The sequence below is a fragment of the Sceloporus occidentalis genome, unplaced genomic scaffold (assembly GCF_023333645.1).
Source record: "Sceloporus occidentalis isolate IW3139 unplaced genomic scaffold, rSceOcc1.0.p SCAF_9, whole genome shotgun sequence".
Classification (NCBI taxonomy): Eukaryota; Metazoa; Chordata; class Lepidosauria; order Squamata; family Phrynosomatidae; genus Sceloporus; species Sceloporus occidentalis.
In genome coordinates this window covers 2921598-2993686 of record NW_028316989.1, presented here as the reverse complement: position 1 = coordinate 2993686, position 72089 = coordinate 2921598, and the positions used below count along the sequence as shown (strand labels likewise).

Genomic DNA, 72089 nt, shown 5'->3' with positions numbered 1-72089 from the left:
TATTTATACCCCCTCTTTCCCCTGAAATCAAATCTTATAACATTTTGCAAATTAAAACAAATGCAGTATAACAATTACATTATTTTAAAAAAGCTGAACTATCACTTCCAACAACACTAAAAGCCATTTAAAAATACAGTTTATAGCATAAAAAGCAGTTGAAAAATCATAGTTAAAAATATTACAGCACTTTCTTAAAAGCCCTTCCTTTAAAACCATTCAGTTCTTAAAAACCTGTCAGAAGAATTTTTTTAAAAAACTGGTTTTCTTACAAAATAAATAAAAAATTCTCTGCTAAATGTACTCAAAGCAATAGAAGCAAACAGAAGATAACAAATCAAATGCTTACCTGCTCCTCAAAAGCTCATCCAAGTAAAGGGACATACATCTCCGCTGCCTGTTTTGCTACTTTAGCTCTCCATGCCTGGCCTCAAGCCAGCTTCAAGTTCAGACTGAGAAGCAATGCCAAAGTCAGCAGCTTTATAGGTCCATCTGGAGCCCTATTGGTCCCCTGGGTCACCTGATCCATGCTGAGTTAGTAGTTGCAATATAACCCTATGGCCATCTGCAAAGCTAGTGATGCAGTACGACTGAGAGTATGTACATAAAAATGTGTCCGGCTTCTCACTGGGCTTTCCATCATCCAACCAGCATTCACATCCCATCCAAGTTCTGTGCTGGTTTGGGTACTGAGCTTGGCATCTAACGCAAGGCAGATGGGTGCTGGCGTCCTTGCTAGCATCATAGTTAAATGTAACAGCTACCTAGAAAAGATGGCTTTATAATTCTTTTAATTGATTCATGTATTATTATACAGTGGGCCTTTGGTATCTGCTAGGGTTTGGTACCAGGACTCTCCATGAATACTGGCAACCCAACGGAGGAGGAAGGTAAGTCAATGCAGAATCAGACCCTGGAGAGCAATTCTCAGCAGCTGGAGTAGCCCAAGAAGGACCATTCCATGGTTGGTGGGACCAACATCTTTCCTGACTGGACTGGAGAGTCTTTACAACTGTAGTAAACAAGTCATGGCATGGAGAAGAAGCTCCCCTAACCTTTTATTGCCAGAGAGAGTGGAGACCAAAAGCTAAAGGAGAACATAGTTGAAGACCTCTTCTTCAGCCTCCTTTCTTCTGGGTGGGTTGCTGGCTCTCCCTTATTCCTCTGCCTTTTCCTCTTTTGGGACTAGTCCACCAAGGCTGGAAGAGATCTATCCATTATTTCTTCCTCCTTTGGTCACTACCTTCATTTTTATACCTGAGTTGCCCCACCCTTGTTGCTTGGTCTCCAGGATCTACCTGCAGCCAGGTGACTGATCACCTGCACAACTGCCAGCAATTCTCCTCTCCCAGCGACCAGCAGTTTGGCAGAAGAGCATACTGGTAGGGTAGCAGCCCCTAATATCCTATCACACAGGCCAGGGATAGTCTGGGTAGAATCAGAGGCCTAATGCTACCATGTATGCTCCAAACAGGGACAATAGGTACATATTTGGCACAGACAGTCCTGATTAATCCTTTGCCATACCACTTTTCCAGCTGCTTTTAAAAGGTCCCCGTTTTCCCTCCTCCTTTTAATTTCCCGTTTCCAGCAGGGATGTAGCTAGGATTTTAGGAAGGGGGGGTCCAGACTAAGTGCCACCATTATAATGGGGCTTGGGTGCGGTGGCGCAAAAGCACACACCATTCGTTTTTCTAATGGAAGGGGGAGTCCGGACCCCAAGAACCCCCCCTTGGCTATGTCCCTGTTTCCAGCTACATCCGTTGTCCTCCTGGACACTCAAAGGACCTCTGGGAGATCCAGCAAAATATCTTTTCTTCCACACAAGTATACGAAGGAACAGAGCTGGCTGCTTGGCCAGATGCCCCATATCCTTGCTTAGCCACTGAATGGATATGGGGAGGGACACTAAGTCAGGAAACAGGTAGGAATCTCAGGGAAAGAGTTGTGGCAGATGGAGGTGCTGCATTCCTCCACCTGCTGCAGCCAAAACAGTTACATACGGAGGCGTAACTGAAAAGTATGTCACTCACAGGATGCCAGCCGCACGTTTATTTTCTGAATAATTTATGAGAAAATGTCTCCTTCCCCCCAAAAAAGTTGTATCTTTTAAAAGTGTAGTCCTTTGACTCTATCATCATCCCTTTGCTTTTCTTCTCCTGCACAATTTTTAACATCTTGGCCAGTGACGCTTCGAGAGCTGGCATGACGTACTTTCTGCCTCTTAGTCGGTCCCCTAAAGATAATCACTGTTTTGTGGATTTTGTTATATCTTATTTAAAAAAAACATTTTTCCCTGCTGATTTGATTCCAGATGAATGCAACAAATAAATAAATATATGAAATCAAAGAATAAAGAACCCACCCCCAAGTGAGACCTATGAATGAATACGTGCCATAGCGACTTGGGCTAGAAATAGATGTCATCCCTTTCTCGGTTTTTACGGCGTAAAAGTCAGAGAGGATTCAGGCTGTGCGCATTATGTGGCGTGAGAAGGGGATAATGCTTGTTTTGTACAGAGACATATTTAATAAGTGTGCGAAGAGTCACGCTGGGCTGATGGTAGTCAAGGAGACTCTGAGCTATTGAATCCATTAGGAGCTTCAGGATCCAACATTATAATTAGCAGCACAGTCTAACAGGGACCCATTGGGATAATTTACACCCAGCTTGGTCTCCTTCTGAAGACAGAGAGAAAGGAGGCCTCTCCTGACATCGGCAGCAGCTTCAGCAATGCAAGTCAACCAGTCTTGTTTCTTGCCCCATAATATTTCTCTCTGTGCTTCATGGGAGGGCGATCCCTGCAAGGACAAGGCAAAGAAGCCGCTTTGGGTCACAGCTTGGAAAGGTTACTTTTTTACATGATGATTTTTCAGAATCTCCGAACTATTCTGTTGTAATGCACCAGTGATGGAGTTTCAGGGAGCTCTCATCCAGATAAGTAGCCTTCCCAAGTTGTGATCTCTTCAGAGCAGTGGAGCACAGAGTCTCCGGACTGCTGCAGCTTCTTCTTCCTTGTGCATCTTCCTGACTGATCACTTTTGCCATCTTGACAAACCGCTGTGATGTTGCTTGGCCACACGTGTCCCCGTTTTCCTCTGTGAAATAATGGAGGGTATGCCCTTGTCTTTAGGCCTGATCTGTCAGAGCTGAAATAAAAGGGTGACTCTTGCCCTTCCCTTATGAGTGGCCATAAGGAGCCTTGACACATCTGGGACCAGTAGATGAGGTTTCTGGGTCAGCTGGCTTGACCTCCTGAAGGAGTTTAACTTCTGGGAGCTATTTCTTTGCAGATGAAGTCTTTAACTATAATAAGAACCAAGGGAGCATTGGCTTTGTCCATTATCATTTCACCTCAGGCTGGCCTGTTATGGAAAGGGCATGCAACAGAGGGGACGATACATATGCACACACACTGTACACACACAAACACGCATCACATGGAAAATAGAAAGACCTTTTTTTCTGGTGCACCAGAGGACAGGACCCAAAGCAACTGATGACACGAAAGGTGATTCCTTCTCAGCATTAGGAAGAATTCCCTAAAGGTAAGAGCTGTTGGACAGTGGAATGGACTGCTTTGAAATATGGTAGACTCTCTCCTTCATTGAAGGGTTTTAAACAAAGGTTGGATGCCCAGTTCTCAGAGTACTTCAGTGGTTGAGACACATACTGGTGGAGGTTGCATTAGACTAGATGGTCTTGGGTGTCATTTCCAACTCTGTGATTCTATGATTCCACTTCAGGGGTGGACAAAAGCAGGGGTTCTAGGGACCAATACACACCCCAACACCCCATGAGCCTCACCCAACCTCAGCAATCCCAAATCCCTGTGTTTTCCGCTGCAGTCCCTCTCAAACTGGTGGAATGAAGTGTGGTTGTATCACTCCCTGTTGCCATTTTGAGAGGGAATGAGCAAAGAAAATAGAGCTTTTTGGCACTGGCATTGCCAAATGTATTTATATCCTGCCATTTCCCCAAGACTGGGGGTACTTCTATACTGTACTGTAGAAATAATGCAGCTTGGCACCATTTTAAGTACTGTAGCACCATCCATGGAATCCCAGGCTATGAAGTTTCACACCATCCTTAGCCTTCTCTGCCAAAGGGCACTGGAGCCTCACAAAACTACAAATCCCAGGATCCTGTCGGATGGAACCAAGACCGTGAAAGTGGTGTCAAACTGCATTATTTCTACAGTGTATTATTTCTGCTGGGACCACAAACTGATCTACCACTTGGTTGTTAAATTTCCATACATTATATGTATGAATCCCCTGAGTGGAATGGGGTATTTAGCTGAATCCATAAATGACATTCAGCTCCCTTCGTACCCATGAAAATTTGCATAGGTTTTTCTTTTACATAATTCCCTTTAGATAATATGCTTGTATTAGACATTTCCCCAAATGCATACATTTTTGTGCCCTTCCTCTCCCCTTCTCCCAAATGCACTTTTCAATGCATGTTTGGAGAGAAAATGCATGGCTGGATCGGCTGCACAGCAAAACTGAAACAAGTTGGAAAATCAAAGGATAATTGCATTCCCGTCCACATTTTCATAGTGAGAATTAGGTCAGTTTGTATTAAAATGAGAATCAAGCTAATTTTTCCCTTCCGCCATCCCTTAGAAACAACAGAGTTAAATATAACATGCTAAACCTTACAATGAAGGCAGGGGGGAGGAAAAAAAACGTGATCTCCATACCCTCCAATATTTCACAGTTGAACATTGGGACATGTGTGGACGAGCAACATCTGAATGTGATTAAGATGGTGAAAATTATAAATGAAGAAGGAAAGAAGGATGCATAAACTAGGATAGGCTGCAGTGGTTTGCTTTTGCCTAATCCTCCTTGGAAGGGTGAGATTCCTCCTCCTTTCCTCTCCCGTCTTCTGGGTTATTTCACTGCAAACTACTTTTGCACCTTGAAGTCAGTTTGCAGCAACTGAGATAAGCTGAGGACAAGGGGGAATTGGAAGGACAGAGAGAAACTGAGACATTTTAAGAGCAACTGATGACGGAGGATTAATCTGTCAAATCAGGGTATGTATTTCTGGCAGTAGCTTCGCTCAAGAAAGACATTTTTCAACCATTTATTCAATATCTTTAAATATTCTTTCCACGCCTATTCCTGCAAAGATTTCATTTTGCACAATAGGGACAGAAACACATTGCCTTTCATATATCTAACCAGGCTCCCAGTATGCATACCCCAAAATGTATGCATCTATATGGTCGAAATAATGCAGTTTGACACCACTTTAACTGCCATGACTCCATCCAGCAGAATTTTGGGATTGGTAATTTTGTGTTGCTTTTCAGCCTTTTGGCTAAACTCAAGTGTAGTATCAAGTGTGTAGTTTTGCGGGGCAGGGTTTTGGTGTTGGGGTTTTTTGGCAGTGAAGGCTCAAGACCTTGCAAAACTACAAGTTCCAGGATTCCATAGGATGGAGCTACAGCGCTTAAAGTGATGTCAAACTACATTACTTCTACAGTGTAGATGCACCCTTAGAAAGTGAGAAAGGGCTTAGAAATCTCGGGGACCGTCTTGCATGGAAGCCCAGTGTAACCAAGAGACCGAATGTAGTATAAGAACAAGCTTTTTGCATAGATATTGGGAAGGTTGGCAGCAGCCTCTGAAAGATGGATGCTGGAAGAGCCTTCCTGTTCTGTGCAAATATCATCTGTGCTCTGCATTTGCTTAGGCTAAATTTATTTCCCTCCGTAAAAGCAGTAAAGGTCCCGTTACCTATCAACTGTCAATGGTTGTTCTCTGCTGAACAGTTCGGACTACTTTATTGGGTCTTTATTCCTCGTGACCTACAAGCCGTTCATTTCAATTTGCCGGCATGATAAAAGGAAGAGATCTATGCAACTTGCTCCATCTGCTCATGCATTATTGCCCAGGTCTTGCCTTTCACCGGCACTTTGGCACAGATCTCTCTTATACATCTGAAGAACCATGCGGCAGAATTGCTCTTCATTGCACACCTGTCCTTGTTTCCCTTGCTCATAGCTTAAAAGCACCAGATCCCATTTGATCTTGGGAGCTAAGCAGAATCACCATGGTTGGTATTTGGATGGGAGAGTCAGTGCCTCATTCATTGCCAATTCAAACCCAAGGCAAGTGACTAAAGTGGCTTGAGTCTAACTTGGGTCTGAGTCAATTGACTCAAGTCTACATCACTGCAAACTGCATTATTTCTACACTGTAGAGAGCCAGTGTTGTGTCCAGTGCTCAAACCATTGGACTATGACTGGAGACCAGGGGTCAAATCCCAGCCTTGGGCAAGTCATACTCTCTCAGCCTCAGAGGATGGCAATGGCAAACCCACTTTGAAGAAACTTGCCAAGAAAACCCCATGATAGGGTCACCATAAGTTGGAAACTGCTTGAAGGCACACAACAGCAACAAGATGCACCCTCAAAGGTACACAACACAACAGCAGCAACAACCAGTGCCCTTGTAACCAAAAGAGAGAGGAGAAAAAGAGAGAACAATCCATTGCAGGGAACTGTGCTACTTTAGTTCATTAATTTCACACTCTGAGAAGTTAACTTTATGCCCAACCTGGCAAAAATTAGAATTATGCCCTTCAATGAAATTTCTCTCCAGTCTGCAAATTTCTCTCATCGTGAAGAGTAAGAGACGGAAAATTGTTCATCGCTCAAATATATTAGCTGTGTTCACATTTCCCTGACACTGTCGCCTGCTTCTTGTTCTTCTTTTGGATGCCTAAACTTTGTTTCTAAATGTTCAAGCAATGCTTTAAATTATTGCAATGCTAGAAATTTGGGAACCGGAGGGAAATGTTATGGCAGGGGAAGAATCCTTATTTCAGAGGGGTGCAATGCCCTAATTTTGGCTCCCTTTTAGCTACATCCTTTTTCCTATCTGCTCTGAAATGATAATCCTCACCCAGAAAATAAGGTGTCACAAAAATCAAGCCCATTTCTGCTTCACTATTAACCGTCACATCAAGGATTGCTGCTTGAGCTTCCCACCCTCCTGGTTATGAATTGTCAACAGTATTCTCCTATGTGCTTTGCTCATTTAATCTTCCATCGTTGTTTTGTTGAGTGTCTGTTCTTCGTCGGATGTCTCTCTTTTAATGTTCTTTGGATGAAAGATATCCGAGAAAACTATCTTTGTCCCTCCAGTGTGTTACCCATCATGATGAACGGATCAAACATAATGCATCTTCATTGTTTGCGGAACGCTCTTTCTGGAATTCTTTTTCCTGGCATATTTGGGGTACAAAATAATATGCCATTTTTTGACAAAGAAGGCTAATACAAACCCACTTAATAGGCATTCATGTCAGCAAAAATATGGTGTTTTCTCTCCCTTCTTTTCCTGTCCAGCATTGTGCTTCTCTGTGAGAAATGGGAACATTTGGTGCCAGTGGATTTTGTGCGGGGTTTTGCAGGGAAAGCTGTGGGAAAGGTTTCTCTTTTGCAGGATCTGTTCTGGACTCCCCTACATAAGGGAAATACCGCATATGGTGGAACCCCAATGAAAACAATGGAGCTTGTGCCTGTGGTGCGGTGCACATGCCACAGCTGTGTGCGCCATTGCTTCCTCCAGTGCACGGCTTTCAGCGTATGTTGAAAGCTGTGTATGGCGTGCGCATGCATGGCACGGGCGCAATGTACCATTATATACACTTCACAAAACAGCAAAGGAAAACACATGAAGACAGTCCCCTATCCCTCCAAATTACAGTTGGCCCTCATTATCCACAGATCTTTATCCATGGATTCAACCATCCATGGTGTGTGTGTGTGTGTGTGTGTGTATTCCAAAAGCCAACCTTGCTTTTGCCATTTTATATTAAAAACTCCATTTTGCTGCACTGTTGTATTTAATAGGACTAGAGCATCCACAGATTTTGGTATCCACGGCCGGTCCTTGAACCAAATCCTCCCAATACCAAGGGCCCACTGTATTTCCCAATGCAAAGGCTTCTTCCTCTTTACAAGAAATGAATCTTTTCTGAATCTTTTTGCCTGGGCCCCAGTGCTCGGCTTTGAATCCGCATTTCAACGCTGCTCCTTCCTGCTGTGAAAAGCCAAACTCAGGTGCTGCCAGTTGTCGCCTGTGTGCTACAGTGATGTGACCCCTATTAGAAAGAGGGGATTTGGAAAGGATTATATTTGGGAACCAGGTTCCCCCCTGTGTTGAGAATGCCATTAGCTTGTAGGACTTCAGGTGTCAAGGAGAATTTACTACCTGCCTAATTACCATCTTGACGTTGGCCCCAAAGAAGCTTGCTAATTTGCCATTGTCATTAGAAGATGTTGCTGGAGGCCCCAAATCGCAATGAAGAGGCTGCGTGAGAGCTGGCACTTCAGAAGAGACAAAATGAAGGATTAGTTTCCTGGGGAGAAGTAGCAAAGAGGGGGAGTTGGTTGTTATTTGTCTTAAAACACACTTGGCATCCCTAGCACTTTTACGAACGCGCATCAGTTGTGCTATGCACACAGGGCATATTATTCACCACAGGACATGGGACTTACACCACTGTAGTACAGTGCGCCCTTGCCTTATGTTGGGATCCATTCTGGATCCCCCCTCTGCTTAAGGCAAATAGCACATATGCTCGAGCCCCATTGGCTAGAATGGGGCTCATGCATGATATGCAGTGTAGTGCATGCACCATGGGTGTGTGGTCCATTCATTCTCTCGTCGCGCAACTTTCAGCATATATTTATTTATGCTCACAGACCCATAAAAAAAATGAAGAGGCACATTGAACAGATCTTCCCAAGAAAACCTTCTGAAAGGGTCAGCAGAAGTTGGAGTCAACTCAAAGGCACAAAACGACAACGGCAAGAGCAACATTTGGTAGAAAGGTGAGAGCGGGAGAATTAATGATGCATCATGCCCCGGGCACAGTGCCAGATGCGAACAGTTCTGTTTCTAACAGAGACAACTCCGACGGCAGAAGTATTGATTCTAGATGGTAGATAATAGATGATAGATACCGAAGCAATCAGGGCTTCTAGGTTTTCCAAAGACCGAGCGTGATGATGAGAAATATTTGTCTGGTATTTGTCTAGAAAATAAAAATATGAGAGAAGATGTGTCCAAGGGAGGATGAGTGTTTCAATATTCTGCTTGCTTCTGAAAGATCTCCCTGGTCTCCAGGAAGAAATTGGGCTGCATCTGCATTGCAGAAATAATGCAGTTTGACACCACTTTAACTGCCATGGCTCAAAAATATGGAATTACAAGATTTGCAATTTGGTGGGGCACCGGAGCTCTCTGACAGAGAAGGCGAAATATCTCACAAAACTATAAATCCCAGAATTTCATACCATTGAGCCATAGAAGTTAAAGCAGTGTTAAACTGCTCTATTTCTGCAGTGCGGATGCAGCCAAGTCTTCAAAAACAATGCAGTTTTCAAAGGCTCTTTGTACAGTAATCTGAGATTTCTTCTGCAGAAATTTTGCAAGTATTATGTGCAGGAGACAGCATTTTCTTTGTGGAAAATACTATTTCAATGCAGAAATATTGATTATGCTGTGCAGAAAATGCTGTTTTTTGCATATGCAGATCCTCTACTTAAAATCCCCCCATATTTTTATCTGGAGAAAAATAGAAGAACAGTCGTGGAAAATGGTAGGGAAAAATGCTCACTGTTCCTAAGAAATCAGAAATTAGACCAAAAGGATGAAATAGAGTCAAGAAAAGGGAAATATACAATGGTTCTCAGAATGATGGATTCCAGTATTAGGAAACATATGATGGATTTAGTGTTGTTGTTGCTGCTGCTGCTGTTGCATTCAAGTCATTTCCATCTTATGGCGACCCTAAGGCCATATTGCTTTCCTGGCAAGATTTGTAGGGTTACAGTTTAGGATTTACTGATTTAGGCTTATTAACTGAGAGATGACTTGAGGTGCGCTGTTTTTTGTGCATAGTGTGATGCACTGAGGATAAAACTGGATTTTCCCATTGCTGGGGAATAATGGAAATAACCAAGTTTCATTTTAGCAGTCCACAAGAATCGGTGGACGGAGGATTCAGAGAGATGGCGGTGCTCATAGAAAGTATGTGTGCGGATCTGGCTTGAATCCAAAGCAAACACATAGGAAATGCACACAGGGCTTAAAATGAATTTTTAAAATGGTACCAAGAACAGAGCTACTCAAGGACAACTGCCGCTGTTTTGGTGGAGAAGCCATCCATCATTTTGAGAATCACTGACTACTTTCTTTTCCCTGATTGCATTTTGCTTTGTAGTTGGAAATCCATTGATGTCTTAAGCATGTGCACTGCACACACTCTTCTATGGAAGCAGAGGGACATTTTTGTCCATTGCAGGGTACCTGCGTTCCATTCAAAGTTGCAGAGGTGAAGTTGCACATGCAGTGCCATTGAGAATGGATTTACATTGAACATGGCTATGCGTTACACATTTGTTTGTGCATTTACTCTTGCACTTTAGGTGTCCTGATCCAGTTGTGGATCAATGTGGGAAGACAGAGAATTAATCTGGACTGTCCCTGCCAAATTGGTACAGCTGAAACCTATGCAGCAGCCATCACCCTCCAAAAGTACCAGTTTAGTACATTGGCAGAGATGTACGCTCCATCAACAGCGCTAGCAGATCTGCACCAAAATCCATTATCCACTATCCTGATCTTCATCAACATCCACTATCCAAAGTCCATTTAATATTTAATGTGCATTTAATATTCTTCTTAAGATAGCATGTTGATGTGTGCCTTCAAGTCATTTCTGACTTATGGCATCCCTAAGGCAGTTCCATCATGGGGTTTTCTTGGCAAGGTTTGTTCAGAGGAGGTTTGCCCTTGCCTTCCCCTGAGGCTGAGAGAGTGTGACTTGCCCAAAATCACCCAGTGAATTTCGTGGAGGAGAGGCGAATCGAACCCTGGTCTCCAACACTCAAACCACTATATTAAACATGCAGCAAACCTAAGCAATTCCACCCATCAAAACGGAGGCGAAATACTTTCTCAGGTGTGTCTCTGTGTGGAGAGCGGTGATACTGGAGGCTGTGTGAAATGGAGAGCCTTCTTTCTCTGTGATGACTCCATGCTGCGCTAAGTGTTCTCCACAGTCGAAGAAGCTCTCCCTTTTATTCTTGGTGTTTCTTCCTAATGAGGTGATTAATTGGCAAATTATGAATCAGAGAAAGGGGGAGAGACTTTCTCGTCGCAGTTTCCTTGCAGCGCTGCGGAGTCTCGGTTTCGGAAAGTTCTGGGGACTGGGTTTTTTTTAAAAAAGGTTAGGATTTTTTTTCTTTAACATTTTCATCTTGAAAAAGAAACCAGAAGATGCTCCAAAAAAAAAGAGCAGAGAGCAATTAGTGGAACAAATGCAGAGGCCTCCGTTCTCAGGGAAGAGAAAGAGGCCGGCTGCTAATTGCATCAAAACGGTGTCTGAACAAAGCAAATCCACAAAAGAGGCTTTTGGCACTTTGGAAGACTAACAGCGTACAATTTATCGTAGCATGCATTTCCCCCATTTTGGGGGGCTCAGGATCCACTTCTTCCAACGTCCATCAAAAGAGGTGCAAAAAGAAATCTGAGGACAAACAAAGGATGCAAGGTTCTTTGTTAGGATGGTAGGAGAGGCTAAAATGGCTACATCTTCCAAAAGAGAAAATCAAGGAGGTGTATGAAAGAATGTCCCACATACATTTCAAGGCACTTTGAGACTTTGCAGGTGGAGCTCAGTGACAGCAAGGATCAAGTACATTTCATAAGAGCATCATTTACACCATGGTTACACCAGAAAAATTCCATTTGTGCAACCACTTGTGGAGGGAATCCTTGAACCGACTCTTACAAGTTTTCCCCTCCAAATGCCACTTAGGGATTTTTCAAACTCTTCCTCCTCTTCCTCCTACTTCTTCTCCTATGAAACCAACATGGTTTAGTGGTTTGAGCATCATGGGCAAGTCACACTCTCTCAGCCTCAGAGAATGGCAATGGCAACCCCCCTCTGTTGAAACCTGCCAAGAAAGTCCCATGATAGCCTTAGGGTCACCATAAGTTGGAAACAACTTGAAGGCACACAGCAGCAGCAAACCTCTACTACTACTACTACTACTACTACTACTTTCTCCTCCTTGTTCTGAGTCCCCCTCTAGACGCAACATTGCGAGTTGAGTTCAGAAGGAGAACTGTGCCCTTGAGGCTCAAGGATTTCCAACTTTGGCTCAACATAACATCTGTGCATTTATTCTAGGCAGAAAAGGCTCTCCTTTGCACTTTATTACCTTGGCACATTGAAATACAAAAGCCACTTCAAGCCTTCTGATTTATTTAAAACAATGCAATATTTAAAGCCATCCGTTCAGACAAATACAGTCTAGAGGAATTTTATTTTTTTGCAGCGATGGGGGAAAATAAATAAACCCACGGTCATTTCAGAGGTATGTCGGTCCCAGGGACCTCTCTTAAGTTCTGACATGCAGAAACCAAGGCACTTTCTGATACTCGGAGAGTAAAACCTCTCACCACTGTCATCATGGCCATTCTGGTGGCCCTGAGTTCTACTTTAGAGAGCACAGGACATTGTAGCTCTCTAGATATAGTAGAACTGCAGCTTCTAACATCCTCATTTCCTATGCTGGCTTGGCCTGATGGGACTTGTAGTCCAACAGCAACACCTGAATGGGCTTCTGCTGACAAAATGGGCAGGAAAACGTATTTACACAAAGATCTGTGCAAAGTAGTTTTCTTTACAAGTGTCCTCTCCCCTCAAAGAAAGTTAACAAAAGTGATTAATACAAATAACAGTACATTCGTTGTCAAGGAACGTTATTACACACCTTTCTTATATGTGACCTTCATACCCTGTCTCTGTTGCAAACCTGGTTTTTGAGGAAAGCATGCCACCCAGTGGATGCTGTTGTGCTAAATGGGAACATGTTGGACTTTGGTGCAGACATGAGCTGCTAGATGCAAAGAAATCTATCCATTCTGCTTTCTCCTGCATTTAGATGTTTTTAAATACAAAGAAACCTAGAGTTCTTTCCAACCCCAAAATATGAAAAGCGTGACTTCTTATCAAAATCAAACTTCTCAACTAGCTGTACTAGTCGAATTCCAAAGCTATTCCCATAATAGAGAACGGACCATATTGTACCTGTCTGTTGTACAGATATCCCTCAGTTAATGAAGTTGATGTGTTTCTGGGCTTTACTTCTTTAACAGAAAATTTGGTGCAGAGGAAGAAATAACATGGCAAAGATAGGGATCGGCTCCTACAGGACAAAAGAGAATTGCAATTCAACAGGCTTCACCAAACTTTTTATGCACAACTAACAACATGTGCATGTTACATAGAACAACTAGATCAGGTAAGCCTTGCATAAGTAAAACAAAATATCTTTACCCTTCCATAGGGCACTTGAATTTGTTGTTGTTGTGTACCTTCAAGTCATTTCCAACTTATGGAGATCCTATCATGGAATTTTCTTGGCAATTATCCCATTGCCAATGTTGCTATTTAAAAAGAAACTCATCCAAGTAAGCAGACTCAGGCATAGTGTAGTGGTTTGAGTGTTGGACTACAACTGGACACCAGAGTCCGATTCCCCATTTGGCCATGAAACCTATTGGGTGACCTTAGGCAAGTCACACACTCTCAGCCTCAGGGAAGGCAATGGCAAGCCACCTCTGAACAAATCTTGCCAAGATAACCCCATGAAAGCTTTGGGGTCGCCATAAGTTGGAAATGACTTGAAGGCACACAACAGCAAGAAAAGCGGAGAATGAGGATCTAAGGAGGGACTGGGCGATGTGTCCTGAGTTTCATCTGTGAGATGTTGGAGGGTTATGTGTGCCACAGTGGTAATGTTTTGACAGAGCATCCCATTTTTATTTACTCTGATCGGCTGGGGTGCTTGTTGGTTTTTAAAACTTGTCGTGTATTGTTTTGCGGTTTACTTTTGTTTTGTTATTTTAAGAGCACAGAAGCGCTCATCGCTCCTGGCAAATTCGTAAGGATTTTATCCCGCCACCGACTGTGTAGGACGGGCTGCCGCTGTTTGGCATTCTCTGCAACGCTTCATGCCTACGAAAATTTCAGGCTGCCTCCACAGATAGAGACAAAAACAACACTGGAGATTACACTGGGAGAAAATTCTGCAAAGAGGCCTTTTTTTTTCCTTAGAGGAGTGAGAAGCCAAAAGATAAATCTTCCTGAGAGAGGAGGAAGAAAAAGTATTCTACAAGATTTCACCTTCTCTCTATTCATTACGGAGCCAGGTTGGGCTCCTGCCATCTCATTTTGTGAGTCAGCATCTTGAGACCGAGCTCTCGCCACACAATGGAGCGAAGGGCAGGTGTGTCCTGGCTCTTGGCTGACTGAAGCAAATGAACTTTGGGAGGCCTCTGTTTCAGGAAAGGAGATAAAGAAGAAATCAGGGTTGTTTTTCCCCCAAAGAAAAGTGATTATTCTGTTCCAGCGATGGAGGCGGGGTGACATGACACCTTCCAGCCCAGGTTCCTTTGGGGACCATGCTCCAAGGACAAATGTCACTCCTGAAATCGCTAACACTATGCATGAGGGAAGTGATATGGAGAAAAAAAGCACCTTGGACCTCATCCCAAAGAGAGAACAAGGACGGGATTAAATTCCCCTACAGCTTTGGAAGACTTATCAGTGCTCTTCCTCTCCATGCATACCTGGAAGAAGGTTTCAGCATCTTTAATATCATGCGATCAGACAATGGTTCTTCTTCAGACGTTCCCAGCCTTTGGCTGCCACCCACGCCACACGCCAACCATTCGCCATCCCATACCACTGCCCTCTTTCTTTGCTCCAGTTTGTAACAGCAGAGGAGCTGGCTCTTGCCTTGCAACTCAAAAGAAGCTTACAGTGAGGGAAAGAAAGAAAGAAAGAAAGAAAGAAAGAAAGAAAGAAAGAAAGAAATTGATATTTATTTATTAAAGAAATCAATTCAAGGATAGGAACAAGGTATAATGAAGTTAGTTACTGAAGCTCTGGAATCTAGATTCTGTGCTTGTCGCTATGTGCAACTGTTCCTCTCTAACAAAAGGAGAGCAGAGACTCAGGACTTATCTCACCAGGTTTGAAACGTAGAATTAGAGGAGGGTTGCAGTGTCTGTGGATGTACCTTATCATAGGATGCAGTGTCCATCCAGTAGTTGGTATGTAGTCCATCCACTGCTGGAGAACTCTTGCTTTTCCACTTGGATTCATGTGTGATGAGTTCCTCCTGAAGCAGTTCCAAAATGCAGGCAGCCACATGGTGCAAATGGATGAGAGTCTGCTCCTCTTTACTTTTTTACCTAATGAATGCCAAATAATTGCACTTAACACAAAAATATAGAGCAAAAAGCATGCTGGGAAGGGGCTGGGACAGGGAGGCAAGGATACGGCAGGCAGGAGACAGAGGCTAGGACCAACGCAGCACTATTGTACGTTTGAAGAGCTGTGCAATAATAATTGCAAGCCTTGTGTGATAGTTTCCTGAGTGGCTTCTGAGAAGGAGGAGGACTTCCCATCTCAAATAAGTGATTGCTCAGAAAGGTCAAGAGAGAACTCAAAGCTCAAACCCCTTGTCCATTACTCGTTCCATGCTTTGGAGCTTATTTTGCTTCTAATAAGAAGATCATCAACTACACCAAGTTGAAAATGGCTTCCGACATTGGTAGCAAAGTAGTGTCAGTAGACTTGTAGCCAAATCATGGCCCCCGCAGATAAGAAGGAGGTATACTAGCATGCTAAGGATTGCAAAAGCGGGGGGCAAAAATTGCAGGAGAAATCAAAGGAAAGACAATTAGAGATGGCTGGAATATTTGGCCCAGGATTTTTTGTTCCCCTGGGATTTGGTAGGTCAAAATGGCTGGGAAAATATCCTCCTTAGAAGCATGGTTCAATATTGGTTCGATGACCTTCAAGGAAAGCTTTTTGTATTGCCTGGCCCTTTGCTCCCACTCCCTGCTTCTCAATGCCCCTGGATAGATTTTTAATTAAGGAACATGTCCCTCCCACGGCTTCAGTATCAATCCTTCTTGTTTTTATCTAACGCCCAGAGGAGTTCATTACTGTAATTTATCACTGCAATTATTATTATTATAGAGACTTGCCTTGTAGAATGGGGCTATTTTGCCCCTTCTCTCTCTCTCTGGCTGCTGCTGTTTGCCAAGCGCTGGCTGGATTTCATTAAGATTTAATGTACGCCTTCCAAGTGCATCTGATACCCCAATTTTTAACATCTCCAAACTAAGTGGAACTGTGCCTAGGGAAAGGAATGTGCACCTTTAGACGTCAAGCTTGCTAAGATTCTCGAGTTTCTGCCTTGAAGAATGCCCTGACTAGGTTCTGTACTTGCTTTTTCTTGCTTCACATCCAGGAATGTGTATGTGTTTTTCTGTGCACATTTTTCTGCAGTATATATTTTGGTACACATGCATCCCCATCTGACACATTTTCATATGCATGTTAGAACAGTATGTATTGTTCTTCAGATACAGATTTCAGATATAAACATCTTATTTTGTGCAGCACTTGGGCACTGAGTACCAGGAGAAATTATGCCAAGTTCTTGATGGCCTATACATTTCTTGCCCCAAAATGTGCAGCTCAGTTCATTACCTTGGATCATTTCTTTAAAGTTCAGACTAGGGATATAAATCATTGACTACTTTGTCCCCACATGTGAGGATGAACAGTTAAAGTAGTTTTCTCCTCATTGTAGAAGAAAACATATTCCTCTGTAAGGTTCTCTCCTCATTCAAAGATCCTTCCATCAAGACTGGAAACTCAGGCACAGGCCCTGAAATGTGGCAACCCTACTCCTCGGCTAGCTCAAGTTAAGAGGAAATGGTGTGCAACTGCATCATGATCCTGGTGTTTACAATCCAGGTGTGTACATCCATGTGAGTACTTGTGGGCGCACATGACAGACTGTTGCAAAAGTGCCCTTGGTCTTCAATGTTCTCTCCTCCAAAGATGTTGGGCTTAATAAGCACGAATTCCCTACAGCTCAGGAAAGTGGGGAGAGAAAGATGCAGGAACGTCAATGTGTTATCCTAATTTTGGCCCAGGGTGATCCATTACCCAATGATGCTGCCAAAGCAGCTTGCAGACTTACAGTCCTGCTGTTTTCAGTCTCATCGCATATATCTCTCTCTGTTGCTCCTGGCTCCTCTCCTTCCGAAGCATTGAAGAGGATGTCTTTCTGCCTCCCGTGGGGTGGGCCAGGTTCCCAGATTCTTCCCGGGAGCAGTGAGTGGAGAGGACAGAAGACAGAGGCAAAGCAAGGAGTCTCTTCCAAAACTCACCTTTCCCCGCAGGACAGATGGCTGTTGGTAGCTCCAGCCCAATGGGGAGGCTGTGGCCTGGGGCCAACTCCCCAGTGTGCTTTGGCTGCAAGGAGCTGGTGGGAGCATTGCCCTCCCGCCACCTTCCAAGCCTGCAATTCGATTCCCAGGCTTTGCTGAGAGCTATATTTCAGGAAATGAAAATAAAGCTCGAGTAGATATTCCCTTGGCTTTCGGCTGAAACTCGCCTGCTGACTTTGGCACACACAGAGAGAGAGATGGGCCTGCTCTATACAGAGGTGCTGATGCTTGCTGCCTCTTTGGATGGCAGCTCCACCAAAGGCCATGGTAACCCACCTGCAGATTATGAAGATTATGGTTGCCGGATCTTGGCCTGCACCTGAGTAGACATGCCCACAGTCTAGTTTATCTGTGCATACCTTCCTGGATCCATTTGTGTCTTTATAAGCTGTAGTTTGTGGTAGAGGGATTCTGATAATGAATACCAAGCAGGTAAAGCATGGAGAAATGAAGGAAATGCCACTCAACAGACCATGGTTAAGAAGGAGATGGAGCAAATGGGATTGGAAGATACCTCTTTTGGCACCATCCTCACATCAGATGGAATAAGCCTTTTAACAAATTCATCCTCCTTCCACTCTTCTTACTGCAAACATACTTACACATGGTGCCCATCACATTTGTTGTGCTACAACATCAATAACCCAAGCGCAGCTAGATATGGGTGTTACAGGGGGCATCAAACAGAGGGCAGCTGTAGGAAGAAATTCCATACAAAAGAAAGCAGAGCCGTTCAGAGTAGTTGCGAGAGGAGCTATTAAAAGCCAAGCGCTCCCCAAAAGCCGAATCCCAGCTGTTTTTCCAGACCCACAGAGAGAGGAGAGCAGCTCGTATTCCGGACTGTGGCTGTCGAATTGTAACATAACTATAATCACTAATGATTTATGACTTTGGAGGGCTGGGAGTTCCGAACGATCACGAATTTTGCTTAGGCCAAGCAAATGGATGTTTCCCTTCCCTTATTTATACTTCTTTAAAATTCTCCATCTCGGTTCCCTGTTGGGTAACTAAAGAGCATCAGTATGAAATGCTGATGGAGAATCGATTAAAACTACCTAGCCAGAGGCTTGAGCTTCACATGCCATCAATCACATTAAGTTTTTTTTTTCTAGTGTCCCCCCCCCCCCCTTCTTTTCTTTCTTTCTTTCTTTCTTTTTCTTTCTTCAGCTAAATCTCCAACTGGAGACTGGTTTGTGGACTGTAGTTGGAAAGGACAATGCAACATTTCCACCAGTTTACCACCACCAAATCCTCCATGATCATCACTACGTTCTGGTGGTATTGTGTCTTTTTGCAAATATTTGGTACTAAGTGACTAGGTATTTTGTGTATTTGTGTTGTGAAGGCACACCAGTTAAAGGCTCCAGTTGGCCACTAGAGGCTGCTGTCCCCATGCATCATACATCCAGAAAACAGTACCCCAAAATGTTCCTTGCTTGCAACACCGGAGAACTATCTAGACTTGGGTGCCCTCAGTGTGGCCTCACTGACTTTTGCACCCCAAGATGACATGCTGGGCGAGTATAATTGTGATGGAGAGGATGGTAGGGTCTCTCCCCATACAGTTATCCTGTTATTATACCAAGCCCAGCTTGAAGTCAACTCCAAGAGACTCCTGCTTTCCTTCTCTTTCTCTTCCTCAGCCTCTTCACAACTGTCCTCCCTCCACTATTCCTCCACCATTCCTCCATTGCGCACCACAGATAGTTTTCCTATCCCCTCCTCATCCCCTCTGCCTTTTGTGCTATCTCTTTTTGTATTGCAAGCCTGAGGACTATCCATGCTGAGAGGCTTTCCAGGTGTTGTTGCTGTTGTGTATCTTCAAGTCGTTTCTGACTTACGGTGACCCTTGCAGGGACTGAACAGAACAGTGGAAGACAGAGAGTCCTGGAGATGTCTCATCCACAGGGTCACCATGGGCCGAGATTGACTCGAGGATGGTTAACACCAACAACAACTCATGGGGTTTTCCTGTCATGTTTTTTGAGAGGGGGGGGGGGGTTGCGATTGCCATTCTCAGAGGCTGAGAGGTTGTGACTTGCCCAAGATCACCCAGTGGGTTTCCATGGCTGAAATGGGATTCGAACCAGGGTCTTCAGAGTCCTAGTCCAATGCTCAAACCACTGGTATAAATGTGATTATTACATCAATGCACATGACTACCCAGACTTTTTCTCACACAAGATCATACCTGCAGCCTGGCGAAATTGTGGCAGGTGGGAGGATGTGTCTGCTTTTTCTCTGTTGGAAGGGAAGGAGGAACCTACGCTAGCCTTGGAGCCCACAACCCAGTGCCTTCACACATGCTGGGTGAGGACTCATGAGAGACCCTTCTCCATGGCTGCTCCCAGATTGTGGCACTCCCTTCCATAGGAGGACCAATTGGCCCCCTCCCTGATCTTTTTCCTCCGATAGCTGAAGACGTTTTTATTTATCATATACACTCGACTATGAGTTGACCTTATGTATAAGTCAAGGGCAAGTTTGGGGGCCAAAATTATGAGTTTTGGTATGACCTGTGGATCAGCCAAGAGATAGATTTAGGGGGGCTTAGCAAAGGATCTAACGGATGAAGGAAAGCAAAACGATGTCCAAGAACATACAAAATTCCAGGATACATAACTCTTTGTGCTTACTCTTAAGGCTGGATGGATGAGAGAGTAAAGGGGGCCAGTGCTTCCAAGACAGATTACACTCTTCCTTTTCACCAGGGGATGGTTCCTTCTTTTAAATAAGAGTTAATATAAGTACTTATATTGACGTATAGATAGGTCGACTCAGGTTTTATGGGTCAGTTTTTTTTCAGTGTACACAAACTGTGTTCTATGCACAAAGTTGTTTAAAATATTGTATAAAATTCCCTTCAGGTTATAAGATGTAAATGAAACATAAAATGGATTTTGTGTTTTGACTTGGGTCCCATCTCCAAATATCTCATTATGTACATTTATGGCAATACAGTTCTTCAAACTCCAAAAGAAATCCAAAGCACTCTCATCCCAAGCATTTTGGATAAGGGAGACTCAACCCGTAGTAATATTTAGATCTTTTGAAATTTTGGTACGTTTGTGTTTTAGCTGCATCTTTTTCGAATATTGTAAGCCCCTTTGAATCGCGTTCGGGAGAAAGGCAGGATATAAACTCAATAAATAAATAAATGGATAAAATATTCAAGGCAGCACTCTTGCTCTGAAACCCTGAGATCTGGAAACCTTGTTTCAAGCAGTTTCTCTAGCATAAAGCAAAAACCCTCCAGGACCTTGTTCTGGCTGGAAGATGGAGTTCCCTTCAGCTTGCATTGCCAGAGCCTTTGCAAAGACTGTTCCCTCTTTGTAATATTTGTTTTAACCTGTCAGTGAGAGGGTTCCCCCCACCTCCATCTTCTCTCTTCCCCTTATGAATGGGTCTGGATTTAATCAACACCAGTCCGAGCGTGTTTGGTTTTTGGAGGGTTATTTTGACGGGGACGGGGCCATGGAAAGAGTTGCATCAAATGCATCAGCTGGGGCCTCCATTAACCTCTCACAGATGGTTTTGTTCCATGCCAGGCCTCCTGTTACCCACTGCCTTAGTATAAATATACATGATAAAAAGGGCTCATACAGAGTAGCAGCTCTGGGTTCTCTGAGAAACCCCTCTGCCCGCCAGATCTCAGCAAGGGAGCGATGAATGATGAAGACAGATTGCGAGGGTTTGGATCTCTCCGCCCACAAAAAGAAATACAGTTTCCATACCTGGAAAGGCCCAATTTCCTCTTGGTGTGAACCAAAGTTGCAAACTTTGGCTGAGTCAGACCCATCTGATCCAATGCTCTGGTTTCACAGAGGATGGCTACTATGAATGAATAATTCTGGAATTAGTGGCCCAAAATAGGAACTCTCACCCTCCAACATTTCACAGGTGAAAACCAGGACACATATGGCCAAGCAACAGCAGAGTGCTGTGGAGATGGCATGAGTTACTAAGGAAGGATGCATAGGCTAGGAGTGGCTGCAGCAGTATGCTTTTGCCTGAGCCAACTGGGAAGGGCAAGACTCCACCACTCCTCTATTAGTCTCTTGGTGAAGGTAAATTAGCAAATTCTGTGCTGTCCTCAGAGTATTCTGGCCCCTAAGCTGCCCAGAATTCTCCCCATTACCTATGCATTCCAGAGCAACACCAAGTATCTACACACACATCCCACTGTGCAGCCAGAAGGCACTGCCACTGGTGTGGGTCACTCCTTCTAAGGTCAAAAACACTTTGGTCCTGCATCATCTAGACCCGGCAACATGAAGGTGTGGGGAAACTAGTTTTAATGGCCCATACAGACATGCCTTGAGTGTATTCATTCCCGGAGTACAAATTACTTTTGTACCTATTTGCAGCAATAGAGGTATGCTGAGGACAAAGGGGGAAGGAGGAAAGAATAAGTGTGGGATTTTAAAACCGGCCCAGAAATCGGATGATAGAGGATTAAGTGGGACTTTCCCTGCCACATCGAGACCATTGGAGGGTATGCTGTTGTGTGCACATTTGTGCATGTGTCTGTTGTTGTTGTATGCTCTCAAGTCGTTTCCAGCATATGGCGACTCTAAGGCAATGAACCTATCATGGGGATTTCCTTGGCAAGATTTGTTCAGAGGAGGTTTGCCATTGCCAGTCTCTGAGACTGAGAGAGTGTGACTTGCCCAAGTTCACCCAGTGGGTTTCCATGGTCCACCGGAGGATCAAACCTTGGTCTCCAAAGTCGTTGTCCATCATTCAAACACTATGCCACATTGGCTCATGTGTCTGTACATGTGTGTATTTCTTCATTTGTTAGACTGGGTGGACTTTGTTTATTTATCCTCACCCCTGGCTCCCCAAATTCACATTTTTTCCACCTAAACAAGTGGTCTGGTGGTCACTGTCATTTTTTAAAAGGGCCCCATGAGTGTAAAGCTTGTGGGTTAATATCAGAAATATTTAATGCCCCAAGAGAGTTTAGTGTCAAGATAACGACACCAAGAAAATTATGAACTAGCGCAACGGTCACTCCAAATCCCTGGGATTACGCTAGACTTGGAAAACATCATGTGTGGATTTATGAGTCTATTTTCCCATGTATCACTATGAAAATATTCCGCTTGGAGGCAATCTTTGAGGGTCCTTTCTGTAAACGCTGGGGCTAGGCACCGTCTCCACTCCTTCGACTGTGGTTCGGGTGAAAAGGTTAAGTTAAGAACAAGTTCAAGAATCAGAGCCACGTTACCACAAATCCATTACAATGGCAATATGAAGACAGCACAGATGGCGTTGCGTAAATACCGAGCGGGTTTTTCCAAACATGGAGGGCAATTAATGCAAAACTGGTTTCCATATTCAGTATAAACACTTCCCACATTCACGGAGGCCCTTTGACCCCGCAGAAGCGCCAACATTTTCTTAACAAAACCTTACAGATATACTTCAGCCTCCTGTAGACATATGTCTACTGGTATTTTAATTGCTTAGAAAAACAACTGCGGAGAGACGTTCCATGTGGGAGTTGGGCACCCCGAAGAGGAGGAAAAAACCCATCATCTGCTGGATTCTCATGACTAGGAATAGAAAATATAATAGGGCTTTTTATTTGAAAGGCACACTCTCTATCGCTTCTCGGCCTTTTGGCTAAGATCAAGTGAAAGGCACACTCTCTACAACTGTGGCTTAAAGTACAGTCGTCCCTCCATATTCGTGGATTCTTTATCCATGGATTCAACCGTTGGTTTTTAAAATATATAAGTTCCAAAAGGTAGTGATTTTGCCATTTTATATAAGGGACACCATTTTACGACACCACTGTATTTAATGGGACTTGAGCATCCATGGATTTTGGTATCTAAAGGGGGTCCTGCAACCAAATCCCAGCAAATACCAATATGCTGAAGGATATCACTAGAGGACACCCCATGAAACATTACTCTTGGGATATCACCAAGATATTCTGGAATAGGAGGTATTAATTTCCTGGGTCAGTTGTCTTGGTTCTTCCATGCGCCTCTGGACAGTCCAGTTCATTGAAAGACGTGATGAATGGGGATATGGTCTTTCCCACAAAGAATCTCCTTCCTGCTCACTCCTTTGGTACATGTCCAAGGAAGGGAGGACATGCTAGACCAAAAAATACAGAAGATGAATCCATGGTTTGTTTAGGCCATCTGGATGCAGGAATACCCGTTATGAGGCATGTTACACTGAATATCCCACCAAATCCTAAGACTTTTGGCAAGTCTACATGAGCCCTTAATCTCTTTTTTAGGTTTCTAGTTTAGTCAACATCATCACCACATCACCCAGCAGTGACATCTATCCAGATACCCATCCGTGACATCTGTCACACAAGGGATCATGGGTTGGATGAAGGGATCCACCAAGGCAAGCTCACCCCTCCTCATACAACCATCAACAAAAGTAATGAGATGGAGGAGACCACACATGTTCTGATGATGGTTCCCCTCCTCCGCCTTTCCGTTCCCATGCAGACTTCATCATCCATCTTCCTCTGAAAGACATCCTCATCTTCATAAATAGATAGCACTTATGGGCTGCTGGAGTTTTCCCTTTGTCAGCAGAGTTTACATTTCCTGCTCACTCAGGCTGTAAAAACATTCCAAGAAGGGGGTTAGAGACTTCCTCCATCTGCCGCTGTGAGTGTTTCTCTCCATCTTTCCCTCCCTCTCCATCATTGTTCAAATTATTATTCTCTGACCACATGTCAGGTGTCATTCCAACAGGTTCTGTAAAGTAAACTCCTAAGAAGACCCACTGAATCGATGGGGCTTATCTATGGATCGACTTGCCATTCAGCAATTGATTGACTGGCTCTACTCTGGTTAAAACTAACCAACTTGCCCCAGAAGGACTGAATCCCGGGAGCTATTTCAGGGCTTATCTACACAGCAGAAATAGCACAGTTTGACATCACTTTAAGTGTTGTTGCACCATCCTATGGCATCCTGAGACTTGTAATTTTACAAGGTCTTTAGCCTTCTCTGCCAAAGAGTGCCGATGCCTTGCAAAACGACAAACCCCAGACTTCTGTAGGATGGAGCCGTGGCAGTTAAAGTGCTGGACTGCATTATTTCTACAGTGCAGAAATGATGCTTTCCAACAAATTAGCACAATGCACTTTGCTCAGGAAACATAGTTATGACCATCTTCTGGTGAAAACAATTTAATAATGAATCTATAGGGATTTTTCTTTAAGAGTCTCCAAAGCTTACACCTGGAAACTGATCCTGCTAGTGATGCCTCCTGCCTGGGGGATATTTAAAACATGATCCGCCGCATAAAGTATCAAATACGCCTGCATCTTCCCCGGTGCTGATGGTGGCACTTCTTGCTACAAAAAATAAGACATCTGTATGCCTATTCCTGGGATTTCTATGTACAGTTGTGAAAGCTGGACAGTGAAGAAAGCTGATAGGAAAAGAATGAACCCATCTGAAATGTGGGGCTGGAGGAGAGTTCTGCGGACAGCTACAAAGGCAAATGAATGGGTCTAAGAACAATCCGAGCCTGAACTCTCTCTAGTAATCTAGTAAATTAATAAATAAATAAATATTTATTATTATTTTAATAGTAAGCAAGATAATAATATTAATAATGATGATGATTAATTTATTTATACCCCGCCTCTCTATCAAACATAATGGATGAGTAAGATGAGACTGTCGTATTTTGGGCATATCATGAGAAGACATTGCTCCCTAGAAAACACAGTAATGCTTGGGAAGGGAGAAGGCAATAGGAAAAGAGGAAGCACATTGTAGATAGATGGGCTCAACGCATGACTCTGAGCATGCAAGGAATTACTTGCAGGATGACTTGGTGGTCTCTTGTTCATAGGGTCACCATAAGTCAAAGTCAATTTGACATCCATCAACAACAGCAACAAGTATGCACAGAAATTTGGGGGATATTCTTCATATCCCTACAAGGCTGAGTGTGGTGAGCTTAATTTAGAAAAGCCTCGATGCACCCACTGAGAATACCTTTTGCAATGTCTCTGGTTTTCTGGGATTGTCCAGTGTGTAAAGAGAGGATGGCGATGCTCTCGGGACAAGAGCCTGGAGGCTTCCGAAACCCACCGCCAGACCTTGCCGCCCCTCCAGACCTGGCCCTGGCTTTCAGGCTGCTGTGCTCAGAGCTGTGAGTGATTGTGTTCAAAGGCTGCCAGACAGTAATGGGAATTCAGGGCTGTGCAAGAAGCTTGGCCAGCCCTCAAGAGCATAAAAGCAACATTAATCTCAGAAAATAAATTTTGCCTGGAGCTGAGACACGACGAAGGCTGGTTTCGTGTGTCCTGCCAGGGTTTCTGCAACCGGAGCCATCTCATGTGCAGCCTCCTCATGTGTGGCATGCTGCCCTCTGACAACTCACATAGGACATAACAGGGGAATGTTGGACTACCGAGGGCAATCCTATAAAATGTAGACACACATATACACAGATTTTATTCCACTTTCCAGATGGGGGTGCAAAAATCTGTTTTCCTTTCTTTCCTTTTTTTACATTTGAGTTCTATTTTTTTTCTGAAGTCTCAGGCTCCATCCGAAACATGAATAAATTTTCAATATGGGTAGATTCTCCAAAAGGGAACTGAAATTAAATTTACTCCTTTCCAGAAATGATTCTGTCAGTGTTTCTTTCTACAACCCCATTCAAAGCTTTTTTCTCCCTTTCCTTTTCTTTTTTTTAATCTCATGTTGTTTCCATTGTGTCTAAAAAAGTGCAGGTTTTGCTCCAAAACAGTCCAAATGAAATCCTTGCCCTTTTTCAAAGGGAGGCACATTTTGTGCCCTACTGCCTTCTATAAAGATGAAGGATCCTTTCAGGAAAAGCAATAAGGTGAGCGTTTGGTACCACAGTCTAGGGATCCAAGAGTTTCTCCAGGTGAAAGAAACGTATTTGGAAAGTTATGAATAGTAGAAAAGCAACCATATAAATGCTTAAACTAAGGCTTGCTGCCTCGCTGTAGGAATAATGCAATTTGGTGCCGCTTTAACTACTGTGACTCAATGCTATGATATTCTGGGATCTATAGTTGTGTGAGATGTTTAGCCTTCTCTGTCAGAGAGCTCTGGTGCCACAGCAAACCAAAAATCGCAGGAATCCATAGGATGGAGCCATGGCACTTAAAGTGGTGTCAAACTCTATAACATTTGCCTTTTACAGAGTCAGATCCTTGGTCCATATAGTTCGGTTCTGCCTTTTCCGACTGCCAAGGGATCCTTCAGGGTTTCTTTTTGGCAGTGGTTTCCTCGGAATCCATCCAGGTCTCTACTTTGCCTTAAAGAAAAACTGAATGGTGGTGGGAACATATTGGAAGATGTTCTCTTTCCGTTCTGAATTAAACCATATGTATCTGGGTTGTTATTCTTTTTAATTTAATTTAAAAACCTGGAAAGGAGCCACTTTCCAGAACATGCTTTTTTTTTTTTTTTTTTTACAAAGGCAAAGATTCATTACTGGGATTTCCATGCTTGTTATGGCTGGGTTTTGCAATGGCACCGTTGCCCTTAGAAGAAGGCAAATGGAAACGATTTAGAAGCAGCGAACTTGTACTTTTCAAAATCAATGCCGCTGCCAACGCACCAGGCTAAGAAGCTACGAGAACACATTCAGCAAGAACTCAGAGGCATAAATCCAAAAGTAGAATAGACCCATTCAAACAATGGGACTTTTTAAAACGTCGTCTTAACAAGTTGCCATTTACGTAGTAGGCCTACTGTGGTTGAGAAGATCAATGAATTTGGGTCTTCTCCTGGTGGGGAAAGACTTTGGTAACACCAAGGCTGGAAATCTGTGGATGGCATATACTGGCCTAAGCTCCTGTTAACCAGCATACATACATACTCCATGGTTGTTGTGGGAGGACAGTATGCAAAGGGACCTTTGAGACCAACTGGAAGAAAGAAGTTGATAACATGAGATTTCGTAGACTTGATGCATGGAGCAGAGGGTCCAGGGTCAGACCTATATAAGCAGGCTGTGGGTAAGAATAACAATAGAAAGGTTCCTTTGTAGCTTAGGTCTGTGTTAGCATTGCCCCCTTAAGTTACATCTACACTTCGAAATAATGCAGTTTGACACCACTTTAACTGCCTTGGCTCCATCCTACAGGATCCTGGGATTTGCATTTTGGTGAGGCACCAATTGGCAGAATTGGGTAAGCACCTTGTAAAACTACAAATACAAAGATCCCAGAGGATGGAGCTACAGCCCTTGAAGTGATGTCAAACGGCATTCATTCAGCAGCACGGATGCAGAGGTGGTTTTGCAATCGACTTTTCCTGAACACCACTTCAGACGCATGACAACTCTGGGGCCCCAAACCAATATCCATGAGCAGAAAGTGTTTTGGCCAGCAGAAAGAAAGGAAACTAAACAAAAAGAGAATGGAGGGGGCGGAACAAGCCCAGTTGTGTAAAGTTGAAAATGAACCACAGATTTAGGAATATTTCCTCTATAATGAATTAAAGCTTCCCCCCCCTATTAATTTCATTTTTTTCCAGCTTCCCCTTTCTGTGCTTCTGTTGTCTAATGCAATTACTCTGTGCTTGCAAGCATGTGCAGACAGTATGTTATTGACTGATAGTGGCTGCGGCTGGAGTGATGGAAGAGTTTCTTGCTCCATGGAGCTGTAGTTTGGCTCAGTTCCTGAAGAATGCATTGTTCAGAACACAACTGGGGTGCATCTCCACCATAAAAATAATGCAGTTTGGCACCACTTTAACTGCCCTGGCACCATCCTCTAGTGTCCTGGGATTTGTAGTTTTGTAAGGCATCCCAACACTCTTTGGCAGAAAAGGTGAAAGACCCTGTAAAACAACTAATCCCAGGAATCCATAAGACAGAGCTACAGCACTTAAAGTGGTATCAAATCGCATTATTTCTAAAGTGTATATGCAGCCATAGTTAAGGAGATGGGATTTGTTGTTGCAGTGTGCCTTCATGTCATTTTTGACATATGGCACCTCTAAGGTGAACCTATCATAGAGTTTTCTTGGTAAGGTTCATGGGAGGTTTGCCATTGCCTTCTCCAGAGGCTGAGAGAGTGTGACTTGTCCAAGGGCACCCAGTGAGTTTCATGGCCAAGCGGTCAATCAGACCCTGGTGTCCAGAGTCATAGTCCAACACTCAAACCACTATGCCACACTAGCTCATAGGAAGATGGGATAAGGATCCTTTAATCTAGGCTACTTACTGCCAAGAAAACCTAGAACAGGTTTGCCTTGGGGTCGCCACAAGTTAAAAATAACTTGCAGGCACACAACAATGTAGGTGCAGAGCAGAGCAGAGGGTGAGCCCTGGCACTACAGCAACTGCAAGGACAGGAGGAAGCTAATAAAGTAAATCAATAAACCTCCTGGTGAGCCTTTTTAAGTTGCAGCAACATATCAATTAAGTGTTGTAAACTCTAACAAGTGTCTGCTCTATCAGCTGAGGTGGATATTTATGCACAGCCCTTTCAACCTGCCCATGAAAAGTGGAGAATTTGCACCCTCATCTACCATCTGGAGACTCGGGGCCCGGAGATCTGCCAGCCATAACCCCAGAGGGAGGCATGCACTCCTAAGTGGTTCTTTCTACATCTCTGGAAAACATGGCTAAATTGTTCCGATGAACATTGCTACAAACTCTCTATGATACAGGAAACTCAGACCAACAACAGGCTGCAACATGTGACATTCAGCCAAGACAGTGCTGGCATCAAACTGACCAGTTATCGCTCCAATCTTCTCCGTTCTCCTCCTCCTCTGGAGAGCATCCGTGGCAGTTATGCCAGTTAGGAGCGTAAACCAGATTTTTAATTTTTCATTTATTTTTGCAATGTTTTCCCCTCTTTTTTCTTTCTCTCTCTTTTTATGCTTTGCCTTCTTCTCACTCTCCCCACCCTGGTGACTTGAGGATTTGTGAACTGATAAAGGTCTCCTATCAGTTCATAAAATCTGCCAATCCTTTAGCGAGGCCATAAACTCCGTAATCGCATGCAGACTAGGCCTGCGCCTGTAAGTGCAAGCAGATGGGTCTCCTTGCCGAAATGCCAAATCAAAGCACAAAGGCCCTCACTGTTATCTCCAATCGTCAATTTACATGAAAAGCAAAGGAACAGATTTCTTTGCAGCTCGGAGCTGGGGAGATTAAATTCCAGGAGAAGTCGGATTCTCTAAACGCAAGACAACTTGGAATAACAAAAAATGGGTTTTTTGGAGGAGGAAAGTTCTCTTTTCCCAACTGGTTTATTACCACCCACCCACCTTCTTTGAAACAACTTATGCTGAATCCCATGCTAAACTAATAACTTGTCTGTGACAAAAAAGGAAAGGAAAGAAAGAAAAAGAAGGTTGTTAAAAGGAGATGCTTCCAAAGCCTGTTCCTGGCCTTTGGGGATTGAAGAAAAGCTTTGCAAAGTTTAGGTGGTGGAGCTGACATCTTTGGAGCATTAGTTTGGCGCAACACAATATCTAAGCACCGTTGGTGTTGAGAGGTCTATATTAGCATGTGCGGGTTGTTGTTGTTGTTTAAACCAACAACTAGGGTGACCAGACACCTTCTTTTTCCAGGCATGTCCTACATTTTGGCCTTCTGTCCAGGAGGGATTTCAAATTGTCCTCCATTCCTCCATTGTGAGCATGACTGAGAAGCCCACTGAGTAACACCATGTTGGCTGTTCCCCTAGGAGAAATGCATCCATTTAGTAAACTTGTCCTTGCTGCAAATAGCGGGATAGGATGGATCCTTCTAAAGTTCTTATTTTCTAGTAGGAGCGGCAGACAACTCTTGCACCCAGAGCTTGGGACTGCATTTGTTTTTTGGAGGCGAAAAGGACTGTAAGCATGTTAGGCAATGGGCCGCTCAAGGACACAAAGCACATGTTGAAAGGGCTTTCCCCCCTTAATTTCTGCACATTGGGAAAATGGAAGACAGAATTTAAACGTTGATTCAGTCAAGGGGTTGTTGCTAGTAAAGTCCAGGTCTTGGTCTTGTGCAGAGTTCTAAAAGTATCTTGCAAACCAGCAAAGCATCTTAATGAAGATAATTTAATCAGAAAAATTCGGCTGAGCCCATAATAAAATACAGTCTATGGACCCATCCGCACTGCAGAAATAATCCGGTTTGACACCACAACTCAAGGCTATGGAATTTTATAAGCTGTTGTGGCACCAGAGCAGAACCATGGCAGTTCAAGCAGTGTCCGGCCGGATTGTTTCTGCAGTGCAGATACAGCCTTCATCATACAGCTGTAAATACATTCCGGTGAGTGTTTCTAGCTTTTATTTTATAAGGTCCTCCGTTTTTCCAGAACGCCCGGTGCCTTGTCCTCCTTTGTGTCGAGGACATCTGGTCACCCTGACAACAGTGCAAAAGCTACTACCTCCCAAGGAGCTGTGTGCGAATGCTGAGTGGGCACCAGCCCCAGGGAAGCTCTTGGCACAGCAGCAGCCTCTTGTCCTCTGTCACCCGGGGCCTGTTCCTCCTCTTTACCAAGATGCTCAAAAAAGCCTTAGGATTCCCTGGGGACAAAAGCCCTTCAAGAGCCTTCCAGGGAGCAGGAAATGGGGGGCAGCCGTCCCCATTCAGAGGCAGTCACCCAGCAAAAAGGCAGGGGCAGAACCTAATCTCCCCACAGTTACCCAGGGAGATTAACCATTCGGAGCAGTTTATTGTGACAGAAATTGTCTGTGTTAGTGACAAGGGGGATTGAACCCAAAAGGGGCTTTGTGGCCACCAATGCCCAGGGCATTTTCTCTCTGAGAGAAAGAGAGAAAACCCGAGAGAAAGGGGGAGAGGGAGGGAAAGTGTCTCAGAGCGATGTTCTGCTCCTGGATGCAAGTCTTGCAGAGCATGTGCAGCGCCCAAGGCCTGGAAGATCCAGAGCAACCAGGATATTTTTAAAACCATTTTAAGGCTGCTGTGGCATAGTGGCTTGAATGTTGGACACGACTCGAGAGACCAGGGTTCGTTTCCTTGCTCAGCCATGAAACCCACTTGGGCAACTCACATGCTCTCAGCTTCAGGGAAGGCAATTGCAAACCTTCTGTGAACAAATCTGGCCCAGAAAACCCCATGATAGGTTTGCCTTTGGGTCATCATAAGTTGGCAAGAGATTTTCACATGACCAAAAGTCACAGGAATATAGTGGGATGCTCCCGTCACTATCGCGCAATTGCGTGAAGATTATCAGACGATGACATGTGACATTGCCATAATTGCGTCATTATCCCACAAATAAAAAAGAATGCTAGCTCCACTTTCATTTATGTGAAAGTGGCACTAAAATTCACAGGATAACAATGCAGTTATGGGGACGTCACACGATGTCATCTCATAATCTTCGCACAATTACGCAATAGTGAAAGGAGCATCCAGCCATGCTTCTGCCACTTTTGGCCATGTGAAAATCTTGAATGACTTGAAGGCACACAAAAACGACAACAACAAAAACAACAACAGTCCCCTAGTCCTGGTGCAGAACATGTTGGATGTCGCCTGGACTAAATTTGGGACATGTGTCGCCTGAACAGGATGATGCCAGAATGGTGGGGGAATGGGCAATTTGGCACATGCAAACAAGGCCTAAGGCAAGGAATGCCCAGAAGTTGTTTTGCCAGCTCCTTCTTCTGAAGTATACCTGTAGCATTAGGTCAAATCTTGAAGTTGTCCATTGATTTTTAAGTCAGAGAGAGGGAGAGGGAGATGCTAAAAGCTGCCACAGTGGCCCCACCTGAGGCCAAGCCATGGACCGGCTAATGGTAGCCATATGTGCTCCCAGCCAAAGCCACCGCATTGACCCTGCCCTCTTAATTGGAGGTTGATCTGACAGGCCTAATCCCTTCACCGTCCATTAATTCTGTTTGAGGAACACTTGGGCTGGGTACTGAGCCGTGGGGCTGGTGGGGCGGCTATGTGGGGTGGAGAGGGGTCAAAGGAGGAGGGCAGGTCTGCCGAGTGACAAGCGCATTTCTCACCCTCCTCGAAAGGTCCGAAATCCTCGCCCCGCTGCCGCCGCCGCCGCCCGGCCATTCTCAACCAAAGTAGAACTGACAGGATGTTTAGCCAACATTTAAACCCAGGAAGCTTTAATAGCGCTTTCAGAATTATTAAATAAACATTTAGATCAAGTTGGGAAGGCAAGCTAAGGAAATGGTCAGGAGAGGAGAGGGAGAAAACGGACGGAAACTTTGCAAGGGTAGGGTACTTAGGGAAGGGTAAAAAATCAGCCCATGCCATAACTGTCTTTTAATAATTGGGAGAAATACCACCGGTCTTTGAAACTTTGCAGTGTTAATTTTGGAAGACAGGCCAATGCAAATGTTTAGTCTGATCTTACCATTTGGTTACGGTCAAGGTAGCTTTTAGTGGGGACACCAATGTGTGGGCCTCCATCCCTGCTTCTGCCAAACACGATTTTATGGAATTCGAAAGGAGAGCTGTGTTGGTGCAGTGTGTTTTTTCTATATTAGGATACTATCCAGCAGTTTAGGATTATTGGCCCACATATTATTTATTGCAGAGCATTTTTGGATCAGCTGCCAACAAAACCATACGCTTCGATTCTTCCAACAGAAGTAGGGAGCTTGTGGTGCTTGAAATGTTGGACTGCAGACTCCAGCAGCCCCTGCCGTTCGCCATCTTGCCTATGACCAGCAATTAACGAATTAAAATCAATTAAAATAGACATTTTCTAAAGAAAGCTAGTAACTTATATATAGTGGATCCTTGTTATACGCTGGGGTTTGGTTCCAAGATCCCCCGTGTATAACAAAATCCGTGTATGCCCATTAAGTATAATGACATAGCAAAATGGTGTCCCTAATAAAAAATGGAACATCAAGGTAAATTTATACTTTTTTGGAACATTTTCAAACCGTGTATGCTTGAATCCGTGTATAAAAAATCAGTGTATAAGAAGGGCCGACTGTATTTCCAGAAAAGAGCTACCAGGATGATCTACGGTCTGGAAACCAAGCCTTATGAAGATGATTTAGGGAGTTTGTTTAGCTTGGAGAAGTCTGAGCGCTGATCTGATAGCTCTCTAAGTATCCAAAGGAGCATCATGTAGAAGATGAAGCCCACTTGTTTTTTGCACCTCCAGAGACTAGAACGCAAACCAATGGATTCAAATTATGTGGTGGTTTGATACTGGAATGGATTGGCTCAGAGGGTGATGGACTCTCCATCTTTGGACATCTTCAAACAGAGGTTGGATGGGCATCTTTCAGGAGGACTTACTTGTGTATTCCTGCACAGCAGAATGGAGTTTGACGAAACTGTCCTTGGGATCTCTTGGAAGGGATACTAGATTTGGGAACTGTGTGTCTCTCTATCTTTCTCTTTCTCTCTCTCTATCTTTCTCTTTCTCTCTCGCATACACATACACACAAAAACTTCTGCTCCATTGTCAAACATATTTTGCACTCTGGAAACAATGCAAAATAAAAACAAACCCTCCAGAAAGCGTCTTCTTTCCCAAGGAGGCAAATGAGTAGCCTCCTTTTCAAACTGCCTTCAGCTCTTCGGGGAAACAAAAGCTGCTCTTGGTTTTCACCCCCCAAATGCAACCCCTGTCCTCCAGCAAAAAGGAGAAAGGGAGAAAAAACCCTAGATACAGATGGGTCCTTTTATAGATTTATTTCCAAATGGGTGGTTCCATCTACTCCCCCCATAAAAGGCCGCTTGGAGCCATTTGAAACACGACAAACCAGAGTTAGAAAACAGCATCTCTTTATACAAAACTTAAACATTAAGCCAGGAACAGCACACAGAAACTGGTTAATTCAGCAAGTTTAGTTAAATGGATGTAAATACATGGCAGAGAAATGCATTGGGAAGAGAGAGAGAGAGAGAGACGGGGGTAAACAGAACAGGTTTATCAGCCTTACTTTGTATAAAACTGGAGTTGTGCTTTGGAAAAGGCAGATAAGTTGTGTTAACTTGATACACATGTGGATTTTTATAAATTTGGAAAAGAAAGTACTTCCCGGGAGCTGACACAATAGTCAGGCTTCATCCAGAAAGGAGAGTTAACAAGAGTGTTTGCATTATTTTTCTGGCAGTCAAAAATATCGTGGCAGTCCAACTGGTAGCAATTCTCCCCAAGAGTGAAGGAATGTGGAAATCTTGTATGTTTGCAGCAAAACTACAGATCTGGTCAAATTATCTGTGAAATTTTGCAAGTTGATCTCCTTTCACCTCTAGAATCAAAGACTAAGAAGGGGACAAGTCAATAGACCAGGAGAATAAGCCCCTTAAAAATGGCTTCAGCTGCATCTGCATGGCAGAATTAATGCAGTTTGACACTGCTTTAGCTGCCATGGTGCAATGCTGTGGGATGTGTAGTTTTGTGAGATATTTAGCCTTCTCTGTCAGAGATCTCTGGTGCCACAACAAACTACAAATCCCAAGAGTCCATAGGACAGAGTCATGGCAGTTAAAGTGGTGTCAAACAGCATTATTTCTACAGTGCGGATCCAGCCATCCCCAAATTTCACCATATTGGAAGAGGCCACTGCAGCCAATATTGTTGGGGACAAAATGAAGCTTAGGGAGAAAGTGTGTTGAGGGGTTTCTAAGACTTTTGCATTCAGTTAATTCTGAACAAACCATTATTGTGAGTCCGTACAAGGTGTGTGCGAAAGGGCGAAGGAGGCCTAGAAAGGAATAGACTAGGAGCTGAGCCCATTGCTTTTAAGCAAGGCCTGAGGTTCTCAACCTCATTCTCAATTGGTGAGGAATAACTTACAACAATTAGACCTAGTTCTGCCCTCTGAGACAGCAGAGAACAAGCCTTCATCCTCCTCTTTGTGGCAGTCCTTGGGTATTTAAAGGTGTCATCATATCACCATCAACACACAACTCTAAGACCTCCTGAAAGATCAGAATTCTTTGAATCCACTTTTCATGGTGCTCCACAATGCAAAGGATCGAGCAACAATAGACATGTTTCTCTAGCTTGCAATCTGTTGATAGCAGAAAGGTGAAGGCAGAGGAAGGCATCTGGCCTGTTCATCTTTGTCTCCTCAATTTACACAGGATGAGAGAGAGAAAGAGACAAAAGGGCTAAATGGTGCCACATGTACCCACACTTCCTGCATTTGCACACGACCCAGGATCCCTTGCAATGCCTGAGTATCCTTGGCAGATGAACTGAAAGGGCAAAACATTGTCTGAAGAGAAGACGCCAACCCAAATTAGGGTACCCCAAATTCTATCAATTCCTACCTATTGATACTGTTGAAAATTTGCTCCATAAGTTACTCGCCTTTGAAGTCTTTTGAACTTTTCACCTGAGTTTCCAGAAGTGAGTTTGTGCGATATTCTTTAAATGCAGAATATGCAAAGATGCCAGGCAGTATGAGGAATGGAATGGGCTGTTGATCTAAAGCCTGTACAAGTGCCTGGCATCCTTGGGCATCTACCAAGGCCCTGGAACCCAGGCAGACCCCTTTGGTGATGCTCGCTTGCCCTGTCCACCCATTGCAAAAAAGAAGAATTTCCAGCCTGACTTATCAGGTGTCTGAGTTGGGCTACCAGTTTAATTTCTGCTTTTGGTGTAGCATTACCCTTTGTATAACTGCGGAAAGTTTAAGTGGCAGCTCTCAACCATCTGACACTGCTGCTGGCTGCCATCATTGCCAGGACCCACCAGTGGGCATCCCTTTGAATGCTGGAGCCAGCTCCTTACAGAGAACCCACCTGGTTCTCTGTGATAAAAAGGATACCTAGAGAAACTGTAGTGCGTTTCAGGCTTTCTGAAGTGGCGACCAGCAGCCTTGTTCCTCAATATACCAGGGACCAGTGGTACCATATTTGTGCCTATCGGTTGCCATTGTTTCTTGCTTTCGTTTCTTTCCACAGGCTGCCACTTTGAGTAGCCCTGGCTTATGAGATTTCTCTTCCATCTTCTTCTCTTACTTCCATCATCCCCAGGAGCAACTGGCAGCAACTCTTGGGAGGCAGAAGTGATGATTTCCAGGCAGGCAATCGTGCCCTGTGACCTTTAACTTATGCCCTATCTGAAAAAGAAGAAGGCAAAGAGGGAGGAATGGAGACACTCTAGCAAGACCTCTCTTCCTGAAACTGGAGCGTTCACTTCCTAGCAAAGCCAGCTCCTAAAAATATCAGGCCAGCTGATATATAAGGCTGCAACTCTTGGCAATGCATCCTTGGAAGTCAGCCCTGCTGAATGCTCTGGGACTTCTGTCTGCAGAGGGTCATTCGGCTGCATGTTTTGCTGACCAGTCGCTGAGTCAGATCATCGGTCTTGTTAGCCTAAATCTGTCCTCTCTGACTGGCATCAGTCCTCTTGGGCAGAAGTGAGGAAAATGTGGCATACAAAGATACAAACCTGAAGATGACTTCCAGGTCTGTTGCAAAAAAATGGCTTCTCCTTGGCCTAAAAGAATTAGTGTGGAGGGTCCAAAACATGGCAAAAATTCTCTGAAGATGCCAGCCACAGATGCTGGCGAAATGTCAGGAATAAACTCTTCTAGAACTTGGCTGCATAGCCTGAAAAAACCACAAAAAACTATGGATGCCGGCCGTGAAAGCCTTCGGCTTCACATGGTAAAAATGTTCTCAGCCATAAAGAGCTTTGGGGGACAAAAATTGATTTTGTTTTGGTGTTTGGGGGGGGGGGGGTAGTTTGGAGGCAAACAGTCTTTTGAGGTCTCCTGGAAGCCAACACAGCCCCATAGACTCCAAAGACGCAGATAGGAATCATCCACTGTCGTCCTACTTGAGTCATATCCTCCAATATTTCACAGACATTTCACATGTGACCAAGTATCCTCAAAGTGTTGTCAAGACGGCAAAAGATATTAATGAAGAAGAACATACAAGCAAGGAGAGGCGGTAGCAGTTTGCTTTTGCCTGAACCTACTGGGAAGGTGTAGCATTTCCTCCTCTCCTCTCCGCCATCTTGAGTTAACTGAATGCAAAACTACTTTTGCACTTTGAATTCAGTTTGCAGCAATTGAAGTAAATGGAAAACAAAGGGGCAAAGTGGGAAGGAGAGAGAGAAACTGGGACATTTTTAAAACAACTGAAAATTGGGATGGCAGAAGTTTATTCAGGACTGTCCTGCTAAATCAAGACAGTGGAAAATATGCTTGAGATCCTGTTAATAAGAGGCACCAGTATTGAACCTAGAATCTCCGTTGTGGATAATATGAGCTCTGCCACTGAACTGTTCAACCCAATTCTACCATTCTTGGCCTTATTAATAGTAGTGGATTAACGCTAATAGTCCTTTTCTCTAGGAACCAAATTGTCATTGGCAGATTGAAACGAAAAAGCTAAATAAGAAACGTTGAAATGCCTTTGGCCCAAAAGCATCCCCCTCCACGATGCGACTGGCTTAAAGACAAAGCTACATCCAAAGAAACTGCTGACAGGGCCGATTCTTGGAAAAGACAGCCAAGACATAGCGAGGATTCCCAAGAGGACCTTCCTGGGCCCTTCCAGAACATTTGTAGATGAGCCTGCTGATCCAGTGACCTCCTCTTGCACTCCTAAAGAGACATGCGGCCTCTGTGTACCAGCCCTGCGCAAGGGAGTCTGATACAAAATCCAGATGGTTTGTTTCATCCGACCCAAAAGGCGCTTTCTCATACAACTGAAACAAGTTCATCCGCACATGCATCACTCAGTGTTGCTTGCGTGGACAAGGGCAGACAATATCCTTTGGTAACATAAAGAGTCCGAGCTTCACTGAACATAGGCAGATACAAAGGCACATGGAAAACAGCAGCAAGATTATTGCTTTGCAAACTTAGTTCTAGAGAGAGAGGGTGGGCCATTGCCATCAGGCCTATCCTTAAGATACAGAGCCCTCCCTCCGGTCCATCTGCCTTGGTCCAGGCCTCAGAGGGAGAGAAGAATGCTGTACCTGATCCCCTTTCCCTCAACCATTCCCTTCTCCTTTTGTGTCATGTCTTCTTAGATTGTAAGCTTGAAGGCAGGGAACCGTCTAATTAAATGATTTTATGTACAGTGCTGTGTAAATTTACAGCACTATATAAAGCTTAATAATAATAATAATAATAATAATAATAATAGACTCGGGCCTCATCTGCACTGCAGAAACAATGCAGTTTGGCACTGCTTTAACTGTGATGGCTCCATCCTGTGGCATCCTGGGATATGGATGCCCGGATTCCTTGTGATTGGATGGGCTATAAATTATTATTATTATTATTATTATTATTATCATTATTATGCAGTTTGTTGGGGCACCAAAGCTCTCTGACAGCGATGGCTAAATATTTCCCAAATCCCCAAATTCCATAGCAATGAGCCATGGCAAAGCGGTGTTGAACTGGAAAATACCTTCTCATTCTGTGTTTACCAGTCCCACATTTAGGGCATCTAAAATCCCATTTGTTTTGTCCATTCTGATCCATCCCAACAGTACAAATGGAAATACAGTTTTCACAAGGGGGACATGTTTGCATTTGTGTAGTGGGCTTGCACATCTAGTTTGAAGCTTTTATATCACATCTTTCACCAATGTCTAGATTTAATGGGAACTGCAGTCCGGTAACATTTGGAGGAACACATATAACCCACCGATGCTTTAGAAGTGAATCCCTTACTGCATTTTTAAATGAAATTTGGAGAAGTCCATGTTTTATGTTAGATGCCCTTTGTAGAAAATCATAGCATCGTAGTGGCTGTTGGGATTTTTAGCAACTTTATGACATTAAGGCAAACATCTGTAACCAACCTTTTTATAAAATAAAGACAATATAGATGTGATTTCCCCACCAATGCAGACACTCTTAGGTTTTGTTAGTTTTAGAGAAAACAGGGATAACAGAGAAATGAACACAAACCAAAATAAAAAGTCCTCTTCAAAACACAGATTCCCATCTAAAATTTGGGAAGCTCAGACTCTTACATTTAAAAACAAAAAAAACTGAACAAAGGAAAGTTGGGGAGACAGGAAACAAAGGCAAAGAGTTACTCCGAATCTTGAAAAGCTACCAAAAAAATAATTAAAATTCAAGGGGAAAGAATAATATACAGAAAAGGGCTCCTTCTGCCTCCTGGGAAAGGGACAGAAACAAGGCGAGGGCCGAGCACTGGGAAAATAACTCAAGAGTGTAACTAGGAACTCTTCATTAGATTACACATTTATGTAAATATCTAGAATAAGGTCAGCATTCGTGGGTCAAATCCAGCCCTGGAGCCATTTTCCCTTAAAAAAAGAAACCCTTCCCTTGTCCCAGTATCAGGATTTTAGCTGATGCCTGGTAAAGGGCTGCATTCATAAGGCAAAGAAAAAGGCTTTCCAAATGGAAGAAGTATTCCACACCTTCATGTTACATTGCTCTTTTGAGATGTATGCAATTTGGAAAGGTACAGGTTAGTACACAATGTGGCACGCATGAGCACATGAGGTGCTCCATTTTATGAAACAGTTAATGCTAGGTGGCACCATTATGGAGCCTGACCATAATGCATTTCCTTTGCCAACCCACAGAGACCATTGTCTGGAGAATGTTCCCACCCCAGAATACAGATGTTGGTCATTCTTGCACAATGGTGCTTTTATTTTTCTACCAATTAAACAACTCCTCCATCCCTTTTCTCCGCGTTGTGTGTTGCCCCCTTCTACGAAAAAGAACCAACAGTCTGAAATGACTGCAAAACCCAGTGTTTCTTCTTGAGTTTCCCACCTTCCTCCATCTTGCTGGGAGACCCATCGTGTTCATTGTTGTGTGCCTTCAAGTTGTTTCTGACTTATGGCAACCCTACGGTGAACCTATCACATGGTTTTCACACCGTGTGATAGAGAGGTTGCCATAGCCTTCCCCTGAGGCTAAGAGAGTGCGACTTGCTTGAGGTCACCCAGTGGGTTTCTATGGCTGAGCGGAGAACTAAACCCTGAACTGCCCAAGTTTTAGTCCAACATCCAAACCATTACATTATGCTGGCTTTCGCATCGCAATACAATCCCTATAATCTGTGCCCCAAGAGATTTTGCAGAGGTTCTCATCAACTCTTTCCCGCCCCGGTCTTCTGTTCTTGTAATGCGTGATCCAAACTACTAGTCCAGTTCGGGCATTAAAAATGGCAGATGAACCCCACTCTTCCACTTGAGAAATTTTTATTAGAACAACGCAGTGGCTGTTCCTCCACTTTCCTCTTCCAAAATCCAAACCTTGGTCTCCAGAGTCCAACACTCAAACCACTATACCATGCTCCATCAAAGATATGCTAACTTACTCATCTATATGGGCCTCTCAGTCACCCCAGGGACACCATCACATAACCAGTTTTAGTTGGTGATGTAGCAACTGCGACATCTTCCTAGCCATTGCATGAGAATCATGGAAGGAGGATGAGGGAGAACCTGGAGATGGAAAAAGGCCAGTGATGGAACAGAAGCCAAGAGAAACCAACCAAATCAGGTGGAGAGAAAGTGGATATTCACAAATTGGGAGGCTTTTTTTAAAGGGGGTATTTCCACATCATTGAAATGGTGGGTTTCTAACCAAAAAAATGAGAACAGGGTCATGCCCAGCCGTGTTGCAAATGCTCATTATGGCATCAGGTACTGATGCGCTTGTAACCCCAAACCTACCTATGGCCTGTTACAAACTGCAAAAATAAATCTGCTTCGGGTCTCTTTGGAGGTATGCTATTTAAATGATGCATGGGTCCTAAGAGTCCGGAGGTTGCGCCTAAGCCGCACTCCATTCCTAAGCACTGGAGGGCAGCTTTGGTGCAGCTTCCGGATTCTTAGGATGCATGCATCATTTAAACAGCATACCTCCAAAGAGACCCGAAGCAGCTTTATTTTGGCAGTCTGTAACAGGCCTAAATATCTTTTCAATATTCCCACATGAGGATATAACCAGAGAAAGTAAAAGAGCAAGAAACTGGAAGATCTAAGGAGACAGACAGAAGGAAAGTCCAAGAAAAGGTACAGCATCCATTGTGACAAAAGGAGATACAAATGTAGGTGAGTCATCAAGTCAAAGTTTGTGCAAGTTCAGGGCCAGCAGGAAAAATAAAAATACGTCAATGACAAAAACAAAAGAAGTCCCAGGTTTGGCGCCAGCGGATCATTTGAAGACAGACTGAAATGTTGGGCACTCTGGGCTCTTCATTTTCTTCATGAACTTCTTGAACTCCTTGTTCTTCTTATCCCACTTGTGGATGGCTGTCAGCAGGTATTGGGTCTTCACCTTTCGTCCCATGATGAGAAACTGGTTGTTGAGGTTGTCCAGCTGGTGGCAAGGACAGTCTGCTCCGTTCTTTAAGTACACCACCAGCTTCTTGAGATCTTTCTTCTTGATGGTGCCCAACTTCAAGGGCTTTTTCTTCTTGGGGATGATCTTCTTGTCCCCGTTTTCTTTTTTCACCTCTTTTATTTTCATCTTTAAAGCTGGAGGGCGAAAGAAATTCAAAAAAGACAGCCATGTTAGTCTCTCTGGAGAAACACAAAATGGGCAGCACAGAGTACTACAGCCACAACTGAGAAATAAGGATAACCAACACCAAATATTAAACATCTCTTAAAATAATTTGTCTTAAAACAAAATCTAAATGTAATACAAACCATTGTGTTCAAGTTTATACTCACCAACATTGGTTCCAACTGGAGTAGGCCTATTAAAATGTATGGGACTTGTATATCACTGTGTACATAGTTGTGTTTACAATGGGACTATTCTAGTTAAGACTCATACTGAACTTAGTCCATAAGCTACTAAATTAAATTTGCAAACCTTTGTCCGAAACACTGAATGATTCCAAGTGATTTAATAGCACCCAGTCATTGTGGTGTTGCTTGTAGCTTAGGAACAGAATAGCAAGTCTGCTTCCAAACCTCTGGAACACAATGGTATATTGTAATCAGCCATTCCCCAAACCAAGATGATCTTTCTTAAAATCATGGCATGAGGAGAAAGGCTAAAACACTCTTTCCCCTCTTTCTGTAGTTCTGATTATCATTTCCCTCTCCCTTTAATTTTAGAAATTGCAAATGCTTATTTATCCTTGCAATAGACAATGATATTTGGAAGGAAAAGGGTACAAGTGAAAGATAACCTGCCCCAAAAGTTGGGCAGTAGGTCATATACACCTGGGAAGCTCATATACACCTGGGAAGCTCATATACACCTGGAAAGATCATGCAATGGTTCCATTGTGTGAAACAAAATGAGATTGATTTATTAATTGCTGGGGACAATGCACTGAGTTATACAACAGTTGTGTTATTCTTGCATTTCCTAACCATACTTCTGTACAGTACAACCCTCTCTATCTGCAGGACTGGCACCTGTGATTTCACTTACCCACATCAGGAAAAAAGGGGATTTCTCTAGGCATTTGAAGGTCCTCCAGTATGACTCTGTGGTCAACTTTCGCTGGAGATATAGTGTTTATTATTATGTGTGATTCTCAGTATCTGCAATAAGTCTGGGAATATATACCCTGCAAATACAGGGTTCGTACTTATATGAAATGAACCGTAATTTATGCTTCTTTTTGTTTCTATCTTTGGTGACATAAATACATATTTAAGCACTACCAGCAGAAAGCTGCAAAGACTTGGAACGCTTGCTGACGAAAATTCAGGAAGAAAATGCAAAACCAGGGTTACAGCTGAATATTATGAAAACAGAAATAATGACCACAGATGATTTATATAATGTGAAAAGTGGGCGATAAAGACTCAGTCACAGTTCGCGGTTTCCCATACCTTTGGCTCATTCTCAAACCAACGCAGTCAAGGAACCAGAAGACTCAGACTTGGAAGGGGAACTATAGAGAAGAACCAGATAAGATCCTCAAGTGTAAAGGACATTTGATTGACTATTTTAAAAAATCATCATCCGTGCCATAGTTTCCAATTCCTTTGTACGGTCGTGAAAGCTGGACAGCGAAGAAAGCTGACAGTAACTCATTTGAAATGAAGTGATGAAGGAGCCTACAGATATCATGGACGTCCAAAAATGAAAGGTTCTTAGTGCAAATCAAGCCTGAACTCTTCCTAGAAGCCAAAATGACTAAACTTGAAACTCTCATACTTGAACCTATGAGACAATATGACTCATTGGAAAAGATGATAATGCTTGATAAAGTGGAAGGCAATAGGAAAAGAGGGAGGCTACATTACAGGTGGAGTGATTCGATCAAGGAAGCCACGGACCCAAGTTTGCAAGTCCTGAAAAGGGCAGTCGATGGCCGGGGTCCTTGGGTTCTCCTTCACTGGGTCACCACAAGTCAAAGCCACTTTGATGGCAAATACTTATGTGCAACAACAAACAAGGCAAGGCAACAGCAGCCATCCAAACACAGTGTGTCTGCTGGCCAGGGAGCCAAAGGACGTCAGCGTTGGAGGGCCATATGTGCTTGATCAAAACAAGGAGCCAAGTGGCAGCGAAAGGGCTCTTTTAATGTGCAACACATTGTCGTCATCTCTGCCCCATAAAGTGAGTTTCACCACACAGTCGCCACAAAGGAACATTAACTGGGGAATGAAGCTGCAATCAATAACCCTGAGAAAGTACTGAGAATTTTTTCCGTTTAAGTCACATCAGATTAGTTTCCCTAACTCTTGAAGGATGCTGCGGACGGGTGACAAAATTGTTCCCAACACCTTTGTTCCCAGGGGGAGACCAGGAAAGAGCAGGCCGACTATGGAGACGCCTCTTACAGCTTTGCCAGGTAAACAAAGCCCTGAGAAACCTGGACAACACAGAGCCTGGTGGCACCTTAAAGACTAACACATTTTATCATTGCATAAGCTTTCTTGTGCCCTAATCCCACTTTGTCGGATGTCTGGGGAACATCATTCGCAGACTGATCCCAGAGGTTTGCATGCAACTAAAATTAGGTAGAAAAGTTAAGCGGTCTTGTGTCTTGGCGTAGCAAGGCTGCGTGCAACAGAAGGTTTGTTACAAGTTGTCCTTCCTGTTCTTGACATTCATTTCTCTATCCACAATTTAGATGCTTGGTTTTTTAAATATCTCTGCACAACTCTCCAATTCATAGTTGTTGTTTCGGGCTATGTATGGATGTTCTGGAAGAGTTTACTCCGGATGTTTCACCAGCATCTGTGACTGGCATCTTCAGAAGTGAAACGTGAGGAATAAACTCTTCCAGAACATGGTCACATAGCCTGAAAACCCCACAAAAAAAAACTATTGATTCTGGCAGTGAAAGCCTTCGACATCTCCAGTTCATAGTTTCAGGCCGATCACCTAAACCTAAACCACAGCACCCTGACACTTGTCTGTTTGACTCCTTTGCATTTCTGTAGTGAGTTTGCCCCTTACATCTGCTTCTGAAGCTGAAAACAATGCAGAAAAACTCTCTCTCCCCGTTTCCCTTGAACACTGGACCGGCTGTAAGAAGGACTAAGTCATCACTGTTAATGATTCTGTCATCCATAGAGGCCATCAAGCAACTATCAGAGGAGAAGTCTGGCTTGGAATCCTCCTCTAGAAACAATGCCTTCACCTCTCGCCTCACCTCCCATAACACAAGTGATGGAGCTGTCTTTAACTACAGCCACTTATCAGCTCAGACTGGATCTTGGCTACCAGCCTTTGGTGGATCAGCCAAAGCAAACATCTCCCTTTCTTTGGAACCCCAGCTTTCTCATCAGTTTGGCACACGCTTGAGCATCCCATCCCAGGTGGGTTCCCAAGAGCGCAAGTGATTGAGAAGTTCGGAACCCAGCCAAGTCCATTGGGTTTTTATCCACTCCACTTGACCCCATTCCGCACATTCATCCCCTGCATCCAGGTCATTATTCAGCCAGAGTGAAGTTCTGTGCAATGCTAATTTAAAACGTTGCCAAATAATGTACAGGAAATTCCCAGCTGGATGTAGTCAGCATAAGAAAAAGGCAGAGCATGTGGGAATGCGAGTGGTGAGCTGCAGACGGAACGGCAAAGTGGTGAGCTGCAGACTTGCTTGTGTTCTGCATCCTCCTGACCACTGGCTTTCAGCTCAGTCTCAGGAGTTTGAGATGGTTCCTCTGCCAAAAGCACCAGAGGTCTAAATTTAGCCTGTTGATTCCTGTTATGGCTTGTCACCTTGAAGCCAGGACTTTGGCACAGCCAACCAGCCCATACAGTATCAACTCAGAAGGGTAGGAACAGACAGGATTTTCAAGGGAGAATGGCTGGGGAGACATAAGCATAGAATCCTAGAATGGGAAGAGGCTGTAGAAGCCAACCCTCTTCAATGGAGGAATACACAACTAAAGCATTCTTTATTACACAATTGCTTATAATCCAACAGGGTCTTCTCGTTAATAGTACAAAAACCTACCAAACCTGTTGACCTGAAACCAATGTGAAATGAGCGAACTGTCCACAAGAAGCCACCCTCCATTCAATTGGTCTTCAGCTCTCGATTTTAAAAAGAACACTTTCAGTCTCCGGAATTACATGCGCGTGTGCACTGTTCCACAAAAGAGAACTCTCCCTTCCTCCAAATTTCAACAAATGGGAATTCATAACTCCCCGCAGTGAGCTGCCACCACAAGAACAGGACGTAATTGCTTCCCATTTTTCATGGACTGCTTCAAATGGAGCCATTTTTCAAAACTGTCTATCTCAGCGCACAACGCTCCACTCTGACCACTCATGAGAGGTTCCCAGTGCTTTACAAGAACACGAACCAAATGCCTTCGCAGGCAAAATGTCCACAAACTACTCACTCCTCCTTGCTTTACCATTATGTGGCCGGCTTGCTGCTCCTGGCTATTTTAGCCGCCGTGACAATTCCAATAAGAATGTTGTCTTAATGGAGAACAGTTTCCAAAAAAGTCTGACAGCACATGTCTTCCTGGGTCAAAATTCTTACACCTAAAAATATTTGCTTTTCGCATGAAAAAGTCAGCAGTTACATATTCTCAGAGACTCATCCTTCTTCTGTGTTTCTGCATGGTGTCAGATATGAGGGCTTGTTGTTGTAGGTTGCCCTTAAGTTGATTTCAACTTACAACAATGCCATGAACCACACCATTCAAAAACCACATCATTCTCGAAGCCTATTTGACCGCTCAGATTCCCAGTGATTGGGCGGTATATAAATACATCCTATTATTATTATTATTTGCAATTCAGGACTCGTTCCGCGCAAAATTCGCACATGGTTGATTTGCACAGGAAACGATATTTTCAACACTAGAGACAGTGTTGTCCAGTGCATAAAATAATAGTTCTACACATAAATATTATCGTCTGTGAAGAAAAGGCTGTTTCCTGTACCAAAAAAAGTTGGTTTCTATACAAATCAACCGTGCGTGAATTTTGTATTGAATAAGTCCCCAACGATAGCAATTTCTGTGCAGCAAACCATCTGCACAATAAAATGTCCCCACTAACTCCTAGGTTCACCATCCACAAACACATTGGAGAACCTCATTTTGGCTCAGACCTTCCTGAGCGAAGATCTTTTTTGACCATCAGTGCCAAGGGCTGGACTGTGGGACCGTTTCCATACAAACCAAGTGGGAAAGAAGCCAAGCTTGGAAAAGTTACTTTTTGGACAACATCTCCCAGAAACCCTGAGCCATCATGGTCACTCGGCACACTGGGATGGTCATTTTCCAACCATGGGTATCCCCAAGCTTGGTAAAAACTAACTCCCAGAATCGCCGGGAAGCATAGTGTATACATTCAGTGATGCATTACTTTTGATAGTTAGGGGATTCTGGGAGTGTTGGGGGTCTTTTTAAGTAATTTTCCCAAATCGTGGAAATAGGGGCTCTTTTATCGAAGGCAGCGTTCTCACAAAAGACAAGAGACCCTCTGCCTGACCCAAGCGAAATGGAGGAAGCTGAGGAGGGGGAACAGAAGGGCTCCTCAGTCAAACTTTGCTATTCTTTCCCCGAAAAAAGAGGGGAGGGAAGGAAACCTGCCAGAAGACCCATTAGATATGTAAGACAAGAAGGCTGCAGGCAATGACCTGCCAGTCAGAGGGGCAAGAAAACAAAACCGTGTATTGATTTTACTTCAGTTTCCATTGCAACGTGAGACTGAATCCCACAGAATCCAGTTGAATGGCAGAAGCAAAATGAAAAGATATCTTTCTTTCTCTTTCTCTTTCTCTCTCTCTCCTAGGGGGATGAAGAATTTGTTCTAAAAAGTGCAAAAACAGACAGAATAAGTGAGGTGTGAGAAATATAGGGTGTTTTGCAGCTGGAGAGAGGACTCTTGCAAGACTGGTGAAAAACAGTTGCCAAAAAGGGTGGCCACTTCCAATGGCACATGCTGGGCAAAGCCGTACCAACCAATCAATTCCCATCACCAACACCAATGCTGCCCGTTTCCAACAAAGTTAGGATCATGCTGCATAAATAATTCCCACGGATACATGCAGCAAATGGGAGAAGGCCAAAACATGCCCAAAAACAAAGGCGTATACACAAGAGTTCCAGAAATTTTCAAACCACGGAGGGGAAGAACACATTTTGGAACTATGTTTTGGAAAATTGGGGGGGTAATTGGAACTTCTGTTGCTGTTGTTTTCAAGGGCTTTTTCCAATTGACCATCGAAGTTCAGCTGAATGGTTGCAGCAGAGAAATGCAGACTATAGTTACAGGCTTCTGGATTTGCAAAAGCTGCACATTCCTGCCATAGGCCATCCTCCATCTTATAACCATGATTTGACAGATTAATCTTCTGTCATCTCATTTTTTCAGCTTTTAAAATTTTCCAGTTTCTCTTCCTCCTGTTTTCCCCCTTTGCTCTCAACTTGCATCATTTGCTGCGAATGGAGTTCAAAGTACAAAAGTAGTTTGCACTTGTTTAACTCAACAAAGGCGAGAGAGTAGAAGGGGGTGAGATCTTGCACTTCCCAGTAAACCCCAGCAAAAGAAAACTGTTGCAGCTTCTCCTAACCTGTCTGTTCTTCCTCATTAATACGTTTTGGCATCTTGACCACACTTTGCTGTTGCAGGAACACACATGTCCCAGTTTGCAAAATGTTGGAGGGTATGACATGACTAGAACTCCCTCTTGCAATTGGGCTTTACACAGGGCCTAAAAACTCTTCTTAAAAGGATAAGTTGTATTTGCCTTTTGTTTTAATGGTATCATTATATGCAGATCGTGGGTGGCTGAAATAGTAGGAAACAGCTTGTTTTTTTATTGCATTCCTGCTCATCCTTCTTTGTCATTAATTTTAACAAAGTTACATGTTTTAAATTGCATCTCCTAAGTATTTCATGCTGCCTTGGAAAGATATCACATTTTGAAAGGCTGCTAACCCAATTTCTCAAGTAACAAAATAAATAGTGTTGTATTATTGAAGAGGAGGCAGAACTGCGTGGATTATGTTTTCCTCTCAGCTTGGAAATTTGACCTTTCACAACTCTGTGTATGGGTGTGTATGTGCGCCTTGAAGTTGCCTGTTGATTTAGGGTGACCCCATCAATTCCATAGGGTTTTCTTAGGCAAGGACTACTCAGAGGTGAAACTACCACTCCCCAAATACCAGTGGCCATGCTGGCTGAGAAAGCTACCTACCTCCTTGTAACAAAACCTTCCTTCATGGACAGTGATATGTATGTTCAGAGATATGATCCATCTTGACTTGTGGGTGGGTGAATGAGCAAGAGCATCTATTGCTTAAGCTTGTATGGTGAAATATTTTGGGCCAGTGCCGATGGAGTAGGAAGGGAGTAAATTCACAGAACAGACCTTCCAATGAGGCTGAGGACATGCTGAGCCTCGGGCAGCAAAAATCCTTGGACTGCCTGTACAGAAAACAGTCAGTTCTGCTCCACGAAGAGGAAACCTCACTGGTGTTACTCTTTTGGACTACGGTTCCCAAAATCCACTGTCAGAGGGCCTCTCACTGGGCTGGCCGATGGGTTCTGGTGCAAACAGCAGTCCCCAAAAGTAAGATTCCAAGGTTCTGTACGCAAAGGGATCTTGTATTACCTTTGAGACTAACTAGGAGCCTTATTGCATGACAAAAGAAAGTCAAGATGGCAAGGCAGAGAAGTAGCTTTCTCCCTACCCCTCTGCATGATGTTGTGGCACTTCCATTCTCTTCCCAAGGGTAAAAGAATCCCTTTTGTCAGACTGGAAAAATCCATTTGGCAAAAGGTGTGCTTTTATGACCATCTCCCATGGAAAGGAGAATGGAAGTGCCACAGCAGCATGCAGAGATGCAAGGAGAAAGTCGTCTCTCTGCCACTCTGTCTTGACTTCCTTTTGTCATGAGATAAAGTGATGAGCGAAAGATGTTGGCTGCATCTGCACTGCAGAAATAATCCAGTTTGGCATCACTTTAACAGCCATGGTTCAATGCTGTGGACTCTTATGATTTGTAGTCTGTTTTGGCACCAGAGAGAAGGCCAAATATCTCACAAAACTACCCCAGATTCCACAGTATTGAGCCATGGCTGTTAAAAGTGGTGCCCAACTGAATTATTTCTGCAGTGCAAAAACAGCCCTAGAAGCATAAGCTTTCACAGACTTGCTCTAGCTTCTCAGATGCATGGAGTCAACTGGTGCCAAGGAAGAACCTTTATAACGTGACTGAATTAATAGCCTTAGAAATGTAAAACCTGGGGATATGGTGATGAGGTGATCATTTCTGTTTTAACTTGCTCAGTTTTAACTTCATGCATCTGAGAAAGTAGACCGAGTCTACAAAAGCCCATGCTACAATGTCTCTCACTCATTTACACCTGAAGGTGCTACTAGAGATTGCATACTGATATCTCAGACTAACACAGCTATGTCTCCCAATCCCAAGGCTCTGTTTTCAATTCTGCACTGAAACAAAGAAAAGCCATCAAGAACAGAGCTGTGTTTTTGCACAGCTCATATGTTTTCCAGTGGTTTGGGCAGGAGAATATCCCAATGGTCAGAGGAACATCCCAGTGGGAATTAGTCTGAAGGGACAGAGCCTTTTGGACCCCCACTGCAGGCACCAATATGTCTTGAGCGGCCTGAATGAAAAGCCGCCACCAAATTATCTCTTTCCATTTCTTCACGGGAGCCAAGCAGCTCAGAGCCACTGAATAGAAAACAAACATACGGACGCTTGTCAATTATTCGCACTGAGAACAGAAGAGTACAAACAAACAAGAAAGCAACGATCGTATCAAAGTTCATAATTACCTGATTTGGCACACAAGACTTTCCCACTCTGAAACTTGGCTGCATTAGGAAGCAAGTGCTTTTTGCCCTGAAATCCTTTCTTTGGCTCAGACCTGATTCTGCGTCCCACTCTCCCTGGTGTTTTTGACTATTATAACCAGAGGAATCCAAGCACTGGGGACACTGGAAAATGTGGTTTCCAAAACCCCTAACATGCATTGCATACGTCTTTGTCCTTTCTCACTATCCTTGGAAGCTAGCACACTTCCAACTTTCATTGAGTCTGCTGCTACACTGCAGGACAGGTGCAGTTTGTGAGTGCTTTAACTGTCATGGTTCCATCCTATGGAATTCTGGGATGTATAGTTTGTTGGTGCACCTGAGCTTTCTCTCACAAGACTACAAATTCCAAAATGCCATAGCATGGAGCCACAGCAGTTAAAGAGGCATCAAACGGCATTCATTCTGCAGTGCAGATGCAACCTGGGAGAGGGTTCCCGGAAAGGTTGTTGCAGTAAGACATCTCAGTTGCAAGAAAAAAGAAGGGCAGAAAGCCATATGGATGTCATGATGCTACTGAACATGAGTGCTACAACAGCTAAATTGGTCTGGGATGAAGGACAAATGATGGTCAAACTGATGTTGGTGAGGAATCACACCATTGGCCAAGCTAAAATCCAAATCTGGACTTTGGCGACAGAATAACAAAATCCTTGTGTGTAGATTTCAGAATTCCAGATAAGGAATAATGAATCTGTATAGGGCTATAGGTCAGACTGGGAATTGTGACTATATTTGTCCAGGCTATATTGGAGGGTTGGAGAACCTTTGGCTCTCCAGGTCTTTTGAACCACAACTCCAACAATCCCCAACTACTAGCCATGTTTAGTAAGGCTTCTCAAAGTTCTTAGCCATTACAAATGGAGGACCACCTCCACAGTTGTGTTCAGTTGCTGACTACCATGCCATTTTCCTGGTACAGGAAACAAGTGGTTTGTGGGAAATAAAGCAAAGTACAGTACATCTGAAATCTATTTGACACAGAATTTAAAAAAGAGAAAAGCAAAAATAAAAATTCCATGTGAAACCTCTAAATTAAACCAGTTTCAAAACACATTAACACATAGTAAAAAAAGGATAAAAGCATAACACACCCCATTAAAGAGCAAAAGTCCTGCCTAAATATATATATACAAAAGTCTGCTGGCAAGCAAAAAGAACAGACAGAGAGCCAACTGAGCCCCATGGGAGGGATTTACATAAATTGGGAGCAGCCACCGAGAAGGTCCCCTTCCGTGTCCTCACTAAACCAATGGTGGGACAGAGAGAAAAACCTTTCTCTGAAGATCTTAAAAATCTGGCACTCTCATAGAGGGAGATACAGTCTTTCAGATAGAATTCAAAGGCATAGCCACGTTAATCTGCAAAGGGATCTTGGAGTACTTTTGAGACGAACTGAAAGAAAGAAATTAGCAGCATGAGCTTTTCTAGACTTGAGCCTGCTTCCTTAGAAGAATGCTTGGAGTGGAGACTCCAGTGGCTCCAGGTTCTGGAGATTCTTCAATTCCAAGCATGCATCTGAGGAAGTAGGCTCAGATCTACGAAAGCTCAAGCTACCATTTTCTTTCAATTAGCCTCAAAGGTGTTGCAAGATCCCTTTGCATATAGTCTTTCTGATGGTCGTGCAGGGCTTTAAACTGTGCCCAGAAATGGACAGCACTTTGAACTGTGCCCAGAGATGGACTCAATCTTAGTGACATTGTTGCAACATGGACTCTGTCAAAGCAGATGGACTCTGCCAAGTCCATCTTCTCTCATTGCTGGGGTTGCATTCCAAGGAGAGGAGACTAAAACAACCTTAGACAAACACACACACACACACACAATGCACTCGCCCCATAACAATGCTAGCCTTCATTGTATGGATCTGGCTTTCTCCCCAGAAACTATTACCTGCCAACTTGTAATGTTTACCTTGGTGGAAATTCATGAGAATTTTGCATCTGGACAGATTAGAACTTCTGTTATGTGCCAAGCATAAGGCTTTGCCTGATAAGGCCCCCAGCAAGAAAATGCAGCACCTTCAAAAAGACTGAACAAAAAACCTAGCCAGATTTCTTGCTCTGGCTTTCCAAAGCCAGTAGGGTCCCCAGTTGCTGGTGCTAACTGGGACAGAGAGAGAGGTTACATGTGGAGACCAAATGGCATACGAGGATTCTTTGGCTGCATCCATACTGCAGAAATAATCCCGTCTGACACCACTTTAACTGCCATGGCTCAATGCTATGGGATTCTGGAAACTGCAGTTTTGTAGCCTTCTCTATCAGAGAGCTCTGGTGCCACCAAAGACTACAACGCCCAGAACTCCATAGCACTGAGTCATGGCAATTAAAATGTGTCAAACTGGATCGTTTCTGCAGTGTGGATGCAGCCCAAATCGCTCTTTCTTGGCAATCTGTAAGTGCTGGTGGAGACCTGGGTCAGTTCAAAGATAGGGTATATATGTATGCTATAGAGCCAGCTCTACCATTTGGCAGAATGAGGACATTCTCAGCCATTCCTCTTGAGCCTGCTAGCCATTGATCTCTGGGTGTATCCACATTGAAGATTTAAAGCAGTTTGACATCACTTTAACTGCCATAACTCTATCCTACAGAAATTTGGGATTTGTAGTTTGGTGAGGCATCAGAGCTCTCTGACAGACCAGCTTGCATACCTTGCGTCATCCTCATGGAAGGCTGCCTGTTGCATCTCTTTATGAGTTTCCAATTAGGAGGCATGTAAGTATGCCTTTGAGAGTAAGTCATGATCTTACACACTCTACAAGAAGGCCTTTGCAGCTATTAAAAGCAAAGTGTGTTTCCAGCTGCGAGGAAAAGTCCCTTTCTTAGCTAGAAGAAGTTTGTGATGCATCAACAAAAGACTCCATGACCTGCAAATTAACTGCCTGTACTTTACAATCTTGAATCTGGCAACCCTACCCCAGGATTACAAACTAGCAGGTTCAGATACCTTAAATTAATTAAACAAGCATTTCCGGATTTGTTTGTCACATGCTGGTTTTTGGCAAGTTGCAGCTGTTCGGGCGAGCGATGACTTCTGGCCAAAACTAGACAGAAAAACACAGCAGGGAGGAAAAACCAATTGTCTAGTGCGCAGCTTGGCAGGGGTCTCGCGCTTCCCCTTTCCAAAAATCAATAGAAGTTATCAAAAGGAAAACAATGAGCAGAATTGCCAAATAATTCCTAACAGCCCTGTCTGGAGAAGGCTCCGGCCAAAAGCAATTAGGAGCCGAAGACAAGGAGAATCACTACCAAACTCTGCCAAACAACAGTAATAATTTGGCAGAAACCCATGGCAGACTCGCAGGGAAGCAGCCCCACTGAAGCTGCAGAATTACTCTGGAGTAATTTGCCCCCGGAGCCACTGCATTTACAGCCCCAGTTCCAAAAGGCTGCATTGAAATGGGGAAGGGGTGCATAGACACTGTCAAAACCGTGCAGTTTGGCACCACTTTGGCCCCATTCCCGCTACCTTTTAAACCGGGTTACAATTCGGTCTGAACGGGTTCAAATGACCCTGGTTCCCACTTAAATTGAATCGATGAAGCGATTCAGTGAGAGGAGCCATGCGCCAGACCCATTTAACTCAAATCTTTTTGATGCTGATTTTTTTCCACATCTTTTTGGATAAATCAATTCTGCGCAAGTGTGAACTCGGTACGGATCAGAATCAATTTAAATTTGCCCTTCAGCTGACTATTATTTTTTGAGGTGTGCCGATATTCTTTTGTTACTTTGGTTGTGGCATACTAATATGTTTAGCCTTTCAGAAGACAGCCTTTCGATTTTTCCTGAAGAGTCAAAGGTCTGCCAAATATGTACCACTGTAAACCATGTTAGCATTTCACAGTCAACATGAACTTTATATATAGATGTCCATGCCAAAATTATCAAATCCGATGTGCTCAAATTTCAAAGTCTGATTTACCCTTTCATATTTTAAAAAAGCAAGCATGGATTTGGAACTCCAAGCTCTCAAGCAACAACTAACTTATACGTAACCAATGTTGAGTTTTTGCAGATGTCCGATTCGGCTCTAGCTTGAATGGGAAGTAGGTGGCCATTCTGAATGCAAAGCTCTTGCTCCTCCATCTGTTTCTCTATCCAAACTGAACCAGGAATGTCCCGGAGAAGCCAGAACTCAGGCGTGGTTGCTTATATTACTTTCTCTGTACAACAACAACCAAAAAAGTATTTTTTTTTTCAAATATCCACTCTCTAGATGTGGAAACTTTTGGCAAAAAAAGGCTCATGTGGGAGAGTCAAGAATCTGTTCAAATAAAGGAAAGGCCTGCTCCAAGCTTTGACAAAATGTGGCGCACCCAAGAACTAATCCCAGAGGAACGCACACCTTGCTCAGAAGGCCTTTCATATCCATCCAGGAAAGTTAAGATTTGCCAAGAAGGTGTAAACATGGCTTGTTTCAATTAGAGCGGCGCTGGCCGGCTGCCTGGACCAGCTTTTGCTAAATGGGCAACTTGGACGGATATCCATTGTTAACACTCCAACGCGGCCATTTCCTCCAACCTCAGACTCCCTTCCTGAGGGTGAACTGGGGCAACGCACCAAATACGGGGAAAAGGTTCTCATTCTTCTCCGGAATTACTCTTGCCAACTGAGCAGACAATAAAGTGGAGGTTGCTCTTGTTTTTTGCTTTCAGAACAGTGGCCAAAACAAGTCTCCAGAAAAGAAAGGAGCGAGGATATTTCTGTCTCTCCCCATTAAGCCCAGTTTTGGTGAGTTCCCAACAGACCATTTTAACATCAAGCTCTTCCCCTGCGGCAGCAAAAAGTCTGCTCTCCATCCCTTGGACCCCAACGCAGCTCCAGGCTTTGCAAAAGAAAATATTGGTGTGTGTCTTTACATTGTCTTCTTCCAGCATGAAAGATTTCCCAGCCAGTCTTTTGCATTTTAAGTATAGATGTACTAGGTCAAACCAAAGATCTACCTGGAGCAGCATCTCGTTCCCCACAAGAGTCAACCAGAGTCCTTCAAGATGCTCACATCTGTGCGGGTTTTGGGGAAAATATCACTTTTATTGTGCCTTTAGGGATACGGAGCTCTATGGATCTTGGGAGAAAGGCAAGATATAAATTCAACACTTGGTAAAATGATAGATAAATAACTTCTTCTAGAATGGTCAAAGTCTAGAGCTCAGTGATCCTTTCTTACTGGTAATGTTTTTGGATTTTCGTGGCATATGTGTGTTTTGATGGTAAGAACTTATCATTGATTCGTTTATTTAAAGATATAGCCATGTTAGTCTGCAGAATCAGTATGTAGAAAGATATTCTTTCTGAATATCTCGCTGAAAGAAAGAAGTTGGCTTTTGTAGACTTCAGTCGACTTCCTCAGATGCGTTCCTCAAATACATTTGAGGAAGTAGACTGAAGTGCTGCCAACTTCTTCCTTGTCTATGGCTGTCTGTGGTCTTGCTTGTCAATCCCTTGCTTGAGGCATTAAAATAAAGAAAGGGAACATTTTCCTTACCAAATTCACTGGCACACAGGTGCTCAAGGATGGCATCGGATTTCATCTCATTGTCACAAGGAGGACACACAGTAGTACCTGGCAAGGGAAGAGGAAGCAGCTGAGTAGGAGAGAAGCAAGAGCAATAGTATTTACATTTCTACACCGCTTCATAGAGAAATAAGCACTTTCTAAGAGGTTTACAATCTGTAAGCCAATTGCCCCCAACAAGCTGGGTACTCCTTTTACCGACCTACGAAAGGATGGAAGGCTGAGTCAACCTTGGAGCCCTCTGGGATCGAACTCACAACCTTGTCTCTGCAGTACTGACATTTAACCACTGTGGCAATAAGAGTTTTGGGGGAGATCATGAAATATCATCATCATCGTCATCATCATCATCATCCACTTGTATCCCACCTTTCTCCCACTACAGGGACTCAAGGCAGCAATATCCAACATGCTGTGAATCCATATGGTTTGCAAAGATTAGGAGTGTATTTTGCACTTGCACAATTTTGTCTGCTGTGTATCTTGAGAGATAAGACAGACAGAAAGAATAAATTCAGATTGCATCTAAATGGGCAGCATTCCACTGTCAAAAAGGTCTTACTGTCATGAAGTTCTTCCTAATGTTTAGGGGAAATCTCTTTTCCCAGAGGGGAGAAATGAGAAGAGGTGAGAGAGAGGTTTTTAAAGCAGCTGAAAAAGTGGGGTGGCAGAGGATTATGTCTCTGCCATATCAGAATAGTTGAAGGGTATGAAGGATGTGGGATGCTGGGAGTTGCAGTCCAACAACAACAGGAGGGCCACATGATTCTCACCCCTGAACTACACAAGGTTACCAAGGCAATGGGAAAAATAACTGCCCATCTCCCACATCGCATAGCTGAAGAATCATTGCATTAGGGACCCTTAAATGTGATTCTGATGGTCTATGATGTGAAGTGGTCTTGATAACCATATACTAAGGTTGATCTCAAAGACATGTGGCATTCCAGATGTTGTTGAACTACAACTTCCAACCAAGTCACCACCTTCCTCCTCCTCCTCTTTGCCACTTATTCCTTCACCTGGCAATGTGCTATTCCCATCAATTGGCATGGCTGGGCAAGTTTCATTGTGGAACAACAACAAAGACAATGTAGAGAGAAGGGCTTGGATGTCAATTAAGTAGGGATTTTTGGATTTTTTGTGGGACTTTTGGCAATAACGCAAGCTTTGCAAACAAATAGATGTGGAACTAACACGTCGCATTTGTGTCTACCAAGAAATGAAGCTTGGAAATTTGTTTACCAACATTAAGGACTTCCCTTTTGGATAGGCTAAACAACAGATGGTTGCTATAAAGTCAAACTGATTTTCTTCCCTTTTCGCATCGCTATTGGCTCTGCGCACTGCCACCTACTGCCCAGCATTGGATTGCTATCAGCCCAAAACAGATCACAGAAGAACCCTCCAATATATTAGGTTTCCATACAATCTGGATTTTGCTAATGGACTGGAAGGAAATTAATGACTCTGGCAAGAGATGTTGTGTTTTCTGCTTAATTTGATCCAACTAGTCTGGGTTTATATTAGCGATTTAAAGACATATGATAATTATATGATGATAATAATAATCTATAAAATTCCTATACAATGGAGTGGGCCTTTGGTATTCACTGGGGTTTGGTTCCAGGATCCCCCATGGATACCAAAATCCACGGATGCTCAAGTCCCATTGGCATGACCTTTATATAAAATAGCTTTGCTTTTTGGGATATATATATATATATACACAGTATATATATATATACAGTATATGTATATGTATATGTATATGTATATGTATATGTATATATTTCAAGCCAAATGGCAAAATCAAGGTTTGCTTTTCGAAATTTACCTGCCAATGCCAACCTCTATGAAAATAGGTTTCAAACATCACTAAACATAGGATAAAGAATCCATTCCACGTGAATGACATTTTTAAAGATTATATTGTGTGTCTGTTTGTGTATGTATTGTATTTACATGTGCGCGCACAAAGAGAGAGGAACTGATAGTCTCCTTCATCGTGAGACAAAACATTACAAGCAACTTGACAGCTTACAACCAAGATAAAAACGGTAATTTTAGAATACTCGGTGCAAGTTTCACCCTTATCTCCACTCGAGTATAAATGTCCCAGCCCTGTACTTGTGCATTTCACACTTCTAAATGACACACACATACCAGTATGCATGCTTTCCAATGGACATTGCAGTTCTAACTCAAAACTATGTAATTGTAGGGGGTTAGGATCAGGCATAACTCACTTCTGGCAAGAGGATTGCCTTTCTGCTGGTTTCAAGCACTCTGCTGACAGAGCAATATCGGTGCAAAGGTCCCCTGCTGGTTAAGATCTGTCAGCAGAGAAGCCAAAAAGTGATGGAGAAGTGGTGGTAGCAAGGGAATAGTTGGGCTATATCAGATCTAACCTCCTTCAGCTCAGAGACACCGGTACGATGGTGATACAGAGTTGGACCAGGGCATTGGCTTAGGTAATTTGCAATATTCCCAAACTGGAAGGGAGTTTGATTCAGCGCAGCTTCAACTGGTTTAAGCCTGGCTCAGTTTCCTTTCGTCCATGTTTGCCAGTTAGAAGTGTCCTCTGAACGCAGGGTTTCCCAAACTTTGGTTCTGCAAGTGTTTTGGACTTCAACTCCCAGAAGCCCCAGACAGCTTGGCTTCTGGGAGTCCAAAACATCAGGAGGACCAAAGCTTGGGAATCAATGTCTTCACACAATATTTTCTGCATCAGATGGAGAGGATGCTCGCTGATAAACACTTAAACATGCTACACCAACTGTGTGCCCTTCAGATGTGCTGTTTTGCAGCTCTCGTCACCAACGGTGGTTGGAGGGCAGTGCAAAAGTGTACATGCTCTGGATTTTAGTCCAAATTCTGAAAGAGCTACTCAGAGTTCTGAAAACTCTCCCCAAAATATTGGGGTTAGAACTGCAGCGCAACACAAAGGTGACCAAAACAGTGAAAGGCGTGGCAATTGGTGGCTTGCATTTTGATGGAGAAGTGAGTCCACTCCAGGTTTTTCTCTGCACTTCAAAGGAGGTCCAAGGTGCTGAATATATTTTGGGAGTCCGGGTTCAACAGCTTGGCTAGCTCCTTTAAAGTTCAGGAAACAACCCAGAGCTGATTCATCATCATCCGCATTGACATAGGAGTCACCAACCATGGCTGGGCAGAATTACAGCTCTCCCAGCAATTGCAACGAAAAACCCATCCAGCCAAACTCATGAAACCAGTCAAGAGAGGTTTGGAATTTGCTGAAATGTGGGATTCTGCTCATGGATCAGTTGTTGCTGAGGTTGTTGTTATGTGCCATCAGTTTGACTTCCGTTTACGGCAACCCTACAAATGAGAGACCTCCAAGAGACCTAGTTATTGATAGCGCTGCTCAGGTCTTGCAAACTCATGGCAAGATCAGTCCTGTTCAGATCAATCCCTGATAGCTACAAATCATTAGCCATGCCTGAAAAGGGTGGCCAACAGTGAATTTTGCCAAACAATGACAAGGGAGCTCTTCCCTGCATATGTTTGGGGACTATAACTCCCATCATTCCCATCCAGCATGACTAAAAGTGAGGAAAGGGAGGAAGAAGGTCTGACATTCCATACTTGCACAATGGTCAGTGACCAACTCAATGGCAATGCTTCCTGCTCACCCATGGTCCTGTTTTGTGTCATAAATTAGCAAGACAGCACCCATTCGCAGGCTGTATTTTGGCTTTACCTTAGAACAGAGTCCCAAACTGTGGTCCTCCAGATGTTTTAGACTTCAGATCCCAGAATTCCTGGCTGTTGGCCAAGTCATCTAGGGCTTCTGGTAGTTGGAGTCCAAAACACCTGGAGGACCAATGTTTGGAAATCACTGCCTTATAATATTTTAAGAAAGACACCTCCAAACAAGCAGCCATTGTGACTTATGAAAATGAGGGACCCTTTCAAACTTGGCAATCATTTCATACTTTGCAACCACAGACAAAGCAGGTGAATGGGAACTAAAGAGACCAGCTTGTCTCTTGATCCTGTGTATGTTTACTCAAAAGAAGCTTCAGTTCCTTTCATTGCATTTGGATCAGAGCCTCCATGGCAGGCACAAGAAACATCTCGGGAACATCCTGCCTCATTTTCAAAAGGGGGACAGATGCACAGATCTGGAGAGGATAAGATGTTTACAGCAGCTCTTAGTCACAAAAGCTAAATAAAATCATAACTTGGCTGAGTTACTTTTTTGGATGACAGCTCCCAGAATCTCATCTGGATGACAACTCTCCCATGCTGGTTGGAGGAATTTCGGACACTGCTGTCCAAAAGTAATTTTGCCAAGCTCTGAAAGGAACTTCTGGGTACAGGTTGAGTCTCCCTTATCCAAATTTCCAAAATCCAAAATATGCCAAAAACCAAAACTTGTCTCGTGGGTGACTGAGATAGTGGAATCTTTGCTATTTGATGGTTCAATGTACCTACATTTTGTTTCAAGACCAAAATTATTTAAAATATTGTATAACATTACCTTCAGGCTATGTATATAAAGTTTATATGGAATTTAAATGAATCTTGTGTTTAGACTTGGGTCCCATCTCTAAGATATCCCATACAATTTAAAAAAATCTGAAATCCAAAACACTTCTGCTCCCAAGCATTTTGGGTAAGGAGACTCAACCTGGCATTATGATTTTGAAAACAAGTTGAAAGAGGGGGGCTGTTGCTTTCCTATCCCTGGCTTGTGGGTTTCCCAGAAACATCTGGTTGCCTTCTATAGGAAACTGGGAGATGGACTAGACATGCTTTGGGTCTGACCCAAAGACTCTAACCTTGGAGTGGTCCACCATGGCTGGCACATGGCTTACTGAGATTTCAGATGGCACTCCTTCCATTGGCATCTATGGTTGTCCCAAAGTGGCAGGTCCACCATCCTTGGACTGCAGACCACTCCTGGTTTGTTTTGTTTTTCCCCCAGCTTGGCTTGGAGATGTCAGGGATCAAACCTGGGGTCTTCTCCATTCAAAGCCTGTGTCCTACCACAGTGCTATGAGCCTTCTCTTCTTGCCTATGAAGAACCTGCCTTATACTGAGTTGGACTATTCACACATCTTGCCCAAGAGCATCTACACAAACTGGCAGTGTTTTCTCCACTAAAGCCGGGTCTTTCCCAGTCCTATTGCCAAAGATTGTCAGCAGGTGATGTCAAAGATGGGACCTGGGACCTGGGACCTTCTGCATGTCAAGCCTCTAACTATACAACATTAAAGCCCTTTGCTGAGCATCCACAAGCATGTCCCAGCATCCTAGACAACCCATGAGAATGCCACTCATCTCCCACTCTGTCACCCACAAATCTGCTGCCTGAAATAGGCATCTCACCATACTTCACTGAAGGTCCTCTTCTACCAATGTCCACCAGACGGAGAACCACCATAACTATCCAAATCCATATGATGGTGATGTCTCAATTGGAACAACCAAGAAGGCACAACATTCAAACTCTCTGCCTTCTTGGCTGGCCTAATAAGAGCATCAGCACAATACTGATTTTGGATTTTGTTTCATAGTTGACACAATTACCGGTGCCTTTGCCTCACCATCAGATATTGTTGTTGTCATTTTCTTACCTATGGCAACCCTAAAGTGAACCTATCACCAGGTTACCTTGGCAAGATTTGTTTAGAAAGGGGCTGCCACTACACTCCTCTAAAATTGAGAGAGGGTACCTATTCCTAAAGGGATATAGGAAAATGTATTGTCGCTGAAATCCCGAAAGTAAAAAGATGTGCGTTAATGCTTCTTTGTGACCACTTTAATGGCAGGTTTTGCACGACGTTGTGTGAAATCGTTCTGCACAGTTATGCCATTTTTCCAGGACATTCACGGGATAAACTCCCGATCTCCTTCATGTGATAAACTCTTACAATTCTATACAATGATTCCCAAACTTTGGTTCTCCAGATGTGCCAGACTTCAGCTCCCAAAACCCTGGACTGTTGGCCAAGATGGTTGCGGATTCTGGGAGGTAAAGTCCAAACTACCTGGAGGACCAGAGCTTGGGGATCACTGTGACCATTCCCAGAATTTTGTGGCCACCCAAACAGTAACTTTTCCAAAGGAGACTCACCTTGAGGTTTCGAGGCCTCGGTAGCGTTGGGTGCCGTCATAGCAATGCAGACGTCGTCCTGCGGGAACTGGTCGCACTTGAGCATCTCGGGCCAGTAGAAGCCAAAGAACTGCATGACAGGCTCGCATGAGTCCCTCACGGCCTCACAGAGCCACTGGCATGGATAGATGGGCCGGTCCAGGCAGACAGGGGCAAAGAGGGAGCAGAGGAAGACCTGGGTGCCAATGTGGCAGTTCTTGTTCAGCAAGGGCACCCAACTGCTGGCCTGCTGCTTGACCTCGGCCATGGTCTCGTGGTCCAAGAGGTTGGGCAGGACCATCTTGTCGTAGCCCACGCTGTGGCAAAGGCGAAGGTCCGCCGGGATGGCCACGCACTGAGGGGGCTTGGTGTAGAAGCGCCCGGTTTGGTAGGCGCTGATGTCCGACTGGAAGCTGACATAGTCATACTCATTGGCCATGGTGGGTCCCAACAGTCCAAGGAGGAGGAAGAAGGTCTCCAGAAGTGCCAAGGACCAGGTTTGTGGCTTCTTCCAGGGGGCATCTCTTGGGGACAGAGAGTTGCCCATTGTGGGGAGAGGGATGCAGAGAAATCCCACCAGAGCTGGTCCAACGGTGGGTCTGGAGAAGTTGGAAAAGTTTGCAACAGCAACAAGAGCAATACAACAGCAAAAAGAAAGAAGGGGGAAGGTGAGAAGAAAGTAATGCCAATACTTGCCCAGCCAAGAAGCCCCAAAAAGTCCCAGGAAAAGTCTCTCCAACTTACAGGCTGCAATCCTTCCTTCCAAAGGGTTTCCTTTGCAAATGTGGGGCTTCTTTTCTCCTCAAGTTTGCAAGCCAGAGTGGCCACCAAGCAAGGGACTGGCTTGCCCCAGAGTGGCTCCAACATGCCCCCCTTCCCAGCCCTCCAGGAGCAGCCAATCCCAGCCCAGCTTTTGCAAAAACTTGGGTGTCCCCCCTTCCCTTCCCTTCTCTTCTCTCTTCTTCTCCCCTCCCCTTTCCCCCTCCCCTCCCTTCCAGCTGTCACTCAAACCCCAGGAGGGGGGTCCTGGTTGCCTAGGCGACGCAAGCTCCCTCCCCTTCTCTCTGCCTCGCCTGGGCAAAGCCTGGATCCGCTTCTTCTCGCAGCGAGAAGCGCAGCCCTGCAGCCTCCGCGATCTGCCAGCATTGCTTTGCATTGGGAGAGTCTGCAATTGTGGCATGCCTCGATTACTACTGCTGTGTGCCTTCAAGCCATTGCTATCATGGAATTTGCTTGGCCAGATTTCTTTGCCATTGCTATCTTCGGAGGCTGAGAGAGTGTGACCTACTCAAAGTCAGCCTGGGAGTTTCCAAGACTCAGTGGTGATGCAAAGCCTGGTCCTCCAAAGTCCTCGAATCCAGGTCTTCAGTGTCGTAGGGTGCAATTCCACACTTTAGTAGTTTGCTTTTGCCTGGGCCTACTGGGAAGGGCAAGATTCTGCCCCTTCCTTTCCTGCCCTCTCCTTCCTGCTGAGTTTTGCACCTTGAAGTCACTTTGCAGCAAATGGAGGACAAAGAGGAAAAGTGAAAGGAGGAAAGAAAAGTGGGATGACAAGAGGATAATCAGGACCCTCCCTGTCAAATTGAAACACTTGGAGGGTATGTGGATTGCTTAAGAAATTATCCTTCAGGCCTAGATCTGACCAGCAAGCCAAGTTTCACTTCTGTCCTCTCTGCACAGCTTCCTTCCCTTTTCTGTTTCACTATATTCAGAGAAAGGCAATGGCAACCCTCTGAAGAAATCTTGCCAAGAAAACCCTGTGAGGGGGTCACCATAAATTGTAATCACACAACAACAGAGATAGCAACTCTCCCTAATCTGGCACCATACAAATGTTTTGGACTACAGTCATCTTTGTGTCCTGGCTGTAGGACTGTAGTCCAAGACATAGGAAGTATACCAGGATTTTGCTTTATAGTCTCATACACACACACACACACACACACACCCCTCCAGCAAAACATCACAACGTCCTCCTTTCCTTAGGAAACTCTGTGCTCTTTCCTTCTACAGCTTGGAAGCTTTTCAGCTTTCTGTCCAAGAGAAATTCCAGAATGTCATCCATTTTGGGCATGAGGCTGAAGCATGGGTTCACATTTACAGAGTGTTTTAAGCTTTTCGTTGGTCATCTCCTCCATTTTTCTTGCATGTTCTCTATTTCAAGGTGCCTTATCCTCCTTTGCGGTTAGGACATCTGGTCACCCTGCCTGGGTTTCATCTGTCGAATGTTGGAGATGATGGAAGTCTGACTGTCACCGGCATCAGTTCACCTGCTGGCACTCCGCATCTGCGGGAAACGTTACATATATTTTTAGGGGAAGTATCCTGCTGTTTGTTTGTCCACTGACTTTCGGCAGGGAAAGAAGATCCGTTCCAAACTGCATGTCTCCCCCAACCTCTGTGAGGTCCTGTAGCAAAGCCAGGCTAGGAAACATTGACAAAGAGAGCCTTGCCTGTTTACTGGGCCTATTGGGAGGCCTTACCCACCCCCATTCCCAAATTTCTGCATTGCTCCCGCTTGGAGCGCTAATATAGAAGACAGCTGTGAAATCTGGCCTCCGTCGATGCACCTCTGAGAACTGGCTATGGCTCCGGCGCACACTGGCTGTTGCACTTGTGCTGAAATCTGGTCTTCATAACAGCGGACCCTCCAGCGTTTCACAGATGAAAATCAGGATCGGTGTGGCTAATCCACATCAGAATGTCGTCAAGATGGCCAACGTTGTTCCCGAGGAGAGGTCATGGCTGCATCCGCACTGCCAAAACAATCCAGTTTGACACCACTTTAACTGCCACACCCCAGTGCTATGGAATTCTAGGAAGTATGGTTTGTTGTGGCACCAGAGCCAGTGGATTGAGCATTAGACCCCAACTCTGGAGACCAGGGTTTGATTCCCCTCTCTGCCATGGAAATCCATTGGGTGACCTTAAGCGAGTCATACATTCTCAGCCATCAGAAAACCCTGTCATAGTTTTGCCTTAGGGCCACCAAAAGTCAGAAATGACTTGAAGGCATACAACAACAACAGTCGACTCTTATCATCGGTTTTCCTTCACCCAGTTTCAGTCCCTTTCCACAGTTTCAGCCACAGTCCAAAAATATTATGCAGTCCCCTCCTTACGAAGGCCAGTGTGGTATACTGGTTTCAGTACTGGACACTAGGAGACCAGGGTTCGAATCCTGTTCAGCCATGGGAACCCACTTGGTGACCTTGGTCAAGTCACAATCTCTCACCCTCACAGGATGGCAATTGCAAATCCCATCTGAAGAAACTTGCCAAGAAAACCCTATGATAGGGTTGCCTTAGGGCCGCCTTAAGTCAGAAATGACTTGAAGTCACACAACAACAACAACAACAACCCTTTCAGTTTGCGTTATATATGGTCAATTGTAGACCAAAAGTAATACTGATATAGGGCTTGGTACTATCTGTGGTTTCAGGCATCTACTGGGCATCCTGGAAGCATCCCGCATGGATAAGAGGGATATACTATATGTAATGAACATGGAGATAATGATTTGGTGAAGCACTAAAGTCCTCTGCCTGCAAATTCTAAATACACATCCCTAAAACTGGAAATCTTAGGATTTCATGGGATGTTGCCATGGCAGCTAAAGTGGAATCAGAATGCTATAACTGTGTGGTGTGAAAGCAGTCTGTGTAATAAGCAGCCACAATAAGCCCAAGACATTTTGCTACCTGAGCTAAGGACCCTAATGCTCCAAACCACAAGGCCAAAAAACCTCAAACACCTTGGCAATAAAAAAAATACAATACTAATAAGAGAAAGAACGAACAGTTTGCTATTGGGGTGTTTCTTAACACCCCAAATTGTCTCCCTGAGGCACCTGCAAGCCATTAAAATCAATGCACGACACACATGTACTTTCCTCTTGGCTCTTGGAGTTCATCTTTAGCAAAGCCTGAACCTGATGCTGAATGGTAAAACTCAGCATCAAACCACAAAAACAGGTCCATAATGCAATTAAACTATGTGTGGCTGTTTATAGAGACATGTTAACAAAGGAACTTACATAACACATTCGGTTCAATATATATCAACAAGTAACTGAAGTTTGGAATAAAAACACAACTGCATTACATAAAATTAAACAAGGTAGTATGCAGAAGGGAATACCTCCCAGCATCCTCAAAAGAGGGAAGGTGAGAAATGAAGCATCAAAATGCATACTTCCAAAAACAAAAACAAACAAGTGGCCAATCATTTCTTTAGGGAGCCTCTCTTTCTCTTAGCTTGCACCAAAGCCCAAACAAGAAGGAACAAAGGCTCTCTCCTTCCAGTAAAATCGGCTGCACAGCTTCTCCGTTGAGACGGAGCCCCGAATATTGCCATTAATTTGAAACAGATGAGCCCAAAGCCTCCAACACGACAGACCTATAGTATTGGAGAATGACCTGACCTTGGAAAGTTGCTGAAAGTTGTGCTGAGGTTCACCAGAACACATTTGCCACTTCTGTAAAAAGGGTTTATTTATTGCAATCCCATAAATAATATTTGCTGTGGGTTTTTCCTTGCCGATCTAGAAAATGAATTGGAGTTGGGGTGCAGGTAGCAGGGGGATTTGAACATCAGCCAGATGTTTCTGGGCAAGGGAGACAGAGATTGCAGTCCTTCCTTGGGATTTCCAGTTTCTCCATTCAATAGGTGGGGACAAGTTCCATGTGCCGAAGGTTGTGGGAAGAGGTGTGTTGTTATTTTTTTCTTTCAAGCACTTTTCATTTTTTGGCCTGTGATGACTGGATACAAGCGTGTCCCCTGCCGCCACTTAAGCTTTCAGACTTTGTGTGTATGTGTTGTGCATTCAAGTTGTTTCTGACTTACAGCAACCCTAAAGCAAACCTATCATATCCAAAATGTATGGGACCAGCAGTGTTTTGGATTTCGGATTTCTTAGGATTTTGGAATACCTGTATTTGCATATATAGTTGGCCCTCCTTATCCACGGATTTTTTTATCCACGGATTCAAGCATCCATGGAAAATATATTTTAAAAGTATAAATTCCAAATAGCAAACCTTGATTTTCCATTTTATGTAAGGCACACCATGTTGCTCTGCCATTATATTTAATGGGACTTAGCATCCAGCGTTATGGAAGCACCAATTCTCTCTCTTTTTCCTTCCCCAACTGGCGCCTCACCCATATCCCTTGCCATATTGCAGGCCTGTGGCCAACTGGCCATTCCTCATGGCTTGCAACATGTCTGTTCCATGCACTAACAAGAAAGGAAGCCCATGTTAATCAGGTGCATTTCATTCTCATGTTCCTGCCCAAGACTTTCCCTGGCCCAGCATACCCTTGCAATTCCGAGCCAGGATTTCAACACTTGGCACCAAATGAGAAGCTATTTTAAGACCTAATTGCCAACTCAGAGAAGTTGGCTCCGGTTGTGCGCATTGTTTCAGTCTGCAGCAGCTGTGTGCCATGCGCAGTTTTGCACACCTGTGTACTTGGGATGGAGGACGCCCCCTGGCAGCTTCTTGGGTGGAGGAGGAATTGCAAGCCGAACGGAATAAAAACTCTGTCCAAAAGGATGCACATGTCAGTCGGGATCCAAACTGATCTCTGGAGAAACGAAATCCTTTTTCAAAGCAGATGGTTTCACACAGGTAAAGACACCTTTGCAGCTGCTTTTAAAAACGTCCCAGTTTTCTCTCTCTTCTTCCCACTCTCCTCCTTTGTCCTCAGTTCACTTCAGCGGCTGCAAACTGAGTTGAAAGTGCAAAAAAAGTTTGCATGCAGTCTGTGAGCTGCCTTGGGTCACTTCTGGGAGAAAGGCGGCATACAAATTAAGTGCAATAAATAATAAGGGCAGGAGAGGAAGGGCCGGAGTCTTCCCAGTAGACTCAGGCAAAAGCAAACTGCTGCAACATCATGTGTGTGTTTTTCATCACTACTGGTTTGTTGCCAGCTTGACCATACTCTGATGTTGCTTGGACTCAGTTTTCATCTGGGAAATGTAAGGCAGTCAACAGGAATTCATGCCTGGACAGCCTTGGGAGTCTAATGGAAATGAAGGACAATACCTGCATGGATCCAATAGGTTGCCGGCCTGTCATTCTAGGGGCAAAATGAAAGGATTGCTCTCCAAAAATGAACTCTGAGTGTTGGACTTTGACTCTGAAGACCAGGGTTCGATTCCCAGCTTGGCCATGGAACCCACTTCAGGTTTCCTAGTCATGCTCAAAATGGAGGACATTATGACATTCTTCCTGGACAGAAGGTTGAAAGTTAGGACATGTCCAGGAAAAGAAGGACATCTGGTCACCCTGCTCCTACACAAACACACACACACACACATACTCAGAGAGACTGCAATTTTAAATGGATTTTAAATGATGGATTTTAAATGTGGATATGTGCTATTTGTCCATTTAAATCGATGTGTATTATGTGTTTTAACTGATGTTTATCTGTTCACTATTGTTGTTCCCTTCTTCGATCTATGGGCAGAGGCGGGTAAGAAATAATAATAATAATAATAACAATAATTACTATTACTATTACTATTATTGCAAGATTGCAAAAATATCTATGTATGTGTGTGTGAGAGAGCTAGAGACAAACAGAGATGCTAATCGATATTGAACAAAAGGCCCCACTCCCTGCTGTATCCATCGGTCCAGCTGTCATGGAAGCGCTCCTGAAAACAGCTTGACATGAATGATCCTCTGGGGTTCCTTCTTTTGTCCATAGGCTTTGCCCTTTGCCCTTTGCCCACTTCCAAGGGTAGCAAAGACAGGCTCTGGCCAGCACAGGGCAGGGGTCTGCTCTCATGGGAACTGACCGTTCAGAACTGGGAAGCAATATCTCCCACCTCACTCTTTCTGAGGTTCCTCAAGAGCTTGGAAAGTATCTGAGGACTTTGTTTACCTTTCGCCTTCCGAGGCTAACCGGGGCATGAATTGCTGTTAAATACCTTGCAACATTTCACAGATGAAAATCAAAACACGTTGGGCCAAGCAACATGAGAGTATGATCAAAGATGGCAGCAAATGAGGAAAAATGCACAAGCGAGGAGATGTTGCAGCAGTTTGCTTTTGCCTGAACCTACTGGCAAGGGCAAGATTGCATCCCTTCCTCTGAGCGCAAACTAGTTTCACAGTTTGAACTCAGTTTGCAGCCACTGAAGAAAGCTGAGGACAAGGAGGGGAAATAGGAAGTGGGCACTGCATGATGGATGTTATAAAAATGCCCTAAAGGCACCAGATCTTATCTAATTTTGGAAGCTAAGCAGGGTCAGCCCTGGTTAGTACTTGTATGGGAGATTGCCAACAAATACCAGGTCCTGTGGGCTATACTTCAGAGGAAGGAGCTGGCAAAACTACCTCTGAGTATTCCTTGCCTTTAAAAACCCTATTAAATTTATGGGGTCGCCATAAATAAGTCAACAGGAGACTTCAAGGCAGCACAGACCACATGCTACTGAAAAGGACTACAGTGGGCCCTTGGTATCACTGGGGTTTGGTTCCAGGACCTTCCTCCATAGATACCAAAATCCATGGATACTCAACTCCCATTAAATACAACAGCATAGTGAAATGGTATCCCTTATATAAAATTGCAAAATCAAGGTTGACTTTTTTGGAATTCATACCTTTTTGGAATATTTTCATCCCATGAATCCGTAGATAAAGAATCTGTGGGTATGGAGGGCCGGCTGTATTTGTAAAGGAACTTGGGCACACTAGCAATGTTTCTCAGGTTTGCAGGCATTGCGGCGTCCCTGTCTGCTGGCATAGAAACAAATCATGGCCAAATAAAAATACCACTGGTGCCACCATGTCCTTTCCAATGACACACGCCAATGATAAATAGGCTAACCCCAGTCGTCAGGTCTGTTTGTAGCCAGAGGCCAAATTCAGATCCTTACTCAGCAGATGCCATGCTGGGCAACTCAGCAGCGTCAGGAGCTAATAAGATCGGAAAGACCTGGGGAGATAATCTATTCCACCAGTGATTTACTGGATTATGCGCAGACCACGAAAGCTTTGTAAACATCTTCTAATGGCCTGCTGTAAATCTAGGCAGTTTCGAGATGAACATTCGCCAAACTAGGACCTTAGTGGAACACCAGCGCAAAACTGTCTTCATCAAGTGTAAATCTCAGCCTGAATATGTATATCTTGAGGTCAAAAAAAATAGGATTTTAAGTTGGTTGGGCAATGTGTGTCTATGTGTGTCTCTCTCTCTCTTGTTCGTCTCCATCCTGGGTTCCCTGCCGTTTCTTATCTTTGCAAAAGTTTGTCTCCAGGACATTCGATTTCCATTTGAGTGCCCCTGAAGTGGATGGCTGTGTTTTCACTTGGGGGGTACTGGAAGCCGTCTTTTGTAAACCAGTGGAGCACAGCATCATTAGGGAGAAGTTATACAAAGAATAACTTGCCAAGTTACTAATCAGCAAAAAAACCCTCGTCCATCTTAATGAGACAGGGTTAAGAAAATAGCAACCTAAAGCCCCGCACAAAGGGGGCCTTTCCGAGCTGTTTATTTATTGTGTTTGAAAGTAGTTCAGGGCTCCCGATGATGTGCCCCTGCAAGATTGTGGTGGGGGTCTCTCCCCATAGGGTGCTGTTTATGCCCTTGCAAGCAACAAGAATGGCCCGTTCGCACAATGCACACAGCAAAGGGGCCAAAATCTGGGATTTGGGGAGAGAAATCATCGAGCAGCTTTGGCTCAGTGCAAGTTTGCAGAAAGGCTGCACAACTGGCGAGAAAGAAGCACAATGCAAACTCTGTCTCCATCCTCAGATGCATCTAAAGGAACAGTTTGGCTTAAGGTGGACAATTACCCAGTATCCTCCCCTCATCTTTCATTGTGTAGCTTTTACAGAACAAGAAAAGGGTACAAAAAGTCAGCATCATGTAGGTTTCAGCGTTGGACTAGGACTCTGGAGACAAGGGTTTGAATCCCCATTCAGCCATGGAAACCATTGCCATGTTCTCTCAGCCTGAGAGAACGGCAAAGGCAAACCATGAATAAATCATGCCAAGAAAACACACACAGACACACTTGGATTGGTGCCTCATACTCGCCTGTACACTGGTTTCTGTCAGATTTTCTTGATGCCAGTAGCCTCACTTAATAGGGGGAAGGTTTACTGTATGTATTCATGTCTTAGAAATGTTTGTCAAAACATTGCCCCAAAAATACTGAGTCGGCTTATCCACGGGTCCATATAGGTACTGTATATATGTAGAATTTTGTAATTTCTTTGGCATGGTTTTCCTTTGCATCATCCTTTACATCCTTTGTTACAAGCCCCTAAGATTGACCCTCGACTTAGCCATGGGTCATAGCAAAATCCATAATTTTGGCCCCAAAACTTGCCCTCAGCTTATACATGAGATCAACTTATAGTTGAGTATATATGGTAATATTGTCATGGCTCTTCTACAGATTTACTGCAAACCATCCAGAGATAGATCTCCTATCTATCTATCTATCTATCTATCTATCTATCTATCTATCATCTATCTATCTATCTATCTATCTATCTATCTATCTATCTATCATTGGTTTTACAATTGTATTGCCTAGTTTTATATCTGTATTATTACCTCCATCCCCTGTGTGTGTCTGCCTATATATACATATTAGATTGCACTCCTTTGTTTGGGCTTGTTGTTTTTCATTGTTTTTCCCATAAAAAGCAACATATACACTGATGGTAATAGATGATGATGATGATGATGATGATGATGATGATGATGATGATCCTGCCTGTCTCCTTGCAGAGGACTCAGAATCTACCAGTAGGTTCCAGACTACCTTCAGTCATCCCTTATCTTAAGAAAACTCAGCACAGCTAGGAGAGATGTAGATAAGATGATGGTAAAGATTAGGCATAACAATTTCATAGCAGAGATCTCCAAATATGGAGTTATGTATTGA

General features: G+C 43.9%; 1 protein-coding gene across 2 annotated transcripts; it reads right to left on the bottom strand.

The window, feature by feature from the left end:
- Positions 1–41159: 41159 nt before the first annotated feature.
- SFRP1 (secreted frizzled related protein 1) lies at positions 41160–63009 on the bottom strand. 2 transcript variants are annotated; one of them, XM_089538666.1, is made up of 4 exons: positions 62915–63009; positions 62153–62769; positions 56017–56094; positions 41160–41767 (listed from the first exon to the last, which is right to left on the bottom strand). In XM_089538666.1, the coding sequence occupies exons 2-4, from the start codon at positions 62715–62717 to the stop codon at positions 41445–41447; spliced, it is 966 nt and encodes a 321-aa protein (XP_089394792.1). In that variant the 5' UTR covers positions 62718–62769; positions 62915–63009; the 3' UTR covers positions 41160–41444. The 2 variants fall into 2 exon arrangements, with proteins under 2 accessions (XP_089394792.1, XP_089394791.1); XM_089538665.1 differs by having other exon boundaries at positions 62153–63009.
- Positions 63010–72089: the final 9080 nt, after the last annotated feature.

What these genes read in the sequence shown, in the direction of transcription:
- SFRP1 (XM_089538665.1), bottom strand. Translation starts at nt 62,717, where the DNA reads ATGGGCAACTCTCTGTCCCCAAGAGATGCCCCCTGGAAGAAGCCACAA. An exon ending in CGAGGCCTCGAAACCTCAAG is followed by an intron (nt 56,095 to 62,152) that starts GTGAGTCTCCTT and finishes TTCCCTTGCCAG; the next exon opens with GTACTACTGTGTGTCCTCCT. An exon ending in CCTGTGTGCCAGTGAATTTG is followed by an intron (nt 41,768 to 56,016) that starts GTAAGGAAAATG and finishes TTCGCCCTCCAG; the next exon opens with CTTTAAAGATGAAAATAAAA.